This window comes from Copadichromis virginalis, linkage group LG23, assembly GCF_057382275.1.
Source record: "Copadichromis virginalis isolate Kocher_CV1m ecotype Utaka linkage group LG23, C_Virginalis_male_GT1.1, whole genome shotgun sequence".
In the NCBI taxonomy this organism is placed as follows: Eukaryota; Metazoa; Chordata; class Actinopteri; order Cichliformes; family Cichlidae; genus Copadichromis; species Copadichromis virginalis.
In genome coordinates this window covers 52,449,292-52,521,380 of record NC_140639.1, presented here as the reverse complement: position 1 = coordinate 52,521,380, position 72,089 = coordinate 52,449,292, and the positions used below count along the sequence as shown (strand labels likewise).

The window sequence follows — 72,089 nt, the reverse complement described above, 5'->3', positions numbered from 1 at the left end:
CGCCTGTACTGTACCTCCTTCCGTCCAACCGCACACTTTGAGTTCGCTATGAGCCCTTTCTGCCTCAGAGACTCCAGCACCTCAGCCGCCCACTGCACATGCTCCATCCAGGTGTTACTGTAGATGACGTCATCCAAATAGACATCGGCATATACGGTGGGTGGCTGCACCACCTGACCCGTGAGATGCTGAAATGTTTCCAGGCTCCTAACAAGCCAAATAGAAGCTTGACAAATTGGTACAACCTGTATCTAGCGGAGAAGGCAGTGTTTTCCTTAGACTCTGGAAAGAAGGTGGTGTAGCTAGTAGCCCTTGGTCAAATCCAGTACAAGCAATGCCTAGCAACCCAGAGCATGGGGTAGGTATCAAACTGAAACCTCATTCACCTTGCAGCAATCCACACAGAACCGGATAGACTCATCTGAACTATAGAGCTATACGCAGCAACGTGGGGGTTCTATTACCCCAATTTCTAGCATGGCCGCCAATTCCCTCTAAAGTATTTGTTGCACATGTTCAGGCTATCTGTAGGACCAAGAGCACACCATCCCCTGGATACCCAATTCTATAATTATAGAATTATAAATTGATTCAGTATTTAATGAATCAATATCACATTACTCAAACTAAAATCGATTTGAATCGGGGAAATCGATTTTTTATACCTACCACAATCAAGCACCACTCTGTTGCCCTGATTTCTTTCCCAGGTCCCTCACCAGGGGATGTGCTTGTGTAAACTTGCTTATTCCAGGTAAAGCTGGACTGTGCATCACATGCTGCCCATGTTTTGATGCCATATTTGGCAGGTTTGCTCGGCATATATTGACAAAATAGACACCAGCCATGAAACACAAACAAGCATTGGTCAACAGTCACATGGAGGCCTAGATCGTACAGCAGGGGTAAACCCTGTATCCACTTGTCCCACATGACCCTTATTGTCATTCAAAGTACAATATTTTCAATCGATGGTGTCATGAAGAGCTAAAATGATGACTTGATGTCCTAAACATGGCTGACTGCGTATCTGGTGGGGTGTGGAACCATTCTGATCATATTTGCAGCACTCAGTTTTTGGAGTTGGGAAAGGGACCATATTACTGGAGGGGACTGTTTCTGCTGGTGGCTGAGAGACAACAGGAGGGTCAACACTCTCGTTCTCATCAGATGAGAACTGCAAGCCACACCGCAAGAAGCATCAAATTTCTCATGGGTGCAATGTCTTCAACATTTCACATATTACCATGAGAGAAAGGCCTATGCACATAGACTTTGACCTCATCGTGTGTAGATCCCAAAGTAAAACTCGCACAAAGGCAGAAAAATGTATTATTTTGTCAAATTTATGAAGCCGTACATGGTCCTCTTTTGTAAATCTCAATGAATGCACTTTATGGATCATATTGTTGACTTCCAGACCGATCTTAAATGGATGTACACCCTTCCTTTTTCATGACTTATAAAATTGTTGTTTTCATGTCACATAAATAAATATATCTCTGAGAAACAGTGAGAACAAAGCACAATGTCACTGAGTGTGAAGAATAAAACACATGAGACGTAAATATGTACCTGTGCATCATGGGCAGAAGAAACATGACTAAATTTGGCTACCATGCTTTTGTTTTTGACTTTTATTTTATTTTATTGGTGATTATTATTGTTTTTATTTTAAAGAAAACAACAAAACAGTCATCCTGCTGTGCCCTCCGGATTATTTCATCTGAGCAGCTCCTTTGATAGAATTGAGCGCTACAGGTTGGTGGTAAATGGGCAGCAATGTGGTCATGTGGTCATCTGGACAAGGCATCTGGAACTGTGTTGTACTTTTCCCTCCTTTATTCCTTAAAGTGAATCCCTGTAGACATGCACTAGGTGTCTGGACATCAAGGACCCATAATAGTGTTGAATTATCTGTGAACACAGTGAAAAATTCCCATTCCAAGTATGTCCATCATTGCAGGGCCACAGCATAATAGTTACCTTCTCCACTATTCAGGATTCACCAGGACATCCTCCTTGTTCCTCTGTCTTCTTCAGGCCCATGTCACTAACATCAGTGTAAACCACAAAGGGCAGGTCAACGTTTACATGTTCTCGGATGGGTGGGGCGACCAGACAGTGCAGTGCAACACTCCTGTGTCCATTTCCATTTGCTGCTCGGCGTTTTAATGTATTCAGTCATTCAGCCATTTATGAGAAATTGGGGACAAACTGGCGCTACCATCTGGCCACGCATAGGAAAATTTGGAATGTCTTGATGATGCAACTGGGAATTCAGCCACTTTCTTAGTTTTATCCAGATCCACCTGAATACCTGCAGCTGACACAATGCGACCCAGGAATTTGAGGGATGTTAAGAAAAAGTTAGCTACAGTTTTTGAAAAATAAACGGCCTGGATGTCCTCCTTCTGCTCCTATGATAAAGAATTGATGATGTCATAGGTAAGAACCGGGTTGGAAGTGCATTTTTAGACTGTTAGCCATGAGCTTAAATTGGTATAATTTCCAGGCCACAGACCTTGATTTGGCTTTTCTATCATCCTTTTCAGCACAACCTCACGTGTCTGAATTTACAGTCATGTTACACCTTGCATGTTGCACCTTAGAACACACATGCATCAACACTACATATGAGCGGGTCGAGAGAGGTTTGGAGTCTTCACACACCCCCGTTCTCTGCTTGGAGCGGGGGGCTAGGAGGAGGAGTTGGCCGTCCGACTGCGGTCTGGAGTGTGGGGCCTCCCTGCTGCTGCGGAGTCGGGGCGGTCTGCCTCTCCCCACCGCAGGGAAAAGGGTAACACCACCTGTGTCTGGGTGCAGTTCCCCCCTCCAGGGGCAAGGGTACCTAGACCCGGTTCGTAGAGTACGCTTGGGGAGTGTGATCGTGTGTACAACGTCTCTTTATGTCTGTCTCCATGTTGGTTGAGTGTGGAGTGAGTGCATATGAGAGCATGAGGGTGGGAATGGATGTTTGTATCTCTGTGTGCCTGTATGTCTGTGTCTATATGTCAGGTTGGGTATCAGACGCCACCTCTCTGGGGACATCTCAGGCCTAAATTGTTGTTCTTGGCAGCACGGTGGCACGGTGGTTAGCACTGTTGCCGCACAGCAAGAAGGTCCTGAGTTCAATTCCACCATCAGGCCGGGGTCTTTCTGTGTGGAGTTTGCATGTTCTCTCCGTGTTTGCGTGGGTTCCCTCCGGGTACTCCGGCTTCCTCCCACCGTCCAAAGACATGCAGCTTGTGGGGATAGGTTAATTGGATAATCCAAATTGCCACTAGGTGTGAATGTGAGTGCGAATGGTTGTCTGTCCCTGTGTGTTGGCCCTGCGACAGACTGGCGACCTGTCCAGGGTGTACCCCGCCTCTCGCCCTATGACAGCTGGGATTGGCTCCAGTGCCCCCCGCGACCCTGAAAAAGGATAAGCGGAAGCGAATGGATGGATGTTTGAATCTTCTAAACTGACTTTAACTGAGGTAACTGCCGGTCAGTGTCGTGTAGGGGTGTGTGGCAGGCAGAGAGGACCCGAAATCCAGGATTTGGCAGACTGGCTTAACTGAACTCAAACTGCTTTATTGCTGGAGCTCAGGAACAAAATACCAAGCCACAAGACACAAGCCAAAACAAAAACACTAGAACTTACCAATTACATAAGTCAGCAAACTGACATGTGTGTGCGCACATACACACAAGGAGGGAATGACAACAACGTGAGAAAGAACTGAGGGAAACTGAGGACTTAAATAGACATGAGGTTATCAAGGAAATAGACACAGCAGGGGAAAACAAGGCACAAGCAAGAAGGAAGCAAAACTAAACACAACACACATAGGACATAAGACTATCAAAATAAAACAGGAAACAGAACTTGACAGGCCAAAGTAAACAGAAAGACAAAACGGATTAAACATGGGAGATATCACAGAAACACAGAGTAGGCATGGGGAACACAGGGGGGCAGGAACCAGTGAATAACTAACCAGAGCAGAGTGAGAACATAACCTAGGCAAAGATAATAGCCGAACTGAAAACTACAACAATGCCAGACCGAAAAAATCTAACAGACAACTGAGTCCAGAAAATGCTGGCTACAAAACCCAGGATCATGACACAGAGACTCTCAGTGACAGGCCTGCATTCAAATAACTTATTCATTACACTGGTTAAACTCATACTTTTATATTCTGATCAATATTAAATATGATTAACTATCAGCAAAATCACATGTAAATTATCCGTCAGTTTGGCTTCGACGAGGCGCCTCTTTCTCCCTCATCTTATCTTTCCTGTTTGGCTTCTCATGTCCTTGTTCTGAGGCAATGTGTCGTCCAACCTGGAAATATCGAGGTCTCTATTCATGCATGTTCTTCCACTTGTTTAATTGCAAGTAATTTAACACACACACATCCAAGACACTTTGCTTGTGTGCCAGGCAGAGTTAGGCAGTAATAGTAAACAGTAAAAATATCGCGTTACTGTAATTCAATTTCCTTTTTCCAGTAACGAGTAAAGGATTACTATTGGAAAGAAAGTAATTAGATTACTGTTACTTTCAAGTAAGCAGGTTGCGTTGCTAAAAGGTGATTTTGTTTGTGAGAGTGTCTCATCATGATAATATGAGCGTGGCACGTCCGTGGTAGCAACAAACACGTGTGTAGATCAGCAACAGATAACACGGAGCGCAGTGTCCGATTTCCACTGTAGGCTCAGAGTCATTGCGACGCATCGCAGACAAAATACCGACTAAAAGCGGTGCTACGACTGCGGCCGTAATGTTGTGTCATATGCAAATCTCAGTGTGCAGGCGCCTCCCTGACTGGTGGATCCAGAGGATGGACCATACGGACTGGCTAACCAGCTGGAGACAGCTTATATGATGACAGCGCCATGGACGGCCAGCCATTCATCCTCAGGTTATCCCAACCAGCAGACCTTCTGTAACATGCCCAATGCTGTTCACCTGCTACAGGAGTAAGGGTGGACTGCCTTTTTGTTTGATAATAGTTTTCTCCTGTTTTTCATACTTAGGGAGGCAAGTTGCTGTCATTTGGTTTGATTATTTTGATTAGGTAAGTTTGGTAAATCCTCGAGACAGGCTCCTTTTGTTTGTTGCTTTGGCGTTAGGTCCACCCCAAAACTTTAACCAGCTCCTTTTGTGTCAAATAATCTTACGAATCAACCTATTGTAAATAAATCATTATCAAACTTTACCAATTGTGTGATGTGGCTGCTCGGGGTCTGACGAGGATGGATCACCCTTATTTTGTGGTCTGGCCAACCCTAGATGGGCCATAACAAGCTGCCAGAGAAAGTCATTTGCAGGATATCTTGAGAGAGAATACGACATAATGAACTCTAAAAGAGGTGGACTTTGTTTCCACCACTGCTAACATCTGGACGGTGAATAATAAAAGTTTTATGGGTGTAACAGTTCACTGGATTAATTCCAATTTACAGCGCAACAAAGCCGCCCTAGCATGCAAGAGACTTGGAGGCAGCCACACCTGTGACGTAAGTGGAGCAAGGATTGAAGAAATCCATTCATCATATGGGCTGCACAGCAGAGTCGTTGCCACTGTATCGAATAATGCATCCAACTTTGCCAAAGCATTCAGAGTATGTCAGCCCTGTGATTTGGAGTCTGAATGCGGAACTGACTTTTACTGATGTCAAAGAAGCTCTTTCAGCCACATCTGTTGATGGACAGGTTAGCCTCCCTCCACACTACAGATGTGCATCGCACACAATTAACTGATTTCAACAAGCGATGTTGACACCAAGGCTGTATGTAGGAGTAGCATTGCAAAATGCTCTGTTCTTTGGACTAAAGCTAATCGATGGACATTAGCCTCTGAACAGGTGGAGGGAGCTAAGTGTACCCACATCCACAAGGTGGAATTCCCTGTACGAGGCCATTTCCAGAACCAACACATTTACCTTGAATGAACTTAATCCCCTGTGTGTAAAACTGGGAATCAAGTGCCTTAATTGATGGAAGTACCAATTCTTGAAAGAGTACTGCACTGTGACGAAGCCCCTGACAGCAGCTCTCGACATCTTACAAGAGGATAGGTGCACATATGGGGCTTTACCACCAACACTCACAAGCCTGATGTGACCTTGACCAACACTGGTGTCAGGTGACGCTTGGTTCAAATAAAGAGGAAATGTTTACAGATGTTTTTGGAGATGAAAACACTGTGGTCCATAGAGATTTTGTGCATTTTTGTGTGTGTACAGTACTATCGAAATGTAGTTGTGCAGAGTGGAGACATACTTATTTCAGGGATTCAGTTATGACCAGCTCTCCTGATGTGCTCGCCTCAAAGCTTGATGCTCTTTTTATGAGCCAAGAGAAACTTTTACTGCATCATCATTTGCTTCCCCTTAAACTACTCACAGCTGGGTACATGTATATTACATTGTGTTCGATCTCTGTGAGACAGAGGGCTGCTGGGCTCATGGCGCTCTACTGGAATGGAAGAAGTGGAGCATCTTCTTTTGGCTACATTCTACGAGCTTTACAAAAAAACCTTTAATGCATATAATTCACTCCTAAAATGAGGAGAGAGAAACCCAAAAAGAGACCCTGAGGGTCGTTGAAATGAGATGCTGATGTTCTGGGTAGTTTGTTTGTCACTGTTCTCCTTCACAGACACGCCCATGTAAACCATTCATGGCTCTCTCTTCCCTTCATGCATCATTATTGACCCGTGAGCTTCCTACAGGAAATAATCTTAAAAAAACCCAATATTAATACAGCAAAATGTGATTCTGAAGCAGAATCATTTTTCCATGCCACTTTAACAGTAACTGTGCCATACAAGTGGAAACGAGTGGAAGGTGGAATAGGTGCGATTAAAAATGAAGTCAGGAATCAGTCTCTATCATAAATAATGAGCAGAGCAGTGCAGAACCAAATTAAAAGCACACAGTATTATTAATGTATCACAGAGTGTTCTGTCCTCACTAGATGTGGGTGTGATTTAGCTTATCCAGTTTACAGGCCATGTTACTGAGGCTTCTTATACATGGTATCCTTTATCCATTTTCATTACTCTCCTTTCTCTTTTCTTTTTGTAAAACTAAATAAACACAAAACAGATAATTACCTTCTCATTCACTGAACATACATAATGTACTAATTGAAACTTAGTTTTCATGACAACCAGCAAAAAACATAAATCTTAAGGTTGCCTAAATTAAACATAAACATCACCTTCAGTTAACTAGCATTATTGATCATAGCAAGTTAGCAAACACATGCTAATATACAGTCGCTAGCACACAAGTAGCTTTACAAATGAGTAATGACCACACAGCTGAAATAGTAACTCAGTATATGCACATTACACATGCATCACAAATCAGATAGTTAAGGTTATAGTATGTAATGAAAACTTACAGGCATGCGTGGGCAAAAGTTTCACCTCCACTGAGCACTTGTAGCAAACTAGCTGGGCATAACAACTTCCCAAGTACCAACTGTGGCCACAAGAGGGTGCCAAATCATACAAACAAAAGCATATTCCCACATTAAAGTTATACCAACACACTCCCCGCCTGGTATAAAGTATTTTATACCACTCCGTCTTTTACTTTACTTTTTAGTTTCCTGTATACCTCAGTCTTTCTTTATAGTTTCCTTGGGGAACAGAAGGATGAGCTGAGAAACTGGACGTAGGTAAATCCGTGGAGCACCTTGTTTCACAACCCTAACCTCCACCTTTCTGATTTTATTATCTTGACTAGGAATGTTCTTAACAATGAGACCAATAGGCCATTCATTTCGCTTGGTTTGGTCATCCTTCAGTAAGACAACGTCTCCGACTTGCATGTCCCTTTTGTCATTGATCCACTTCTTTCTGGACTGCAGTGTTGTCAAATATTCTTGTCGCCATCGTTTCCAAAAGATGTCGGCTAGACATTGGACATGTCGCCACTGTTTCCTGTATAGGTCTTTCAAGTCAAACACCCCTTCGGGAGCAGACACAACGTTTGCTTTCTGAGTAAGAAGCATTGTTGGTGTCAAGACTGTCGGTGACTCTGGATCTGTACTCACCGGAACCAATGGCCGAGCATTCATAATTGCCATCACTTCTGCCATCAAGGTGACAAGGACTTCATGAGAAAGACGGGTAGGCCCAGACTGCAGCAGCATGGCATCTAAGATCCGACGAGCAACACCAATCATTCTTTCCCATGAGCCTCCCATATGGGATGAGTGTGGTGCATTAAAGGTCCATGAGTAGCCTTCATTACTAAGGTAATTTCGGACCTCTGAGTCATCTGTAAAGATCCTTAACTCTCTACAGGCACCGACGAAGTTGGTTCCACGGTCAGACCTGAGAACCTTGGAAGGTCCTCGTATGGCAAAAAACCTTCTTAAGGCGTTAATAAAGCTTGAGGTGGACATGGATTCAATCACCTCTATATGCACTGCTCGTGTTCCTAGGCACGTAAACAACACTGCCCATCGCTTGTTTTCTGCTGTGCCTCCTCTTGTTCGTCGTGACACTACACTCCATGGTCCAAAGACATCTAGACCAACTCTGGTGAACGGGGGTTCTATGCAAAGCCTATCCTCAGGCAAGTCAGACATCTTTTGCTCTTGAGGCTTTCCTCTGAGTTTGCGGCATATGACACATCCATAGATCAAGCTAGAAACCAGCTTTCTTACGCCAATTATCCACAAACCGGCTGAGCGAAGTGCCCCCTCAGTTAAGTGGCGACCTTGGTGGGCAACTTCCTGGTGATGATGTCTCACTAACAAAGTTGTCACATGGTGTCTCTTTGGGAGTATGACTGGGTGTTTTTCATCATATGGAAGGTCAGCTGAAGAGAGCCGTCCACCTACTCTAAGCACTCCATCCTGATCGATAAAGGGGTTCAACCTCCACAGAGGACTTGCTTCGGAAATTTGTTTCCCTCTCTCCAATTGTCTCACTTCTTCCGTGAATACAAACTGTTGAACACTCCAGATCACTCTAAATTTTGCCTGTGTTTGTGGATTTTGAGGGACTTGTTTTGAAAGCCTGGACCTGCATCTTGCCACGCTGATGAGCTTCGCCATTCCATTTATCAGAGTTTTCCATGAGGAGAACCGTTCAAATCTCTGTGGACTGAGAGGTCTATCAGTAGCCTTAGTTGTCAGGGTGCTGACTTCTGGGCGAATCTCTGCATCGTGCTGTGGTTCAACAAGGTCAAACTTACTTAATGTCACTGATGGGGATACCTGTTGTTGGGCCTGCTTTAGGAACTGAGGACCAATGAACCAGCTTGTTTTGTGCAGGAGACTTGCTGCAATCGGCCTTGTTGCGATGTCAGCTGGGTTGTTTTCTGTTGCAACATAATTCCACTGTGTGCATGTAGTGGACTTCCTAATTCTGGAGACTCTGTTGGACACATAGATGTAAAATCTTCGCGAAGCATTATAGATGTAGCCTAGCACAATCTTGCTGTCTGTGTAATACCTTACGGCATGCAGCTCAAGGTCCATCTCCTGACAAATGAGCTCTGCCACCTCTACAGCAAGAACTGCAGCACACAGCTCCAATCGGGGGATGGTATGTGCAGGCTTGGGTGCTAGCTTGGATTTACCCATGACAAACCCGATGAAGCACTGTCCTTGTTTATCAATAGCTCGTATGTAGGCAACTGCTGCAATAGCCATTGACGAGGCATCTGAGAAGACTCTAGCTCAGTCCAAGGCTACGCTGAACAGGAAGAGGATCTGTCCCTAGGTCTAGGTTTTTCAGGTCCTTGGCCAGATCATCAGCTGGAAATGCATCCATTACCTTGCTACTGTTTGAGGCAATTTTGTGTAGCCGTAAATTGGACTCAGCTAACATCTTCTGTGTTCTTTGAAGAAGACTGATGGCTTCTGTTTCTGTAGGGAGTGAAGTCAGACCATCGTCGACATAAAAGTTTCTGGTAACAAACTCCCTTGCATCTTTGCCGTGCTCTGCCTCGCCTGCTTGAGCTGCTTTTCTCAGCCCATAGATCGCCACAGCTGGTGAGGGGCTATTGCCAAACACATGCACTGTCATGCGGAACTCTGTCACCTCTTTTGTGAGGTCATTTTCTCGGTACCAGAGAAAACGTAGGTAGTTCCGGTGATCTTCCCTTACAGTAAAGCAGTAGAACATCTGTTCCACATCCGCAGTTATTGCTATAAGCTCTTTTCGAAACCGCAGTAGCACTCCAACCAAAGTGTTGTTCAAGTCTGGACCACTTAAAAGGACATCATTCAATGACACCCCCTCGTGTTTGGCGCTCGAGTCAAAAACTACCCGTATTTGTCCAGGCTTTTGTGGATGGTATACTCCAAACAATGGAAGATACCAGCACTCTTCCTCAGGCTTCAAAGCTGGTGCTAACTCTGCTTGCTGACTGTCAAACATCTTCTGCATGAACTTAACAAAGTGATCTCTCATGTCTGCCTTCCTGTCGAGACTCCGCTTGAGAGTATGCAGTCGTTTGAGAGCTTGCTGGCAGTTGTTTGGCAGTCGCTGCCTATGTGTTACAAAGGGCAGAGGCGCGACCCAACTATTAGAGTTGTCTTGGTACATCTCACTTTGCATGATCTTGAGGAAACGTTCATCTTCCAGTGAAGGTCCGGGTCTCTCATCGTCTTCGCTCTTGATGAACACTGTATCACCGAGGTTGTCTGTTTTGACCCCGTGATAAGTATCCATGTGGCTTTGAGTAGTGCATCTCTGCTGGACTGTTAACAGCTTTTCCTTTGCATTCATACTGTTGAAGCACGGGCTGAGATATGATGGTCTCCCATTGAGCAGCACGTTAGTTTTATAGGTTCTCACAGCAGAGCTCGGCTTATGCGTGCGCCCCAAACAGACATCTCCTATGACTACCCAGCCAAGGTCGAGCCGTTGAGCAAATGGAGCATCTGCTGGTCCATTGTGTTGTTCTCTCACTTTATGCAAATTCAACACATCCCTTCCTAGGAGCAGAAGGATTTGTGCGTCTGAATTGATGGGAGGGATTTTGTGTGCAATGTCTTTCAAGTGAGGAAAATGTTGTGCAACTTCAGGAGAGGGTATCTCAGACCGGTCCTCTGGAATCATATCACATTCCAGCAATGGAGGTAGAGGTACCTTGGTGTTGCCATCAATCGACTCTATGATGAAGTGTTTGGCTCGCTTTCCACTCATTTCCATTATGCCTGAGCACGTCTTGAGTGTGTATGTCTCTGTGTTCCCGTCCACCTCGAAGATGTCAAAAAACATGGATCGTGCGAGAGAGCGATTGCTCTGATCATCTAAGACTGCATATAGTTTGATTGCTTTCTCTCTCTTGCCAGAAGGATAAACCAGAGCTAGACAGATTTTGGCACAAGACTTGGGGCTATGCCAATCTCCACAGACTTCAGTGCACATGGCTTTAGCTGAGGTTGACACTGGCATGGCTTGAGGCTCCCCGCCATGCTTTCCTGTCTCTAGTGGCAGTCTGAAGTCGTGAGGGGGTGGGCCTGGATGCAAAGCCGAGATGTGCTTGTCGCTTTCACATTCCTTACAAGTAATTTTGGCTGTGCAGTTCTTTGCTAGATGCTTGGTGGATCCACAACATCTGAAGCATATGTTCTTCTCCTTTAGGTAAGCTTTTCTTTCTTCAAGAGACTTACTGCGAAAACTGCGACATTTCCTAAGAGGGTGTGGTTTCCTATGGAGAGGACACTGCTTGTCTGGGTCATCCCACTTATCCAATTCACTTACCCCCAGTTCACATGACACATCTGTCTTTCTTACTGATATCTGTGTTCTGTTGTACCTTATAGGTCGTTCAGCTTTCCCTACTCCTGTTGAGAGAAAAAAGAAGCTGGGATCATTCCTGATTCTCGCTTGTTCTCGTACAAACTGGGAAAAGACAGAGAAAGGTGGGAAGGCAACGTTGTGGTTTGTTTTGAACTTGGATGCACATGAAATCCACTTCTCTTGCAATGTGTGTGGTAGTTTCTCTACAATAGGATTGACACCACGTGCTGTGTCGAGGAAAGCGAGCCCAGGTGAGTGCCCTTCTGCTTTGGCGAGTTCCAGTTCAAGTAAGAGGTCACCAAGTTCCCTCAGCCTGCTGTTGTCTTTGGCAGATATTTTTGCAAAGTCTTCCATTTTCTTAAAGAGGGCATGTTCAATCACCTCTGGAGCTCCATATGACTCCTCCAAGCGCTGCCAAACCATTTCAAGGCTTGCAGCAACATTATAAATTTGCGCAGCGCTGACTCTCCTTGCTTGCTCAGACGACTGTGGTCCTAACCATTTTATAAGGAGGTCAAGTTCCTCTCTAGGTGACAAAGACAAGTCCTTGATTACATTTAAGAAGGAGGATTTCCATGTCCGGTAGTTTTGGGGTTCGTCGTCAAATTTCTGTATAGTAGTTGACACAAGCTCTCGTCTCATTAAATATTTTGCCACATCTGTTATAGCAGATGAGTTATTGTGGGTAGGTGGTATTGGCGTGAGTGGTTCAAACTGATGTGCTGGACTTGTGTATGTCCCATGATCGTGGTGATCGCTGGGTGGATGTTGCGGTCTAAGCTCCTGATGTGTGAGGTCCTCCTCTTTCCACAAAGGTGCTTTGGGTAGAGCCACAGATGAGCTTGGATATCCTTTTTTAAGGTATGGTGATGACTGTGTGTCATCTTCAGCAGGAGTATTTTCTTGAATATTTTGCACATATGACTGTCTGTCAATGTAATCTTGAACTCTTTGCTTACAGTCTGCAGGGATGATTGGGAGTTGCCCGCTTTTCTGGGAATTTTGTTCCTCCAGCTGAACCGCTGCCTCTAAGACCTGTGCTTCAGCTGATGCAGCAGCAGCCATTTTCTTCACCTGGAGAATATGCAGCTGTGCTTGGATTTGGGCTTGTTGTTTCATAGCTTCCGCTTCTTGTTCCGCATAAGCCAACTGCGCTTGTGCAGCCTCTGCTTTGGCACGTGCCCTGAGCGCTGCAACGCTTGCTGTTGACCTGTTGGAAAGTTTTGAGCTGGAACAGTATGATCTTGTCTCCAGAGATCCAAGTGTCTCTACCTGCTGGGCTTGGTTAGCTGATGGCTCAGACATTGTGAATACAGTAGCCGCCTTGAATGGTGAAATCTGCTGAATTGTATGCCTTTTTACTGTTCTGTCCTCACTAGATGTGGGCGTGATTTAGCTTATCCAGTTTACAGGCCATGTTACTGAGGCTTCTTATACATGGTATCCTTTATCCATTTTCATTACTCTCCTTTCTCTTTTCTTTTTGTAAAACTAAATAAACACAAAACAGATAATTACCTTCTCATTCACTGAACATACATAATGTACTAATTGAAACTTAGTTTTCATGACAACCAGCAAAAAACATAAATCTTAAGGTTGCCTAAATTAAACATAAACATCACCTTCAGTTAACTAGCATTATTGATCATAGCAAGTTAGCAAACACATGCTAATATACAGTCGCTAGCACACAAGTAGCTTTACAAATGAGTAATGACCACACAGCTGAAATAGTAACTCAGTATATGCACATTACACATGCATCACAAATCAGATAGTTAAGGTTATAGTATGTAATGAAAACTTACAGGCATGCGTGGGCAAAAGTTTCACCTCCACTGAGCACTTGTAGCAAACTAGCTGGGCATAACAACTTCCCAAGTACCAACTGTGGCCACAAGAGGGTGCCAAATCATACAAACAAAAGCATATTCCCACATTAAAGTTATACCAACACACAGAGCAAATTTACTCACAGAAACACAATTAGGTTCCTGGACAGTGTGGCAAAAACAAGACTAGAAGACCGTGATCACTCTGACATGCTACAGCGCTACATGCTACTGATGAGATTGCAACTCATCAGTAGCATCAAAAAAGGAAGCTTTGAAGATAACAAAGCCTGGATTTAGTTGGAAGACAAACATTAGCTTATTCTGCCGTTTGACTGAGCTGCATGTATGATAACGTTCCATCACACAGGGCTTGTCTCGTCCTCTTGTCTCGACTGTGAGCATCTTATGTTCTCGTTTTAGTTTTGTTTAGCGTCCTTGTTCTTCCTGTTTAATCCTTTGTATTTCTGGTTGTGAGTTCTTGTTTATTTAGCCTGTTTCCATCTTTCCCTCCCTTAATAGGTCACCGTGTGTGTTTAGTTCTGTCTCCGTGGTCATTCCCCATTCTCCATGGCGCAGTTTGTTACTCTCTGTGCTCCACGTTCCCTCTTTCTCCCCAGTCAGTCATGTCTCAGACATGTGACAGTAACATGTTGCTCCATGTCTCAGCAACAAGTTGAACTCTTCGTGGTTCCCGTTTTACTTTGACAGTCTCCTGTCACGTGCTCAGTGCTTTTGCTTCCTCCCTGTCTCGTTTTGTCCCAGCTGTGTTTCCCTCCTGTTTTCCATCCCCTTATTACTCCCTTGTGTGTTTAAGCCCTGTCTTTTCCTCTGTCCATGGTCGTGTTGTACAGCACATGTCACTGTGTGTCTCCCTGTGCCTTTGAGTTTGTGCCACAGCGTAATAAAATTGCCTTCCTAAGTTCATCCCTCTAAGTCTCATAGTCCTGCATTTGGGTCCTTCATGCGGCCTGCCAAGGCACAAGCCCTGACAGCCACTTCCTCCAGAGTCATTACCACATGTGATTAAGGACATAGGACAGGAGATGACTGTTAATCTGGTGATGTATCACAGACTGATGAAGTAAAATTTTTAATTCCAGTAAATTATTTTATCACTAAAATCTCTGTGTTGCTGCCTGCTTTTTTTTTCTTTTTTCTTTTCCGCCTGTCCCGTTTGGCTCTTTTTCATCAGAATTATTGTCTAAAGGCAAAGAAAGATGCCCAACGGCTTTACTTTACCAAATGGACCATCCCAGCCTCGCCATATTGGTCCATTTGATTCACCTTTGCTTTTATTGTTTATTTTATTTTCATTTGCTGAACACAGGACAGACTTGACTGGGGAAAGAAAAGGGAGAAAGAAAGAGGGGAAAAAACAGCGAGGAAGAGGGACGGGATAAAGGGCAAAAACCAACAAAACAAACAGACAAAAAATACATCGATCGATCACCTGGATCACCTGTTGAGAAAGAACAAAGAGAAAACAAGCAAAAAAAAGAGAGTAATAGAATAAACAACATCACAATGATATATGGGAATATGACAGTAAATACTAAATATTAAACATTATTGTGCAGCACATAAGATCAACAGAACACAGTGTGCTTTGAGGTAGGAGCCAAAAAGGGTGTAGTTTGTGGGTGTGATCACCCATGTGTACACCTGTGAGCATGAATGCGTTTGTTTTTAAAAGGTTCCTTCATGTAATGATCTGCTAGAGGGTGTGGGGGAGCCACAGCCCCGTCCTCCAGGGCATGAAGCAGGTGTGGAGGAGATCAAAACTCCAGACATCCAGAGGCCCCCAGAACACAAGAGACCAAGGAAGACCAACAGAGGGGCAGCCGCGCCACTGTCCCAGAAAGAGCTGAGGAGAGTCCCAGATGAGGGCTCACTCAGCAGCCGCGGAGCAGAAGCCAGGGGGGGTGGAAGTGACGCGCCCGTGAGCTCCGCCGGCAGCCAGCCGTGCCTGAGTGACCGAGCCCCAGGCCGAGAGGCCGGGGGCACCCCACCTCCGAAGTGGCCCGAGCAGCCACCAAGGAGTGAGCCGGTGTGTACCTGGACGCCCATCCACGGACACAAAGAATCACCAACGAGTGGTGGGGGGAGATAAGCCTCCATACCTTGGAGGGCCTGAGATGTCCCCAGAGAGGTGGCGTCTGATACCCAACCTGACATATAGACACAGACATACAGGCACAGATACAAACATCCATTCCCACCCTCATGCCGTCTGCTTTTAAGGTGAGGGCTCCATTATAAACCTCTGAAAGGTTAGGCCGGATCTGTTTAAGCATTAAAGCTAACTGTCCTGTCTAATTGATGGAAATCACTGCAGTTTGTTGCAGATCAAAGTGAAATCAGTTTAAATGAACACGTATTCTTGGTACATTTTCTGCGTACCATGACAATCTCTGTGGAGCAACCAACTGAATGAAGCACAAACTGTGCACTGCATCATCACAAGAACAAAAATGAAGCAATTTGGTGATTTAGAAAATGTTGTTTTTACATGATTCTGATCTGAGTGTCATTTTTACACAGCTGGAAAAACAGGAACATACTAAGACTACCTGCTCAATCAGTCAAACTGATTTCACTTTGATTTGCCACAAACTGCAACAGTTTCTCAGGCTGTGGGACAGGAAGCTTTAACGTTTAAATGGATCCAGTTTAAAGTTTCATAGCTTAAAACAAACAGCAGCACTGAGAGCACTCTCAGTGATAAAATAATCAACTGGATTTAAAATGTTTGTTTTACCGCTTCATGCATTAAACCACCATGTAATGATTTCCTGTAGCATTAATCTCTCGTTTGCCACAATGTTGCATTTTACTGTTACATTTTTTATGGCCTTTAAAAATTTGTAATAAGCATTTTATCATCATGATAAAAATTAAATAAAAAGAACAGAAACCACAATGCATCCAATGAAGACATAAAAATGTGTATACACAATGTACAATACCAAAAACATTTAAAAGATCTTACAATGCCAACAGGTATTTCCATGACGAACTCTTAAAGAGGCGCTTTCATTATTAGCTGTAGTAACGACAACATGACCCTGAACTAAAACACATGAATCCATAAGAAATATAGAGAAAATATCAAAGTTATGTTACACTGTAATACTTGGAATTATAGAAAAAGAAGAATGTCCAGTTATTCGTTAAGACCTGTTGGGGCCAAAATGTCCAGAGTGAAAATCCAAGAAAGTTCAGGCTCTAAAAGTAGAGCATTGATGTCCCCTCGTCTTTTTGGAAGTGTGCATGCTCAGTGCCAATACAACAAAGACAAGACAAACTGGGATTCATATGGTTAAAAAGGTTGGCAGCTAAACCTGACTGATGATTTCTAATATGACACCTATGTTCTGAAATTGTGCTTTTCAGAGACCTGATCTTTTACCAACGAACACCAACCCACAAGGACATTTAATCATATATATCACTGTGCTGGGTTTACATGAAATCATCCCCAGATTCCACAGCATTCAGCCACAGAAGATGGCGGCCATGACTTCAGTCAAAGTGGAACATTGAATGACACAAGTGATCTTAGTACTCGTGTTTGTGTTGTATCGAGTGCTTTTTAAAAATTCTAATTGTCAGTCAAAAGATTGTTTAACACTATTTGTCACGTCTTTTTATAAAGCTTTGTCCTAAATCTGCTGTTTGCTCTTTAAAGCCACTATTAAAACTACATATGTGGTGGAAATGAGACATGGGAAGACTTTTTAAAGATGTAGGACTGCCCTATGCATAGCCAAGAAAACAGTCCTCATGAACTGGAAAAATAAAAATAATCTTAATTCTAACCAATATAGAAATTATCTATTAGATTACATTAGTCTTGATACAGCCTCTGCCACCACATCAGATCAATTGCTCTGGGCTCTTTTGATCAGCTCCATCACCTAGTGGGGGTGGGGGGTCATAGTCTGGTCCCGCCTTCACTGTTGTGATTGGTGTGGGGGTAGGGACAGGCTTAGGGCGTCGGGGGGTTCCCCGGAGGCATCTTCCTTGGGGGGCTCAACCCGGGGTAGCGGTCATGTCCGGTTAGGGGCTCTGTTGGCTCTCCGGTGACTGTTTCCTCGCGGCTGCGTGCAGCGGGGCTAGGGGAGGGTCTGTGCTGACGGACGTGGGTTACTGACCTGGTAGCCTGGCTGGCCCTGGGTGGGTCCGGGATGGGCGTGAGGTTCTGGGGGCGCTCCGTCTCTGGGCTGGGACCCGGACTGGGCCTCGGGGGCTTGGGTCCTGGTTGGTGTGTTGCCGGGGTTGTGGGCGGGTGGGTGCATGGGGGCCCAGCCCTGGAGCAGGGTGCCGCCGGTGCGTCGAGCCACCTGGGGGGCTCTTCAACTGGTGGGGGAGATTGTCACATCTTGCAGGAGCTTTCCTCTCCTCAGGAGCTCCCTCTGCAGGAGGGGGAGATACAGGAGAGGTGGAGGAAGATCTCAGCCTGGGTGTTTATTGTCTTATGTAGTCTGGAAGATGAGTGGATGGTGGGGTGGGTGCAGTTTTCTCTGTGGTGGGGTTGGGTGGACTGTCCCGGGCTCCGTGGGGCCGGGGGGCGCTGCTGCACTGGGCCCCGGTCTGGATGGGCCTGGGCCCCCTTTCCCTGGCGGGTCGCGGAGTACAGGGGTGCCTACTGGGGTCAGCGGGGGAGCTGGCCCCAGGGAGGGGTCACTTGCCCCTCCCTTCCTTCCCTCCCCATCTCCAGCTGCCTCCCTCTTCCCGCTCCACCACAACCACCCACACATGCAGGGCCTTGGAGTAGGGGTATGTCACCAGGGTGCCTCTGCCTCAATTTTATCCCACAACTTAGACATTCACATTACTCACACTCTCATTACACATACATATAGGATCTTGGGGGTGGGCACGATACACGGAGTCCAAAGTACCATCAGGGTGTACACCCCACCCCTGGCATCGTTGCCCACCTCTCAATTTTAAATACACGTAGACATTGAGGGCTAGCAGGAGGGACCATGCGCTTACCTGCTGCTCTCTGGCAGGTAGCTCCATGCCCTCCTGGGTTTTAAATGCACCTTAGAACACACATGCATCAACACTACAATGAGCGGGTGGAGGGAGGTTTGGAGTCTTCTCTCACCCCCGTTCTCTGCGACCTGCTGGAGCGGGGGAGCTAGGAGGAGGAGTTGGCCGTCCGACTGCGGTCTGTGTGGAGCCTTCCTGCTGCTGCGGAGTCGGGGCGGTCTGCCTCCCCCCACCGCAGGGAAAAGGGAAACACCACCTGGGTCTGGGTGCAGTTCCCCCCTCCAGGGGCGAGGGCACCTAGACCCGGTTTGTAGAGTACACTTGGGGAGTGTGATTGTGTGTACAACGTCTCTTTATGTCTGTCTCCACGTTGGTTGAGTGTGGAGTAAGTGCATATGAGAGCATGAGGGTGGGAATGGATGTTTGTATCTGTGTGTGCCTGTATGTCTGTGACTATATGTCAGGTTGGGTGTCAGGCGCCACCTCTCTGGGGACATCTCAGGCCCTCCAAGGTTTGGAGGCCTATCTCCCCCTACCACCACTTCCCCTGCCAGTGGCGGACCCCCTCAGGTATCGGTGCGTTGGTGGTTCTTTGTGTCCGGGGATGGGCGTCCAGGTACACACCGGCTCACTCCTTGGCGGCCGCTTATCGGGGCCTGGAGCCTGGGGCTCGCTCGGGCCACTTCGGAGGTGGGGTGCCCCCGGCCTCTCGGCCTGGGGCTCGGTCACTCAGGCACAGCTGGCTGCCGGCGGAGCTCACGGGCGCGTCACTGCAACTCCCCCTGGCTTCTGCTCCGCGGCTGCTGAGTGAGCCCTCATCTGGGACTCTCCTCAGCTCTTTCCGGGACAGTGGCGCAGCTGCCCCTCTGTTGGTCTTCCTTGGTCTCTTGTGTTCTGGGGGCATCTGGATGTCTGGAGTTTTGATCTTGTGGAGCAGGGAAATTATTTTACTGCTATTGTTAAATAATTGTCATCATTACCATTGCATTAATAATAAAATCTGGAGTTTATATTGCATTCAGGGGTTAAACAGTGTCTCTTTCAGAAAGACTGAGTTGCAGGCTGACAGGAAGTTGTATGCAGAAGTGAAAGCAGATAGTTATTTTGAGCCGCAGGCTAAGACGAGGCTTTAACAATGTAACAGATAGCTTTAAGAAGGCCTTAAGCAGTTATGACTATTTTATACACAATGCATATCTGTGCTTATTAAAGAGTTGGAGCTCGGTCAATTAATTGGGGGTCGGAAGCTTTGTTCGGCGCGATGTTCGGACAATCTATTGTGCAAGTGACTTGGAGCCATAGAAGGAATTGCAATACATGCTTACAAAACACTTATATATCAGATCATTTTATATTAAGGTTTTAGTAGAGGTTCTTGGTTAAAACATTTATTTAGTAGAAGACATACACATAGTCTCAGTGAGCTTCTGGTCTGGTAAAAGGTCAGAAGTGCAACAGGTGAATTGAGAAAGAGCATTTGAGGACGAGACACAGACAGTAGGTGAAGAGGTGACACAAAGAGCATGTGAGGTCGTGACACACACACATAGAGTTAAATTTATTTAGAGGAACCGTCCTTGTTGTCTCGGCAAGAAAGAGGAACAATTCATTTTAAGATAAGAACGGAAAGTACCAGCCATGAAAATAGAAGATGATTTTCTGGGTGAAAAGTCATGATGATGTTGATCTGATCTATGTATAAAATGTACCGGTGACGCATGAAGGGGCGTCAGTAAATAAACCCTGATGCTATAAAATATCTGTTCATGCTTTGATTAAGTCGAAGACTACTTCCTGTCTGCGTACAGAGTTGTCTTCCCACACGTGTGTTCATTAAAATCATTGTTTGACCAAAGACCTACTGGACCATGGGTGGTGTGTACTCTCCTTCCTCAATTTTGAATCTTAACATTTGGGGGCTCGTCCGGTGGTTGAGGAGGGAGGATTGGAGGTGTAGATGGAGAAATTTGGTCTTAGGTGGTCTGACGGGCAGACATGAATTCCAGTGGTCGAAGTGAGTGGGCATAAGCCGGCTTATCCAAAAGGTAAGGCACTACCTGTTGAATTATTTCCAAAGTGTGCCAAATTGGACATGATAAAATTTAAGTCTACTCACTGAAGTTACTGGTGGATGTCTGTTTTGATTTTGATGAAAATTTCATGAGTTGAAGCAGTTAGAGTTCTGCTAAGAAGAAATGAAAGCAGTTAAGAGTCTGATAAGAAAAGTTTAAATACTGGGTTGAAGTCCCAAAGAAATTGAGTTAGAGTCTCAAGTAGTTGGTAGGGAATTGGTTATTGTGTTGGTTAAAGTCCAAATTTGGTCATAAGAGTGGACCTGAGCAGTCATTTTGTGAGTTGGAGTCTCCATTTGACCACTAGGTTGCACCTGCCTCAGTTATACACTTGTTTTGGGTGTTGATTGTTGTTTCAAAGTATTATAAATTATTCTAGAACGGCAGTTCGAGTCTGCTAGGAAGCGCAGAGCCCGGAGGTTACGCTCCCTCCTTGTCGTGGACGCGCGACATTGACCTCTCGGCGAAGAGGGATAGTTCAGTGTGGCTTAACTGTGGGGTACAGGGCATCCTGGAATTAAGCTAGGAGTTAGAGTCTCCTTACCGTTTGGAACGGTACCTGCGCTTTTTTGGGCAGCAAAGGTTGGACCTTGGGTGTTGGACACTTTTAAATTGAGTTAGGGATTTTAGAAATGAGGCCAGAAACAGTTAAAGTCTTGATACTGGTTAATTGGTCGCAAAAAACTCAGGGAGTTTATCGGTTAGACTGTTATGTTAAATTTGTCGAAATTCGATAGGTGTTAAAAGGTTTAAAATCTGTGCAGTTGTAAATATAAGACGTCTCTGTAATAAAAAAAGATCTCTGTGGGTCGAGTCAGCAATGCACTGACTTCCTGCTGCTATTCTTAGATGAAGAGTGTGTGTGCATGCAAATGAGGTAGTTGATGCAGAGCGCATGAGAGGACTATGCTTTCGGTTTTGTGTGATTATTCAGCCCTATAACTATTGTTTGCAAATGTGGATAAATGTCTGCGATTAAAATGCTGGCTTAGTAAATAATAACATTGTAAATATATGAATGGTGACAGCGTTTCAAAATAGAATATAAGAATTGTTTGTGTTTAAAACCAACGTTTAGGTAAGAAGATTTGAGGTGGATTTGAAGGCATAAACAAAAAATAAAAGGGTTACAGTCTGCAAGTGTTGTTAATTCATGAGCTGACTGGATGCAGAGTAAGTGGAGTGGTCATCCTGAGAGGATTGAATGATGCTCTAACTCTGTGGTCAAGTCAGACATAGGTTTTAAGTAACCATGAGCCACTAATAAGCGTGACAGATTAATGAATATGTGTAAATTGAACTTGTTAAATAGCCTTAATAGAAGTAACTCAATGAACACGCAATGAAGTGGACTTTTTAGGGGTAGTTTACCATTGATACCATAAAAAGCAACTTAATTAGTAGTTCAATAACAAATTTTAAAGATAACCTTTGTTATTTGATAAGAGAGAGAAAAATTCAGGTTACATATAGTAAATAAATAAGGGAATGTTAATCTCTGCGTCATTCCACACTGAAATTTCAATTGTAGGGGATCATCTGGAGGTGAATTGTGTAGGACACGGGGAGACAGAAGAATCTCCCCATGAGTTTTCGGTGTGCATAGAAATTGAGGAGGCTGAACTGGAAGCCTGCCTGGGTCGTTGTTTTTGTTTATTTGAGGGTCTGCTGGAAATTTGTGAGAACGACCACCTTGATATGTGGGAGCCTTCTCGGGCAGCGATTTTTTGTTAAACATGTGGCAGGTTGTGCAAAATGGAGAAAGCTTTGACATGATGAATAAAGGTGTGAGAGGTATTTCTTTGGTGATGTAAAGTAGGAGGTTTTAAAGTTTGAAGGTGTTTTTAATTTGAGAGAGGCATGAGTGATGTTATAAGAGTTTGAGTTTCTTTTCCTTTCAGTTTAAAACACATAAGTCCATACACTTGGTACACCTGTTTACTCTTTGACTTTATTAAAACAGACGGTGTATTTGAGTTTGAATTTCAGTAATTGTATGTTGATATGGTAATTTAGTTTTATGTTAGGTGAAGGAGATGTCCATCTCTGCGTCTTGCAGGATTGAAAGTGAAAGTTGAAGGTTGTGATGTGAATGCTGTGAGTACTCGATTTGAATGATTCTGTGTGAGGTGTACAAAATACTAAATAATAATAACACTATGAAAGTTGATAGTAGAGTGAGTGCAAGGTGATGTGTGAACAGAGGAAGTCTGAGAGAGAAGTGTGTGCGTAGGCAAAATGCAGAGTGTGTGCGTGAAATAAGGGAGTATTGTTTTTACATCAAGGTTTAGTAGAACTAAAGTAGAACGTCACAAACAAACAAAAGAAGGTAAAATGAAGAGAGAAAATAACTGACAATTACATTAATGAATAGAAAACACACATACACAAAGTGCCATAGGTGAAATTATTCTAGGAAGGAGTCAGAAGTGAGATAGTTTAATATAAGATGCAATGAAGGAAGCAGCTTACACTCCTTTAATTTCCAGAGCCAGTGTGTTCCCTCCCCTGCCCACTTGGGCCCCGTATCAGGCGAGTATGGAAGGCTGGATAGCCCATGACGGGTAAGATCCCACCTCGAAACCCTGGGACAACCTAAGGCAGGCACAGTCACGATTACTCGGCTTCAGTAAGAAGACGGGACCTGACGGGTAAGGCCGCTGGGCTGAGGCAGAGGGGGTAAGTGGCAAGTGGAGCCCTACCTTCTGGCTGAGGACAAGGAATGCTGCTATTTAAGGTAGGAAATCAGAATTTGGGTTAGTAAATTTGGGGAGGAGAAAATTGACTGTTTAAAGGCAAAATTATGAAGGAGTCTGACACACTGCAAAAGCACCATATGCAAATTCACACACACAAACAGAAAATGCATTAAACTTATAAAGACAAGACAAGCTCATGGAGTTTAATGCATAGACACTGATTAAACCTGGCTAAGAACACAAACATATGCAATGAAGAACAGCTTGCTATTTTGTATGAATGATACAATGGTGTGAATGTTTAATAAAATACATTTGTGTTTGTAATTGAGGAATAGAAGAAGCCATATGACAAAGGGGGTTATGTTTTATGCTGAATTGAAGTATGTTACAGAGCATAAGGGGGTGATTTTTGTGTGCAAATTGTGTGGTTTTAATGAGACTTTTGGTGTATTGAGGAGGTGAAATTATGTGGTGGCAAGACTTGTGTGTTTAAGGTTGTTGAGGTTGTTGTGGTGAGGGGTTGATTCTGTCAGTTAGGTTGTTGTTGTTATTTTTGTTTTTAATAGAGGGAGTTTTAGGAAACATGGACATGTCTGGGAGGGGCCCATTATTTTGTAACAGTGCACTTAAAGAAAACCTGTCAGGTGATTTTGTTTTGTTTTTATGAGCTAACAATCAGCTCTATTTTTTATTTCTGTTTTAAGCAGGCCTGCAACAGTGAATAACGGCGCTGAAAATTCTCGGGAAGAGCAAATATAAGGCGGCTTTCCAGATTACAATTGGCTGAGGAGAGCTACCTGTGGGGACTATTCAGGTCGTAAGTCCCTGTAAAAAGGATTTTATGCGAGTCAATCCAGTCCAAAAGCATAAAGAAATATTTTCCTATGGAAAATAAAAAATGACTGAGCTCATTTTGCTGAGGGTGGAGTATCTGATCGTGCGGGAAGCTCCACTATCAGCAAATATATGGTGTGACTGCATGTGAGTGAATGTGTGACTGCATGGGAGTGAATGTGTGAGTGAATGTGAGGGTGAATAAATGTGGACAAACAATTTGCTTTTACCAGAAAAATTTTTGTTTTGTTGACTGGGGTTAGATTATGGGATTATAGTATATTGTTGGGAGAATGCCAAATGCTAAAGGGGAAATATTTTTTTGATGTAACTCAGTTATCATTAATTGAAGAAACACATGACTGATAACTGTTCTGTTTTAAGTTTATTTTTATGACATAGATTGGATCATGAGTGGGGAAACTGAGCATTTTTAAGTTTTGTATAGTATCTTGACACATGAAATGTATCAAGATAAAGGGGGGTTTAGGGTTTAATAATTTAATTGTTTAATAATTTAGGATCATTTCAGGACCTTTTGGGTTTTTGATCATTTGGATATGGTAAAACTGAAACTGTTATTTTTAAGTTAAGGTTAAAGGATTAAAAGTGAACTTGTCACGGTTTGCGAGGCAAGCCGTGTGGAGTTGTAGAAAAGGACCCAAAAGGCGGCAGCTCTGGTGCAGGTGAATATTTATTTACAACGGTGGGCACAAAACAGCACTGGTGGAAAAACAAGAAACCGGAAACCTAAACTGGGTAAGCTAATAACACAAACCAGAAACGAGGATGCAGGGAGGTCCGGGGAAATACACAAGAGACGCAGGGAGACCGAGGGGAAACAACACAGACAAACCAGCAACTACCATAACAGAAGACACAACTTAAATACACCCAGAGAACACAGGGAGATTACACACAGGTGGGGAACACAGGTGACACTGATAAACATAACGAGACAGGGCAGGAGTGAACACAATATTACGCATACTGACGAGAGACTGTCAAAGTAAAACAGGAAGTACACAGAGGTTCAGACAGGAGGAGAGAGAGCACGGGGAGAACACAGACATAACAGGCTGGGGAAAACATGGAATAAACACAAAGAGAGACGAGAGCTCATAAATACACAGAGGGGCACAAGGGGGTAAAAGTCACAAAGGGAAAAAACACTTAGGGAACACCACAACAGGACACCTCAGAAAACCTGGCCTAAATAAGGAGCGAAAATACAAGGAACCAAGAATACTGGGCCAACATGGCCCAGGACCAAGACAGAACTGAATCCTGTTTAGAAGATACAATGCCGGTTTTTCAAAGCTGTGAATGAGTCTTAGAGGGAAAATTAGTGAGGGTTGAAGGAGTAGAACAGCTTTGATTTCTTTTTGATTTCTAGAAGTAGTGGTTATAATGTAGGCTTATACATACAGATATTACATAGGAGGTATTTTTAGGATAAAGGGGGAGCTTATAAATAGAAATGATTTTTATACATATTGCATTTTTTGATATGAGTTATTGAAGTTATTGAAGGATTGCACGCGTTTACAGACACAGAGTTAAGAAACACACATGACAGTATTGATTCCAGGCAAAAGGCCCTAAATTCATTTAGCTTTTTGACTGAACTTAAAGAAGGACTAAAGAGTAAGGAAAGCATATATTTTGGTTAAGTCTGATAAATTAGAATTAGAAGGTATTGTTACATTAAAGGGAGCAAATGAAATAAAAAAGGCTATACCAAAAACAGGTGATAACATAGGAAATGTGAGGTTTTAAAATGAAGTTAGTGTTAACACATAGGAGTTGTTTCAAGGCAGCATTTAGCTATGATGAAATGTATACAGGAGTAATTGCTTATATGCTTAAACTTAATTGATTAGAATGGGTGTTTTCTTTTGGATCTTTTGGAGTAGAGGAACTTGCAGCAGCGACAATTTGTGCACAGGATGTTGATGATCAGATAAGGGAAAAATAGAGCGAGCAACCGGACGTGAAAGTAGGGCTTAAAGAGTTTTAAAGGGATGAGTAATGTTGAAGAATATACATAAATACAAGTCAATAAGTTAAGAAGATAATTAGGATCAGGCTTTTGATTAAAGAGTCCCAGATAGGATAAGTTAGGGAGGTGCAGGAAAAGGTGTTTTGTTTCCTTTGCAGAAGATCGATTTCGGCGACCACAGGAGGGGCGAGGATCCTGGAGATCTCGAGGCCTGCTGAACCACAATGTATTGCGACCTCTGGTGTTCCAGAGGTCGTGAGAGGGAGTGTGGAGCAGGGAAATTATTTTACTGCTATTGTTAAATAATTGTCATCATTACCATTGCATTAATAATAAAATCTGGAGTTTATATTGCATTCAGGGGTTAAACAGTGTCTCTTTCAGAAAGACTGAGTTGCAGGCTGACAGGAAGTTGTATGCAGAAGTGAAAGCAGATAGTTATTTTGAGCCGCAGGCTAAGACGAGGCTTTAACAATGTAACAGATAGCTTTAAGAAGGCCTTAAGCAGTTATGACTATTTTATACACAATGCATATCTGTGCTTATTAAAGAGTTGGAGCTCGGTCAATTAATTGGGGGTCGGAAGCTTTGTTCGGCGCGATGTTCGGACAATCTATTGTGCAAGTGACTTGGAGCCATAGAAGGAATTGCAATACATGCTTACAAAACACTTATATCAGGTCATTTTATATTAAGGTTTTAGTAGAGGTTCTTGGTTAAAACATTTATTTAGTAGAAGACATACACATAGTCTCAGTGAGCTTCTGGTCTGGTAAAAGGTCAGAAGTGCAACAGGTGAATTGAGAAAGAGCATTTGAGGACGAGACACAGACAGTAGGTGAAGAGGTGACACAAAGAGCATGTGAGGTCGTGACACACACACATAGAGTTAAATTTATTTAGAGGAACCGTCCTTGTTGTCTCGGCAAGAAAGAGGAACAATTCATTTTAAGATAAGAACGGAAAGTACCAAGCCATGAAAATAGAAGATGATTTTCTGGGTGAAAAGTCATGATGATGTTGATCTGATCTATGTATAAAATGTACCGGTGACGCATGAAGGGGCGTCAGTAAATAAACCCTGATGCTATAAAATATCTGTTCATGCTTTGATTAAGTCGAAGACTACTTCCTGTCTGCGTACAGAGTTGTCTTCCCACACGTGTGTTCATTAAAATCATTGTTTGACCAAAGACCTACTGGACCATGGGTGGTGTGTACTCTCCTTCCTCAATTTTGAATCTTAACAATCTCCTCCACACCTGCTTCACGCCCTGGAGGACGGGGCTGTGGCCCCCCCACACCCTCTAGCAGATTATTACATGAAGGAACCTTTTAAAAAAACAAAAAACAAGCGCGTCCATGCTCACAGGTGTACACACGGGTGATCACACCCACAAACTACACCCTTTTTGGCTCCTACCTCAAAGCACACTGTGTTCTGTTGATCTTATGTGCTGCACAATAATGTTTAATATTTAGTATTTACTGTCATATTCCCATATATCATTGTGATGTTGTTTATTCTGTTACTCTTGTTCTCTTCTGCTTGCTTTCTTTTTTCTTTCTCAGCAGGTGATCCAGGTGATTGATATATGCATTTTTTTTTCTCTGCCCGTTCTTTTGGTTTTTGTCTTTTGCCCTTCTCCCCCGTCCCTCTTCTCAGCTGTTTCTCTTTCCCTCTTTCTTTCTCCCCTTCTTTCCCCCAGTCAAGTCTGTCCCGTATTCAGTAAGTGAAAATAAAATAAACAATAAAAGGTGAATCAAATGGACCATTACGGCAAGGCTGGGATGGTCAGTTTGGTAAAGTAAATCCGTTGGGCATCTTTCTTTGCCTTTAGACAACAATTCTGATGGCAAAAGAGCCAAACGGGACAGGCAAAAAAAAAAAAAAAAAAAAAAAAAAAAAAGATGTAGGACGATATGAAAGCCCATGTGAAGGTTTTCTGTACAAGGAAAAGTAGTACCCAAGAAGTCCTTACTACCATAATTGCCTATTATTAATTGTGCATTAAAAACATTTTTGCATTCATAAATCTTCTTCCCAAAATCATCTGCTCCTGTCATCAGTTGCATTGTTTCACGAGTTGAAGCTGAATAAAACATGAGCTATATTTGCATCACTGAGGAAACACTGAGTCCCATCTTATAACCAGGCAGAGTCCCTCTCACGGTCAGAGACCTTCAGTATCTTCATTTCCATAAAATCCCTTTTGGTTTGAGTACGGTTGCACATTTTGACAACAGAATACAAAATGACATCCAGCAGAGCCACTATTACTGGATGTTGGCATTCTTATGTGCGCTAGCCTTCTTGGCAGTTTAGCCACAGCCAGTTTGTTGATGATAGGCAGGCTTGAGAGACGCTTTGGCGTGGGGTGTTGAGGGTTAAAAACTAAAAGTTCTGCTTTCTCGCACAGAGTAGAGCTATTTGTTCTGTTCACATCTTTAAAAGTAGGCTTCCTCGAGGACTGTTAACAAAAGGACTTGGCAATGTACAGAAGTAGTGCAGTGTGCTTGGATGAAACCTTTTGGATTCTGATTACTTCTGGGACAAATGAATTTAAATATTTACACTACTGCTCCTTGAGTTGATGTCCAAGGCTCCCAAAGGTTACAGCCAGCACTTCTTCCACCAAGGTGGCAACTTCTTCTCTCTTCAAATCCCATTACAGAAAGTTCTTTCCAAATCTTCCAGAAAAATGCATCCCTGCTTCTTCAAAGATATGACATTCAGTAACTAAGTCCTAAAATATAGGACGGCTTGCCGGCATAATCTGATGAGCCTGCCTATCCAGTACTTTCCATATTCAGTCACAGAGAGCGTCACTGCGTGGCACACACTAAGAAGAAAAATGTTTAAATGAGGTTATCTGTACAATGTCTCTCTGCTGTCCAGTGATTTGACTTTGCCTGTGGAGAAGCTGCTTGTCTAAGTGCTGATAAAATCCGGATATAAAACCTGACACTGAAGATGAATGTGTCCCACAGCCACGCCAGCCTATCAGTGGTGAGCACAGACGACAACACGGGCCTGGGAAACGTGTCAGTGAGCTATCTCTGCGCTTCTTCCAGGCTCTCTCCTGCTCTTCGCTCACAGGCAGAAATGAAGTCGAAAAGGTTTGTGGCAACGATAAAAGGCGAGGGTGACTGGCAGAGATGGGAAATAGTAGAAACTCACTTTGCTGTTTGCCTGTTTTCGCTTGTTTGTTTGTGCACTGCCTCGAGCGCTCATACAGACTTTATAACAGCACTCTGTAGCCAAAAGACCTAAAGATGGCTGTGTGACAAATGCTGGATCTGAAAAAGTATTAGTCCAGAGCAGAAAACCAGGATCTTCAAACATGTATTAGAATACAAAGGCATGCTCCTCAGAAAGGCGCTGTTGGAGGATTGGTGCCAGTCAGTGCGCACTGGCCATGGCAGGAAAGAACACCACAGCCATTTAATTATACTGTGGTCTGGTGATTCTTACATTCTCATCAATGCACCTGTGAGTAGTTTCGTTAGGATGAATGTGATCAGCTTTTCCATTGATTTGCATTCACCTTTTCTTCTTACGGGATAAAACCACGCAAAACACCCCACAACATCATAGAGCCACCAGATCCCCTCACTGATATCCATAAATCCAACTTCCACGGACTCTTTCTGCAATACCTAAAATCCAGAGTTCTCTAAAGTGGGTTTAAGTGCATCCTCTATGTCAGTCTTTTTGTAGAATGCTCTTCTTTAAAATTAAATGTGATGATTGAGACATTTAAACAAAGGGAGACAAATGCAGTACTAGTGCTACATTATGTAGGTAAGTGTGCGAGAGATGATATGTGGCGTGACGGGTAAACTGAACACTGCTGGACCTACAGACCCACAAACCCCGCTGCCCATTACAGTGGATGAAACACCACGGGCCTTTTTTATTATCACCTCTCAAAGCTGTTTAGCTTTGGCAGGTGGCAGCATCTCTCATCTCTACTTTTATAGAGCACAAATACTCTGTAGTTTCTTTCATCTTGGTCTCTTTGGTAAAATGTGGGTCGTTCATATGAAGCCGTAAACAGTAAGGAGCTTTGTCTTGTACTTAATCTCCTCCCTTAAGCAGCACCGCTCTAAATCCTGCAGTGATTGTGCACACTTGGTCCTCATGATTATCGTCAGCATTTCACACGTTAACTGATGCTATATGAAATGTTTTAAATGCCTAAATAAATTAGCAATGACGCACAGCTGCTATGTGTTCATGAACTCTATGCTCTGAAAAGCTGTGCTGAGAAATGTATGCAAGTCTGAAAATAACCAATTAACTAATTAAATCTGAAATCAAAGTCAAGAAGAAAATTATTAGGGATTAGGAACGAATGCAAACGTATTATCTTCTGGGTTTGTCATAGGATTTATTTATTCATTTAAGGAAGGTGGAGAAAATGAAGTCAGGTATTATTTTTCAGGCATAATTCTTTTGGAAACAAAATGTAAAAAAACACCTTTGCCTTGCTGGAAACAAGAAATGAAGACACACAGAAAATGAAACAATCACATTTCAGGCCCAGAGACAGTGACGACTCTGTAAGCAACAAGCACAGAAGAAAAAAACAGCTGAGACGACCTTGTTGTTGAGGATGTGAGGCTATGAAAGGGGAGTCGATGGGAGTAGACTGAGGAGCTGCGGCACCAGCCTGCTCCAGGGTTCCCCCATTAAAGCCTGCTCTGCAAGCAGATGGAGTCAGTTCAGGAGTGAGGACGACTCACAGCCTCTTCACTGGATCACACTGAGCAGAGGAGGATTGTCTCTGACATTTCAAAAAGGCATCTTAGACGAAGTGTATGACAAGAACAACTTCAACTTCGCGATGTGTCCACATCCAGACGACCACAAAAGGTGATACTGTGTTAGAATGACAGACCTGCATCTGAAGCTTTTCCAGTGACTCCTCCGAGAAGCTACAGTTCATAATATGAGGATATATACTTCGGGATAACAGCACCGACGCTAATATTAACCATTCATTATTAAATTAAATTATCAGATTAAAAAGTCACCTAACGAATGTAAGACAATTACTTGTGCGTGTGTGTTTGTATTGTGCATCATTGAATAAGGGCCAATGTGCCTGCTACTCTGGGTATTTTACAGGTGACAGTGAAGAACCTGAACATGGCTCAACTCAAACTGCTGATGTTTTCTTTATTAGATTTTTGTACGGTTCAAATGAGCCTTTCGATAACAGGAGTACGATAATAAGACGAGTCACATGACGTAGTTTACATCACCACCACCCTAAGCTGAACGGTTCCCTTTGGAACAAAGATTAGAACCATCAGGTTCAACTTTTTAGTAAGTAAGATGTGTAGGTGTAATACAGATTTACATTTGCAGATTTACGGTGCCCATCCATTTACTAATAGTTTACTCATTTATGAAGTTATTGTTTAACAACCAATCAATTAACAATGGTTACTAGCTTCCTGAATTACGTGCTGGGGTATGAGCCATTTCAGTCATATGCTGGCAGGCCAAAGAGCTCCGGCTCAAACTCCTCCATACTCCTTAGTCGCAGCGTAGCCTCCTGGATAAGGCTGCGGTCCAGGTTGTCATCGGGAATCGCGACCACCTGCATTCCTGCTGCCAGTGCTGCCTTTACACCATTGGGAGCATCTTCAAACACCAAGCACTGGGCAAAGACAGGAGAAAAGAAAAACAGTGATATTATCCTATATACTCACCTGGATTTCACCTCCTCAGATGGCACAAACATGAGAGAAAATTATATAATTATATAAAAGTATAATTAATTTTTTCTCTGTAGCTTGACTCTGCTTAATCCTGTCAGGTAGAATATCCATTTATTTTAAGAATAATGACCCTGATGAGCCATAATGCAGGCCAAAACTTCAAACATACTGCAGCTGCCAGTGCTCCCCCTCAACCTCCCCGTAGATTCAGTTTTATTTAGATAGCGCCAAATCACAACAGCCACAAGGTGATTTTAAGTTACAGACTCTACAATAATTTATTGCTTTTATTTCATGTCACTAAGGATTACCCAGAAGTTCTTCATCTTTTCCTATTTTATGAAAATGTGATGGTTATACAACAATATCAGGGTCCATGACAGACTCAATGGTGCTCAAGTGGTTGAGAATCTGCCTGCTGTGCTACTGTCTGTCAGAATGACCACCTTCAAACTGTGAGGAAAACGACACCGTCAGGTGGGAGCCCAGTTTAGAGGTAGTGGTAAACAAAGATCGTGGGTTTTCACTGCACTGTGGGCAGCTGCATGATGACGTGTGATGCTCAGCAGCGGTTCTGCTGAGTTAATGCACTGTGGAATCCACTATGACCAAACTGCTCTGACAGCGTCATCAGTTTCACAGTAAAGCTGATGTTTGTGCATGTCCATGGTGCAACTGCAGAGCATATATGCAAGTGGTCCTGACAGGACTTCTAGGGTGGTATGTGAAAATACCAGCCGCACAGGAGTCAAGACAATCCTGTGTAAGTCAGTATATTTGTTTTAACGAATTGGACGCTATCAACACACAGCCCACAGGAGCAAATGCATCTATGATCACATCTCATAGAGCTAGAGGTTGAAATTTCTACTGTGGACACAATTTATTTTTAAGCAATATAAAAAAGACAAAATACAAACAAATAAATAAACTAGATCTTCTGAATCTACCACAGGAAATATATAAGAAACTTCTTTTTCCAAACAGTGGTAAGAGTGCAGCACTGTCAGGTTTAGGAGGAATATTTAATCCCAACTATTCAAAGAGATTTAGCTGGAAACAGAATGACATCTGTGCAGATGTAGACACAACAAACTACCTACTGCAGGGGTGGGCAACTCCAGGCCTCGGGGGCCGGTGCCCCTGCAGGTTTTAGATGTGTCCTTGAACCAACACAGCTGATTTAAATGGCTAAATTAGCTCCTCAACATGTCCTGAAGTTCTCCAGAGGCCTGGTCGTGTGATTCAGGTGTGTTGACCCAAGGTGAGATCTAAAACCTGCAGGACACCGGCCTTCGAGGCCTGGAGTTGCCCACCCCTGGCCTACTGCCATGCCAAAATATACGGTGATGTTGGAGGTGAACTATTTAAACGCAGCTGAAATTAAGCCCATGACACTTGACCAGTAAAGTGAACAGTAAACACAGACTTGCAGCAGAAAATCAGTACAATCAGCACAGTTAATTGATCTTGTTCAAGATTTATCTAAAACGTTGTCAGAATTAGAAAAAGAAGTGTTTTGTGTGAGGGTGCACTGATCTTCACCTTCAACTGTTAGTCCTTGACTCATCCAAATGAATATTTCTATAATCAAATTCCCTCAAGACTTTCTGTGTAACTCTTCGGAAAAAAGGGAATTCTGATAGCACGCAAACGGATCTGAGAAATTCATCCTTTAGTCAAAATAAATGTCAGCAACAACAGACAAAGTTTTCAGTTTGGCACAGAGATGCACTGTTTGCTCTTCTGCCTCCACACACATATGACATCCCATTCTTAATCCATAGGGTTTATTATGATGCTGGCCCACCCTTTGCAGCTATTACAGCTTAAAGTCTTCAAGTAAGGCTTTTCCACAATATTTAGGATGTATGGGTGTGTTTATGGGAATTGTTGAGTCACTTTGGAACAGGAAGGAGCCTTCCCAAAACTGTTCCCACAAAGTTGGGAACAATAAATAGTTCAAAATGTCTTGGTATGCTGAAGACTTCCAGGGGAATAACATCGCTCTTTTGGACCATCCTGCGTGTTCCCCTGATCTAAATCCAACTGAGAGCCTTTGGGGATGGATGGTGAGGGACGTTTACAAAAATGGACAACAGTTCCAGACAGAAGATGCCCTTCATGTAGCCGTCTTCACCACTTGGAGAAATGTTCCCACTCACCTCATGGAAAGGCTTGCATTGAGCATGCCACAACGGATTTTTGAAGTGATCAACAATAACGGTGGAGCTCCTCATTACTGAGTTCATGTTTGGAACTTTGATTTCTGTTTTGGGGAAAAGTATTGTTGTTTTTGATCAGCTGTAAAACTATAATGCACAAAATGTTTTCAGGAGTGGCCAGACTATAAAAAATCCTCCAAAAGCACACTGACAACTCATCCAGGAGGTCACAAAAGGACTCAGAACTCTAGAAATATCGGGCTGGCTGTAACTCAGGAGGTAGACCAGATTATCTAGTTATGGATCCCTGGCTGGTGCAGTGTGCATGCCAAATATCTTTGGCCAAGATACTAACCCTAAGTTGCTCTCCACTTCTTCTTTCCTGGGTCTTTTCACGTGTGTTATGAACAAATCTTTTTTTCGGTACCGGTACCGGTTTTATTTTGTTGTATTTATCCGCGACACCTTAAAGGCCGGTCCTGGAAAATATTGTCGGGCATAAACTGGTCCGTGGCGCAAAAAAGGTTGGGGACCGCTGCGGTAGAGCTCAAAGTGGAAATACACTATTTTAAAGGGCTGTACACACCCTGTATGCATAAGCAGAGTATATTATCATGCATCAGTGACAGCTAGTCAGTGACAGCTAGATACGATTCCTTTTTTGGTGATTTTCTACAATTAACTGCCTCTCGCCCCGCTGTTTCCTGTTGTTCTCTTTCAGCAGCATAAAAATAGACGATGTCTATTATGCATCAGTATGAATGTGTGTGAATGTTAGATAGAAAGCACTTGTGTAGGAAAAGCATAAAAAAGTGCTCCTGGTTTAAGTGAACAGTAACATTCATTCACTAAAGTCAAACATTTGGTCTCCTCCGTTCCCAGAGAATGGACCACTGTTTAATGAAGAGTGGGTGCCTCACAATGACATCGCGCTGTTGTGTTTTTGTTTTTCATCTCCAAATGCTCTGTTTAAACTGAGTTTTGTTGTTTTATGCGTTTTATCCTGAAATAGGGGTTATGATTTATTCACACAGTGCTTCTACATTTTGGCTTAGTCTTTGATGAATAAACAAATATAGCGAAATGCGACACGAGTTGTTTTTCAGGTTGTATTACCTTCATTCTAACACCTGGTATGGGCTGGACAGTTCTTTATTATATCTTTACAACTGACAGAGGGTGTACTTTCTTTTTTCTCTTTATCACAAATTTCTCTTTCAATTCCATTTTTTCTTTTTTGTGGCTTATGGCTCCAAACAGCACTTGAGTGTGAATAAAGGAAGTTGCAGTTTAATGAATCTTAAGCTCTACAGGAGTCACCAAACGCTAAGCTTTACTGAAGCCTTAAAAACTCTTGTTCATTTCAAGTCTAATGCTCAGGCTGAACAAAGGGGCATCCTCAAGCCTCTTTAAAACATAATTGACTTCTGTGATGTCACTAATCCTGAAACTGAAGGATCTTGAACAATGGTGGTGGAAACACTCAGAGTCCAGAGCACTCTTGCTAATTCCCTTGATTGAGAGCAATTAAAAACGGTAATTATCCAATGAGCTCGTGCAATGACCTTTAAATCTGCTTCCTGATTGTGCTGAACTGGATGAAAACAGACACAGATGCACAGCAGACTAATAGCTTGGGTGGATTACAAAAGTCAAAAGTTAAAGAAATGAACTAAAAATTTCTAGAGCTGCACAAAACAAATCTGTGGATCAACAGAAATAGCAAAAAGAAAAAAGAACCACTGAAAGGATTATATGCATGTTAGATACACTACTGGTCAAAGGTTTTGGACCACCCCAGTGTTTCCAGTTATTTATTGAAGTTCAAGTTGATCAAGTCCAAATGGTACAAAGGTGAGTGGTGAACTCCCAGAGGTTAAAAAAAGGAAAAACAATGTACATTATACATAATTACACACGAAGGCCATCTTCAGGGAATCCAAATTCAAAGCTTCCAACTGACTCCGCCCAGCCTCCTGACTTAAGATCCCCATGAGCAGAGTTATGAGGAGACACAGCGCCCACTGGTCCTGCTCTTCAAAAGGTACTATGTAAGATTTACAACCTGTCCTGGGGCCTGCTCCCAAACACGCAAGAACCAGCAGAACCAACACAATCTGGATTCACTGTGTACTCGAGTACACACTGCTGAACGAGTCAAGACAAAGTACAGTGAGGCAGAGCTGTGTGTTTGCTGTGGGCAGATTCATACACAGACATTTGTTACAGGCTCACACACATTTGGCCCTCTAATGCAAACACATTGCCCCTTTAGAGGAGCATGGTGCAATAATGTGACAGCAGCAAATGCCTGCATGCTGTGATTTGGAGGCAACTTGACTGGCTACAGTCTATGCTGCTGGCTATGGACAACAGTTCAGTAAACAAGGCTCTCATCTACAAGATTAATGCGACTGAGGTGAACAGTGCGTACAACCTGAAATATAATTTCTTTCTACCCAGAGATTAATAATAAATAATAATAATGGATCGCATTTATACAGCGCTTTTCAGGACCCTCAAAGCGCTGTACAATTCCACTATTCATTCACTCTCACATTCACACACTGGTGGAGGCAGCTACAGATTAGCCGTCATTTACCCTCAAGAATGCTGCACAATTACGATCGTGGCTCAAGAGTTGGGAGTTCGCCTTGTAATCGGAAGGTTGCCGGTTCGAGCCCCGGCTTGGACAGTCTCGGTCGTTGTGTCCTTGGGCAAGACACTTCACCCGTTGCCTACTGGTGGTGGTCAGAGGGCCCGGTGGCGCCAGTGTCCGGCAGCCTCGCCTCTGTCAGTGCGCCCCAGGGTGGCTGTGGCTTCAATGTAGCTGCCATCACCAGTGTGTGAATGTGTGTGTGGATGGTTGTGTAAAGCGCTTTACGGACTAGAAAAGCGCTGTACAAATACAGGCCATTTACCATTTTTACTCTGCACAATTATTTCCCCGAAATCAGAGAAAAGTCAAGATTCTAATGCAACAAAAACAATAGCATCTTTGCAGTTTTAATTTAAAAAAAAAAGCAAGCAATTTAAATAACATAGGACTGCACTGCTGCCATTTGGGTGACTCTAACCCTCATCAACACTGCTACTGTGTAATCAGCATCTAGCTAGCACTCCAGAAAAGGAAAGAGGACTAACATTTCTACATGACATAATGTTTCTACAACATGTCCTGTCATGTCAACCTGTCATGTTTCGGTAGGTTTGAGAATTGCTGACAAACTAAAACTGGTAGGAGTTTTGTATTAAAGCTTTATAATAAAGAGGTCAGAGTAGGGAAACACGGCAGACACAAGAACATAATAATATGGTAATTTCTATGTTATTACTATGCAATTAGCAAAGTAAAAACCACTTAATACCCATTAATATCAAGGTAGCAACAGCGGTTACAGCTGAGTAATACTGCCCTGAAATTTATGTAATAGAATAATGAGAACCCACAAACTGGGGGTAATAATATGGAAATACAACTCCATAATAAATTGTTAATAATAGGGTAACAAGGGAGGAACAAGAAGATAATACAGTGTTATTACCACTGAAATACCTGAGCTGCAAAATGCAAAACTGCCTGTTTCTATTTAATAACACATTAATAACCAAATAATAACCTTTTAAAACAAACCTAAAAAATAGTAATGACACCTGTGCATAGTTTCTGTGTAATAAGGAGCAATTTAATACCACGGTCATGATAGCTGATTAAAACAAGCATCAGGAAGTCCTGATGACCTGTGGTTAGTTTTGGGTTAGCAGAGTGTAGCAGAGTTAATTTACATTTATACAGACGACACAGATTAATTCACTGAATTTGTTATACCAACTGTATCTGCTCTAGTATGAAGACAATATACAGTAAACTGGAAATGAAACATCTGCTTTCATCGTGTTGAATTCAATTCAATTCAGAGCCACTACAACTGATCTGAGGATTTTCCCCACTTGCTGAATCTCACTTTCACCCCTGACTGCTCTCATGTCTGTTTAGGTGTAGAGGATAAGTCACCCTCTACCATGTTGGCAACATAACTCTCTTTTACTGCTTGTGTCCTAAATAATATTCAAACTGAATGCATTCATTAGAATTAGAGTACTTTGTATTAGATTATTAGTATTAGAGTACTTTTTCCACTTTTACTAGAGTAAAGAAGTTGAATCAGTACTTCAACTTGTTCTGGAGCATTTCAAACACAAGTATAGAAATATAACATATAAGACGTTCTTCAAGAAAACACGATTAAAGGCCAAAGGTAAAATTATTATATACATTATATAAAATATATTACACTGCAGCAGCAGTTTTAGCCGTTAACACAGAGGTTCATTTTTAACATTATGAGTTTAAGGTGTGTAAGCCTGCCATGGGGTCTCACGAGTGGAATAATGTGCGAACAGCTCTCGCCTGTGATAAAATGGAGATGTAATGATGGAAGAAATATGGAACAATATATTTTGCAATACCTTAAAACAAAAGACCATAATGTGAAATCATAGATATTTTTAGTTTGTCATTTAATACAGATCATCACCTATATTGCACAGCAGGTTACTGAGCTGTGAGGAACATCCTCAATTACCTGCTGTGCAACGGAGCACCCGTCTCATCTTAATGACCTTACAGTACCGCATCACCCCAACAGAGCACTTGAGTGTTTCCTCTTTTATACACCTCTCTGTGTTCAGTTATTACTTATTATTAATCCCTCGCGCTCTTCCACAGCGTGTCGTTGTCCTGTCTTTGTATCCTCATCCCCAACCTGTTGCAGCAGATGGCCCCGCCCCTCCTGAACCTGGCACTGCAGAAGGTTTCTTCCTGTTAAAAGGGAGTTTTTCTTTCCTACTGTCGCCACATGTTTGCTCATAGGGGGTCATATGACTGTTGTGATTTTCTCTGTATTATTGTATTGTTGTTGTATTTCGGTGCTATATAAACACAACTGAATTGAACTGAAATTGCATGTTTAGATTCAAAGCAAAGAGATAGTAGAAATAGTGGGAAGGCGATACACTGTACTGCAAACCTAATACGCTTTATGAATATAGAATCAAGCTTTATATCACTTTCATGTCTTCATGTTTCAAACAATAATGCCAGTATATAATATATTATGTAACTTGTATGTCTGAAATTTAAACATCAACAGGTGCTATGTGCAAAAAATGCCAAAACAATATAGAAACCATGAGCCATAAAGAAGGCTTTCAATAGGTGCTGATCTGTGTGAGAAACCTACTTTTCTCCTGCTTGTCTGGAAAATCTATTTTTGGAAAGTGTTATTTTAAGTTAAATAGGACTAATTAAAAAGTGCCGCCTGTAAACCAGCACATATGATGACGCACACATACACAAACATTTGACAGGATATCAACCAAAACTCCAGATAAAACACATTTATTTCCACGGCATTAGTGAAATAAGTATTCGATCGCTGAGCGAAATATGACAGTACTTGGTAGTAGGGCTGCAGGATTTTGCATAAAATGAGAATCACGATTTTTTTGCTTAGAATTGAGATCACGATTTTCTAACGATTAATCGTGCAGCCCTACTTGGTAGAGAAACGCTTGTTGGCAGTTAGCGAGAAGATGTTTCTTGTAGTTGGTCACCAGGTTTGCACATATCTCAGGAGGGATTTTGGTCGTCTCCTCTTTACAGAAACTCTTAAATCCTTTTGTTTTCTTGGCTGCTGCTTGGCATCTCGAAGCTTCAGCTCCTTCCACAGGTTTCCTATAGGACCGAGGTCTGGACACTGGCGCTCTCCATGACCTTAATGTGCTTCTTAAGTCACTCCTTGGTTGCCATAGCAGTATCTGCTATCTCCAGTGTTCTGGCTGAGGGAAATCGATTGCCATCTTGACTGCCTTTAGATCATTAAACAGCTCCCTCTGTGTAGTTTTGGGCTGATCCCCATCTTCCTCACTCCATGAGGCAAGATCGTGCATGGAGCTCCAGACCAAGGACGACTGATGGTCATTGTATATTTCTTCCATTCCCATTACTAACCGTTCTCACGAAACTTGTGCTGATGATTTTATATCCAATCAACCTTGTGCAGCTTTTGGCACTGAAGTCCTTCCACAGCTCCTGTCTTTGTGATTTATGACTTCCACATAATCACATTATGTGATGTGGCTACTTCTGATGTTTTTTGTTGAAAACAGTTATTTCTATAATCCAACTTATGATGCCAGATATATCCTGGCTGCACTGCAGAGTACCACATCAGTTCGATCTACAGTAAAAGCAGTGTTTTTGTTCCTAAGCAGGGTCCTGACCTCTGGTTGGCATACACCCAGATGTTTTTGTCAGTGTTATGTCTGTGAAGTGCTAGGAAAGTACAGATGTAGCCTACTCCTCCAGCTTTGTAGCTTTGAAGAGAGACCATCAAACCAAATTTACAGCTACACACACCAACACCAAACCCTATTCCAATGAGGGCACATGTGATCTTCCTCTTAGTCAATAGGAATGAACACAAAGCCGATAGCACAAAGCAAAGATGAAAACCAGCACAAAAAGAAAGTGATTGTGATTCTACTGTAGAAACATGAACAGGCTGCAGCCTGACTGCTCATCAGTTTGTTACCTGTTGAAGTTCAGCAGCTTCACTGCAAATCACAGCTCCCTTTATCACAGTGCTGGGGTCAGCATTTACTCAGCTTTAACATCACTCTGGGTTCTTGGCTAGCTTAGTGTTAGCATGCTGTCTGTGCAGGTGCTACTTGTGTCAACAGTGTGATGCAGTTGTTACTGTCCTGGAGCAGTCTCCACTTTACCATCACGCTCTCATCCTTTTGTGCAATAATAATAAAACTAATGTCCACGCTGCAGACTGCGTCACTATTTTCCTCCTCTGATTAACTGAAATCAGCTGATTGTAGCGAGAGTGCAAGAACCGATAAGCGGGATCGATAGGCAGGCAAACTAATGAATCCAAGGAATTGGACTACTGGGAAGCGGTTCTCTACAAGAACCAGTTCTCGATCCTCATCCCTTCCTGTATCCCTATTTGATTTTGGAGTAGACTTTATCCAGTAGGTTTTTCCTGTGTGTAGCACAGTTCATATGCTGGTGGAATTTCAGCAGCACTGCTTTGACTCAACATGATGAAAGTCCAGCGCTATTATGTGTGCTGCCTCTGGATATTTATGAATTTAGTGCTAATGACACTAGAAAGCTAAGGGCTGAGCCAGGTTTAGCATCAAGGGCTATATAGAGAACCAAGCCTATTCATTTATGTCCTCTTTAATGGATATAGGCTTTTATTGTCATTGCACATGTACAACAAAAATGTAGGAGAGCAGGAATAAATGACAAACAGGAGAAATGTATATGAGTTTAGGGCTGCCACGATTTGTCGACTAGTCACGATTACGTCGACTATCAAAATCGTCGACGACTGATTTAATAGTCGACGCGTCGTTTGAAGCTTTGTAAGATCCCAAAAGACGCAGGAATAAGTAGCAGGATTTAAGAGTGTAATAACGGACTGAAACAGAAGATGGCAGCACTGCATGTACAAGGATGCCAGCTGCCGTTAAACCCCGAAGAAGAAGAAGAAGAAGCAGCTGTGTCCCAGAATTCATAGCGCGGCCCAGCTCAGTTTCCAACAATGGCAGCAGCTAGTTAGTTTTAATATTACTCTTATTATTCTTTCTGGGTCACAAAATAAACGTTTAACATATTTTCAGCCGAGAATGTAGCTGTGTAAACCTCAAATATCTGCTCAGTTTATCAGGACACCGCATATTTTCAAAAGCGCTCCGACGTTTTCGGAGACGTCTGTTACCCACTAGCTCGTTAGCGAGCCGGGGGCTAGGCTAACTAGAGCCGTGAGAACACCGGACTCCTGGCAAATTGTTTTCAAACCCACCGCCGTCTTTCGCTACTCAGGTTAAACATGATATATGAGTCACTTAGATAACTTAAAATGTTATTGTTTGGCTTTTTTTTTTTTTGTATTTTATTTGTTCCTGAGTAAATCAGTTTGTCTGAGATTAAAGTTATAGTTTTTACACAGCTGAATAAACGTCAAGCAGACAGCTGATTATCAGAAGTGTGAGATGCTGGAGAATTTACTCCGGTGTCCTGTTATATTTTAGATAGCAAGGAGTTTATTAAACTTCACCGAAACAATCTGCAAATTTCATTAAAATTGAATAAACTATCATCTTGTCTTTATTTTTAGTTAGCACCTTAAAAGCTTAAAGCTGTAAGCTAATGATAGTTATATAAGAGCAGATGCTGCTGGTGCAATAAGCTGTACGTTTTACGTCCAGTGGATGATGATCTGATTAGTCGACTAATCGCATAAATAATCGGTGACTAGTCGACTATCAAAATAATCGTTTGTGGCAGCCCTAATATGAGTCCATGTGTGAGTGGCCTGAATGATGAGGGTCAGATTGGTGAGTGGCTGGGCAGGGGTGGGATGTGGGGGGATAGGGTTTGTTAACCCTTTAAGACCTACCATAGAACCAAGTCCGCCAGAGCTTATTTTATATTTTTACATGCTGTGGAGCCATTTTTTGGGAGCATTTCAAGTTGTTATACATCAATATACCCATTATAGTCCAAATTTTAATAATATGTTTGCATTAAGTGCATAGTAATTACATAAATTGCAAAAAAGTGCAATAAACTACATATAAAATTGAAAATCGTTTTTGTTTTTTTAACATATATTTCTAGTTAGAGAAATTTAAGAGGTTTATCCCTCAAAACTGCAAATACAAAAAAGTTGCACAAAATAGTTTCCCACCACAGGAAATTTATTTTGAGTGTCTTCATAGTTTTATTTTTGAAATACACTAATTTTTATATACTGCAGGAAAAACGAAAATAAATATTATACTGCAAATTTGCAAAAAAACAGCATATGCATCAAAATAAACTATTTCCAGCAGTGCAATATGAGTCCTCAGCATCCCAGAAACGACACAGAAAGTCATAAAGTCAAACATAACTTTTAAAAACACCAGTATAGGCTCATAAGGCCCTGAAGATAAAAAAAAAAAAAAAACTACATTTCCTCAAAATGACATCACTTCTGGTTTCAGGCCAACCCGTTCTCACTCCCAAAGCGTAACATTTTACGCTAGGTGACAAATCGTCACCATATTACGTTTTCGGCTACCCACCACGTTCCTAAATGACGACCTCGGAAAAAGAGGAAATATGAGAACCGACTGGACTGAACCTACACATGTTCGCTCTTTTTCTTCAAATCGCTTAGAAACGCGCTATTTAACATCATTAAAGTCCTGGTTAAGGTCAGGAATAAGGTTATGGTCAGGGCTAGGGATAAGGTTAGGTTTAGGGCTGGAATACAGGGCTGGAACGTCTACTACCGCGGGAGCGTCATTGCACTGGATTCCAGCCATAACCCGCCGCGTACCATAAGAACGCCGAAGGTCTCCTTTCGCGTTCCTCAGGAACGCCGCGGGACGTGACAAAACGTCGACATGTTACGCCTCGGGAGTGAGAACGCTCTGTTCAGGCAGGTCATGGCGGACATGCGATAGTTCGCGCTGATGGACGTAGGAAGTGTTACGAACAGCTGATCAGATCGGCAAAGCGTGTTTCTGGAATATTATGTTTTTGTTGCTGCAAGTGCTTTTTATGCAGTTTTTGCAAAGCTTTATGTGGAAGGAAACTGTGACCGAGGACAAGCTGATGGCATAAGATGTAAGTACAACTCCTCCGGTTTCATATGCAAAAAAATTATTGCGCTACCTTAAGTAGTTGCAGAGCTACCGGGATTTAAAAATAGTTACGCAAAACTGAGTGTTAAAGGGTTAACAGTCCAAATGGCCGAGGGGAGGAAAATGTTTTTGTCTGGACGTGTGAGACACAACTGGTCTGAGGCACCTCCGGAGGGCAGGTGATGGGCAGAATGCAAGGGGTCAATCAATCAATCAATCAATCAATCAATCAATCAATCAAGGCTTTATTCGCCACGTGCAGGTTGCCCTGCAGTGAAATAGGACCCCCTCCCCCCGCGCGACCTTACACCCACGACACAGACACCACATGGGGATACAGGTCGGAGATCGGTAGCGTTACAGAAAAACACTGAAATATACACTACAATGGGAAAGTACAAGAGGAAAAAAAGAGACCTCTACTCATGCTGGGCTCCTGGGAGGACAGCATTAGAACAGGAAACAAAAAAACTCCTCTGCACAAAAAAGCAGATAAATGTCCACAGCACAACATTATAGAGCACGTGACCAGCCACAGGGTCGGGTGGGGGGTGAGGAGTAATCCGAAGCAAACACAGCAGCCATCCTGCCCTGCGCTATTATTCCAGCGCAGGCTCTGACCCGCCGTGTTCCCAGGAGGGAACAAGCATCGAAGGCGTTTTGAAAGGGAGGGGGATGAGTGTGTGCATATCAGTATATGTATGTGTGTGTGCGTGTCCAGAGTTCAGCTGAGACAGTGTCCTTCGCCCTGCCAGGCTCAGTAAACAGTCTGCCAGCCAACCCAGGTGGCCTTGCATGGAACGGGAAGGAACAGACTCAACACAGTCGTTATCAGGCCACCTGTGATGGTCCTGGTTTTCCTGAGACAGAAGTTCTGGCTAACTCTCGAGCTAACAGGCAAACGGGCATCGCTGGGTGAAGACACGAGTCTGACACGACCAGAGACGGTCAGCAGTCCCCAATGAGTCGCCTGTCTTCCAGCTGTAGCTTGCAGCCAACCAGCTGGAAATCAATCTATTATGTTTATTATAGTTATTATATTAAGCATATGTGATGTATCTCCATGATAACATGCTACGTTAGTATTTTCAGGTAATTCACTTTTAAACAACATACTGTAAAGATAAAATGTTAGGATTACCTTCTAGTTTTCAAAGCTTCTGGCATCTAGACACTCAGTATTACCAGTGTAATGACGTATGTGCTATCCTTTTCATGTTACTGTTATACATTTTCAGAAACATAATGAGGAATACAACAGGCCTCATGGAAAGACTTTTTTAACCCTAATCTAATTCTGTTGTAATTGTCCCTGTTTATAAGGATGATGAGAGGTGTTGTGTTTTTCTCAAGAGGCGTGTGATAGTAAGACATATACAACATGACAGTGGTGTTAAAAACACGTGAAACAAGGTGACACACTTACATATAGATTACAAATAGATATATGAACGCGTTCCAGCAACATACAGGACCTATACGAGTGTGTGTGTTTGTATGCTGCCTGCAGTGGCGAGTGAATAAGTGACAGTGATAGATTGCCCATTGAATCTTTCAAATGATGATGAAGCCTAGAGCAATATGAGCCAAGGATGTTTACCATTTCATCATTTCTGTTAAGGAGAGCAGAAATAAAGCCAGTGCTGATGATGGACAGATACGCACAATGGCACACAAGACCAAGTGCAAATGCATGTTTTAGCATTGTGTCTCAAATGTCACACTGATTGGTCCAAAGGTCGATCCGAGGATCCTGCCTCCCTGAGGCCAAGTTTGAATGATTGTTTGGGTAAAAAACAACGTCGATGGCAGAAACAGCCTCCAAGGAAAATAACCATAATGTACATTTATGCAGTCTGACCACATTATTAAAATACAGGAAGCTGCTTGATAATCCTAATACAGTGCAGTGGGTATGGACATAACCCAAAAGACACACAGCAAGAGATCACAAGTAAACAAAGCGGCTTGAGGCGACTGTTGTTGATGCTGTACAAATAAATTAAACAACTTGAAATAGCAGAATGTTTTCCCCTCACAAACAAAACCTAAGGGTTCATTCATAGATCACTTCCAAACAACAGGAATATCCATACCTCATGATGGAAAAACTCCTCTTAACCTGACATGTATAACATGAGGTTATACACACACAATACGGTAACATTATGTTGAAGCACAGTACGTATCACTCCGAGAGGCTCCGCCTACGACAGCCGTAATGCTCCGACAATCCATCAAGCGGTGCGGCTTCGTAGTTTAGCAAAGTCGTACTGAAACATCTGACACAACCAGAGTTCATACATAAGGCACACGGGATTATAAGGGGCTCTGTCGACTTTCAGAAAAATCAAAGGATGATTTTAAGTGCGCCGTATTTTCCAAACAACACGGTAATAACGACGGCCCGCTAGCATGCGCTGCCAAAAATAGTGCTTTGTTGTGTATCTGACGGACGAAAGCTAAACCAGTTCCACACCACTGAGGTTGCAGCATTTTTACGAACCAGTTCAGGTTCATCGTTTCATTCAACGATCCGCTTTCATCCTTCTCATTCTGCGTCGCCGCCATGCTTTTTCTGCCATGTGCGTATGAAAACAAAGGCACTGCGCACGCGCGTTTTACCCATATTCTATTTTACCCATAACGTTGCCCAACATTATACCGGCATTACTGTATTGATATGGCCCAGCCCTAATGTTCATACTTCATACTTCATTTACATTTTGCATTTTTCAACTAAGGTAATGCATGCAGCGACGTAAACCAGCTACCTAAACTGTTGAGCCATGTGTTCTATTAACTTTAACTAGTAATTACTTTATGAATTTCTTCACAAATAAAATGTTACCAATTTGAAAAAACATATTGACAGCTTTCCAATTGGAATATGATTAAGAACAGCAGTTTTAATTGCTCTCCTCTCTTTATAGCCCAGAAACAGCATTAGTGAAGGTCACCCATGACGTTCTCATGGCCTTTAACAGTGAAGTCATCCCTATGCTTGCCCTCAGTGCAACAGCAGTCAATACTGTTGGCCACAATATTTTACTACAGAGATTCAAACATGCCATGGGAATAACAGGAATCGTGCTGCAGTGCTTTGAAGTGTATATGTTTAATAGACTCCAGTTTGTATATCTAAATGGGAATGCCTCTCACGCAAAAGTTAGTTATGGAGTTGCACTGGGTTCTGTGTTACGAGCAGTACTCGTGCTTGCTTTAGGCAATATGATTAGAAAACAAATTTCATTGCTATGTAGCTTCATTTATCCACGAGGCCAGATGTTACAAATCAATTTAAACTGTAAATTAAGAAGATAAAGCATCAGAGAAAAAATCCACTTGACCCATGGCAACAAGGGGAGAACAAAAACTAGGAAGAATTTCTATTAAAATGCAGATCGTTACGATCATGGATTTGCATTCCTGTGTGAAGAGATCATGGCTGACAAGGTAAAATACAACTTAAAAACAAGGTCAGACAATATTTCAAATAAAAATATGAAATTATTATTTCACTGTTTTTCTGTTTGCCATTCAAAACTATTTCTTTTGATGTTTCACGCAGTAGTCATCATATATTTGTGCTGTAACAGTTTGCAGCTGTGTGTCTGAATGCTCTTCACTAACAAGTGGTATGAAAACCTTTGAATCCAAGTGTGCGTTCCTGCACGTGTCAGCGGTTAATGCCTTTCCCTGACCACTGTAACTGCAGGGAGCTCAGTGACTACAGACGCTGGCTTCATAAGCTAAGGATGTCTCAGCTGTCAAACTTTCATAGGTTGAGTTTTATATTCAAAATCAATGTTTTAGAGAAACCATTTCGTTAAACTCGTTAAATGAACTGCTGATGTTTTCTGAACAGATGCCTGTTTTAAAGCATTTGAACCTTTTTTGTTTTTGTAGGCTGCTAGTTTATACTTTATTGTAGAGAGAGAAGATGTCATGGCCTTTTTGACTTAACAGAAAAGTATGGATGTGTAGAAGCAGTACTACAGTTTTATTGCAATCCTTCTGAAAGAGTAGGATTATGGGCATGACTGGGCATTAAAGTACCAGTTTAACAGGTTCTCTGTGAAACTGGTGTGCAAAAAAAGACACATTAATTAAGACAATTTTGAAAGCAGAGGACTTACTACTGTGCTGAATTTAAAGAGATTGCAAATGGGAAAGAAACGTCTTTGGACAGTCCACAGATTAAATCAAGAAACCATCACTAAGCAAACATGGGTGCCTGAAAATGTCAAAGCCACCCTTCCAGGGCAGCCTGGTGTATCCAGGTGTAGTTCAGCAAATCATGTATTATAATAGATAAGAGAAATGCAAAGGGCTGCGGCGTGGGCTCGGCCGTCACAGCACTTTACGCCATGAACTGACATAATATTTGTATTTTATTCCAAAAACTTACAATTTGATTATAGCAAGTAGAAAAAAACCATCTAAGCATGAGCACTGAAGTTTACTATGGACAGTGAAGGCATCACTATAACATCACACCTTCTCTATCAAAACACACTCATCTGTTTTATAAGTGAACCTGATCATGGGGCCAAGTCAAATTCAAACAAGAGACAAATAAATTACGTGATGAATGAACAGCTGGAAATCCACATCTTTCGCTCCTCACTGTGGATCACAGCGCTGATCCTTTATGTGAATCCCTGCAAAGCCCTGATGGTTTCTGAGGAGTGAAAGCCAATAAAAGTATGGAGGTGAGACTCCAATCATAGTTGCTGTGTTGTTGCAGCATCATTATCTACACATCCAAAGCTCCTCTGGCCAAAAGGGAATTCACCAAAGAACCGTACCTGACTCTCTTTTCTCAGACCAAGCCTTCCTAAAATCACACTGCACTGTTTGGTATCACAGTGGTATCACAATAGCCAGGAAAATGTATGTTGTTTGGAAATTATTACAATGTACTTTAATGCAGTTGTACTTGTTATGTTTTATTACTTTTTATTTTCAGTTTGGGATTTATAAAGGGATTCGAACACAACACACGACGTTGATGAAAAGGAAAAGCCTCTATTCAATGGCCCGTCCAGATCAGCGTTGGTTAGAAGTAACAATTCACCCCAGTTCCAAACAATCTGGTCTCCAATGGGAAATGTAAATGAAACCATAATGCAATGATTTACAAATCTCATAGTCCCATATTTCTTTTGCAATAGAAAAAAAACGAGTATTTAATATTTAGACATTTTAATGTTTTATGATAAATATTAGCTCATTTTGAATTTGATGGCAACAATATGTCTCAAAAACTTTGAGGGGGGAAGGAAATGTTGTAAAAGGGAGTGGTAAAAGAAAGAAACAGCTGGGTTATAATATCACAAATGTCAACTAACATAATCATCCTGCTGCAACCAGGTTTCTGTAAGGCAGAGTAAATCAATTTGTTGATCAATTATTAAGTCATGTACTAACAGAGACTTGGAGGAGAGAGACCTAATATTTAATAATCCACATTTCACTGTTTTACTCTTTGGTTCAGATGTGGATACTGTATTGTTCTTTCTTTGTAATTGTTTATGTTTAAGTCGTTTGTTGCTGGTTTTTAGTTTGTTTTTGTCTGTTTGGGAGCTGACACAGTCTCTATGGAGATGGGTTTTTGGGGGGGTAGCAGGAGGAGAGAAGCTGCAGAGAGGCGTGTAAGACTGCAGCTCTGCTTCCTGGTCCCAACTCTGGATAGTCATATTTTGGGGGGTTTAATAAATTTGTCCATATTTCTAGAAATGAGAGCTGCTCCATCCAAAGTGGGATGGATGCCGTCTCTCCTAACAAGACCAGGTTTCCTCCAGAAGGTTTGCCAATTATCTATGAAGCCCACATCGTTTCTGGGACACCACTCAGACAGCCAGCAGTTTAAGGAGAACATGCAGCTAAACATGTCACTCCTGGTCTGATTGGGGAGGGGACCAGGGAAAACTACAGAGTCCCACATTGTTTTAGCAAAGTTGCACACCGATTCAATATTGATTTTAGTGACCTCCGATTGGCGTAACCGGGTGTCATTACTGCCGACGTGAATTATGATCTTACTGAATTTACGTTTACCCTTAGCCAGCAGTTTTAAATTTCCTTCAATGTCGCCTGCTCTGGCCCCTGGAAGACAACTGACTATGGTTGCCGGTGTCTCTAGCTTCACATGTCTGAGAACAGAATCACCAATTACCAGAGTTTGACCCCCGGCGGGTGTGTCGCCGAGTGTAGTCTTCATTTAGCCCAGAATGGCTAAATGAAGCAATCCCATCCAACTAGCAGCCAATAGCCTGTCTCAGCACAACACGAAAGCTCGCGTCAGCCTGACTTCAAGAACCTCAAGGGCGAACCCATCCAAGCTTTTTAGTAGATACACCCAGGGTATCAATTTGAGCTTCCTATGTCACCTCGTTCTTCAGTTACCACATTCACAAACTTAGGTGTCCACGCCACCCGCCCATTAGCCCAACGTTGTCACCACAGTACTCCATCAGCTTGACCAACCAGGGAAAAACCGTGCTGGGAAAAAGCATCTGACTGATTTTGTTTTTGCTTTCAGCACATTTTCCAAGCGTATCAATCAAAATTGTAATATTCTGTTTTGTTTTGAATTTTAAAGACAATCTGAGTAAATACAAAATGCTGTTTAATTGATCAAGAGGAAAATCTAACCTGCGTAGTGCAATGTGGAAAAGCATTCTCCCTGTTTATTTTATTTATTTATTTTTAACGTTCTGTGATGTTTACCTGTTGCTAAACAGACAGGAACTCATATAAGCAGCATTCTACTCAATCTAAGAACTCTACCCACGTTCATTCACCCAATCACACATTCATACAGTGCTTTTATCTAACATTCTTACATATACTCACACTCTGTTGATCATATCATGAATAAATAAATCAGAATATTGTTTTTACATGTCATATTTCACACTGGGAGATGAATTAAAGTAAAGGATGAAAGACGGCTGCAGTGAGAAACACACAGACTGAATTACAAGTGAGTTCTCGGAGCATCAGTTGTGTTACCTGTCACCCACTGACAGGTAACACAACTGTGGAACACATGGGATGTCGTACTGAGCAAGAATGTGCCATTTGGCTAATATAGTATGTGCTGCCTTCATTCCTCTGCAATCACACTTCATCCTGTCTGCCTAGTATTTTAAATCAGGGGTGTGCAGCTCCAGTCCTGCAGCTTTTAGACGCATCCCTACTCCAACACAGCTGAATCCGATGGTTGGATTCCCTCCTCAGCAGCCATCACGTTTGGCCTGATAACAAACCATTCATTAGATTCAGGTGTGTCGGAACAAGGATGCATCTACACTGTACACGGTTTTTGCTTTTCTATGTTTTCAGAAATAATCTTTGTAGTAAAAATGAAAAGTGAACACAAAAGCTGATAAAGTGGCCTCAGAATGTCAGAAAGTCAGTAGTTTATTTAGTCGCTTATTCGTCACTGATTGTTCTTTTAAAGATTTTTACACCAGGGATGAGACAATACTGCTAAGGACTGACACTAAAAGACAAAACATGCATGTATGATGTACAGATGGCTGACAAAGGAACGACCAACATGTTGGAGCCCTACAGTGATGGCTCTGTTACGCTGCGTGGTTCTTTTCGCTGGTGTAGTTTGCAGCAACCTGTCTCCTTAAAGAAAGGATATCGTCAAATCAACAGAAGTTTTATTTCTGAGCGATAACCTGTAAATAAACATTTCTACCTGGGAACCTGAACACTGATCCAAAGATCTAATGTTACCTCAGGGAAATCTGTCCATCTTCAGTTTAACTGAAGGGTGAAGAAAAGCATCATAATCAAGCTTGGATAAGTAGTGGGTCCAAGTCCATGACACTTCAGTTCAATGTAATTACATTTTTTTATAGACCACCAAATCTTTCGCTTCAAGGCATGTGCAGAGAAGACAGCCCTTATTTATTCTTTTAACAGGTTTTCTTGGAGCTGTGTTCAGGCTTCACTATTGCTCTACAGCAGGATGAAAACACGATCGGAGCATTTCTCCAGGAAAAGTGTTCAACTACAGGGTAACAAAGACCTTCTTTATCCTTGTGAGACGGTGCAGATCAGTTGTTGTTCTCTTCACCCTGATGGCGTTTCGCTTCAATCTCACCGATACAAAAATCCACCTGACCGGCGCAACCAGAATCTACAACCCCAAAAACAGGAGGCTGGATGACACGCACACTGTTGAATCAACAGTAAAATCTACAATGCTTTGGGACTGCACGCTCTGACTGCAGAAACAATGAGCACTTAGCAATTTAAAAATGACCTTGCTACTGAAGCACATTTTCATGCCACCCTTCTACAGAGAACGATGTGCTGGTATAACGGGTGAACGCTAAGCTTTGCCAAAGTAGTAATGAACCAACTGTCCAGATAAAAAAGTTGATGTCTTAACTGAACCCGGTCTGATTATCTGGATGACAAAACCTCCCCTGAACGATTAATAATTTTCTATCTGTGTGAGCTAAACTAGCTCACGTTCACGTTTCATCAGCTTGCGGCTGCCGAGCACACCTTTGGTAACATCTCCTGTTTCATCAGCCGTGTTACTTCACAGCTGTGAAAAATGTTTCTGTTTCCATCGAAAACAGAGCGCAGCTTTTTCTTTTACTTTGGTGACCTCAGACACGACACCACATTACTCAGCTGTGAGCTACAGTGTTCACCGTTTCTCTGCCTCCGGTGTTGGGAATATCCCATTAAACTCCACTGTAGGACATGTTTTAAAAATCATTCTGAACAGGACTACAGCTTTTTTACTCCCATATTGAAACAGTGAGAACAGTTACCCACCACGTTACTGACTAAACATTATATGCCTATAACTCTATATGAGGAACTAGACCGTTGTCCTTTATCTAGCATGTGTCTCAGAGGATTGGAAACACATACAACAGCTGATAAACCAAATGTCTATATTACCAAGTCCGTATCTGTCCACGTGTTTGATAGAGATCTTGCTTTTTGTCCGATTTTCCCATTTTACAGCGCCCTAAAAGGAACGTGCTTTTTCCATCAGAGCTGAGAGGAGGGCAGAAAGAGCTGATAATTGGATGTGTGCTATTACCATACCGCTGCTTCTTGTGTTTACCTCCTACTCTCTCCCTCTGTCTCATGTCTCTGCCGCTAACCCCTCCTCCTCTCCTCTGTCACGGAGTGGGAGCCAGGGAGTGACGCATCATCATTCGTTATTCCACTGAACACTCTGTCGATTCCCCTCTGAGCCGCAGTTTCATATCTCATCAAGAAAAATGCCAGCTCTAACAGTGGCTGGCTCCAGATTAAAAAAATCAGGTGCACCATGCCACAGGCAGGCCTATTTGCAGCAAAATGCTTTAAAGGGAGAAGAGTTAGCGATGCATCTATTGGAAGCCACAAATTTCCCTTTAAAATTAGACCGTAAATCCCATTATTGCTACCTTTCTGAAAGGTTTCTGTTTTGTCTACACTGTAGTTTTCATATTATCCACAACCTAATTATAAATGTAGGGTGTGTTGTTAAAATGGCTGCGACGTTTTATTAAAGCTAAGAGTTATACCTTCATGGATGATGCACCTGCAGAACGTGAACATCTGATGTGTGACGTGGAAAACTAGTTTACAACCTCCGTTTACACACAAGTGCTAATAAATAAGTGTCTTACTTCAGCACGTGAATAGCCAATTAGACTGGCAAACTACACATTTCCTAAATAAATATTGTATAATTTATGGAATAAGCACATTTCATTAATTTACTGCATCATTTCTTCTTCTGCAGCAACTTCTGGAAACTGTTTACTCCTTGCAGTGGGAATGTGTGAGGCTCCTATTGGAATAAAGCAAAGACAAAAGCAATGCAACTAGATATCACTGTTCAGTGAAAACTGGGTCATGAGGAGAAATGCTGATTAAATAAAAGCAGGAAACGATATGATTTGCAGAGTGAAACAACACAAACACTGTTAACACTTATGCCGGGCACAGCTGCGGGTTTGAAATTCTGTCTGACAACATAAGATAAAAACTTTTGATGAAGGCAATAAAGCTGCCACATTAATCCAAAGTAATTCTGTTTTATTTTTAATATAAATCATGTCAGAAACGGTGACGTCAAGTAATAAACTGTAACACAAAAGTGATTGCATCAAAATACATTTCAAAACCAAATCAGGCAACAGCAGCCAATGTGCAGCCACGTCTGGATCGCACATGTAATCGGCTACATGTGTCCGAATGAGAGTCGTGTGCCTTTGAGATGATTCGGAGCTTTAATGCCCTCCCTCCTGGAGGCGTCTACACGGTGACCATAGTGCTCTGGTACAATCACTCAAAGGAGCGTGGCACGCTCATTTTACATGTTGCCTATTCCATCCCCATCAGCTATTTTTAGAACTGGTTGAATAACAATGTCACTGACTCACTGCTAGAAGTTTGTTATTTACTCTCCACTTTCCTCCTACCTGCTGCCAACGTTGCTGCAAACGTAACACAAACTAAATGCTCACAGCAAAGCTCTTGTTGACGTTCATTATCAATACACTATTCATCTCTTCTACACAAATCAACAACGCGAACATGATAAAAACACTGCATGTAATTTTGACCCCATTTACTCTCAAACTGACACAGACTGACACTCATTGCTGGCTTATTGCAACTGACTGCAAACAGTTGCAGACCTGGTTCATTCTTCAAAGCAGGGAGCAACAACATCACAAGCTGATTGCACACCACAGTTGTAAAATCTTCATATATATAAACTACAGGACATGTATGCACACAGTTCAGGTTTTCATAGTAGAATATGTAGCTGAAGTGAGTGGTTACAAGTGGCTACAGGTTACAGTAGCCAACCAACAAATGCATAAAGTGCACCCACATTTCACTTCATAGAATGAAAATGTTTGTTTTGTTGTTGCTTTCGTTTCATTTGCACTTTTCATGTTTCCAAGCCAACGGTGTCATTTATTGGTCATTTCTATAAAGCCAGGAAAATCATTCAAATGGAGAATTATTTGCATTAGTGTTGAATGTGATGAGTAATGCGTGTGGGCATCTGTTAATAAGAAATATTTCACATAAAAGATTCTTTCCACATTAAAATGCAGTAACCTCTTCAGGCTTTATGTTCCAAGGATATGTTGCCAGTTCAACGTTTGTTCCTGGCTGTCCTGACCAAAAGTGAAGACAGTAAATGTGCTAGTTGAAGGCAGGGCTTAGAAAAGGGCAACATCCTTGGTCTGATTCACGACAGTCAAAGCAAAAATCTGAATAAAATCCATTCACAAGCAAAGGACAACTCCGTTTAGACTCAGCTTTAAAGTGTAGCAGCAGAATTACCACTGAGTATCCTCGCGTACAGCATGGGAGCGATTTTAGAAGAAACAAGTGAAGAACAGCATCGTGCAGATGCTGACAAAGGGTAGTAATTTCAACATGATAAATGAAAACTTGTGACAGAAATCTAGATGCTATTACACAGCCTCCCCAACCAGGAAATTCAACCCAGCAAAAAAGACAAGACTCCTGTTTCCACAGGGAAAAACTGAAGTAAACTAAAAGTTGGAAGAGCATTTCCTCAGTGCTGAAAGCTCCAGGGTTCAAAGGTGACATTCAGCTCGCATTACTTCCACCAGTGTTCCCTCCAGTCAGCAGTTACAGAGTCCAGTATTCTGGGTAAGTCTTTGTAATAGGGTTTTTGTTCCATATGGACTCCGTGTGTAAAGGCCTGGCATGTTCCTGCATCTCTGAAAGTGTTGGAGTGATTGTTTTGGCTGTGGTCACCTCTCTGATCAAGGTTCCACCTCTGGTGGCTCCTGGTACTCCAACACCTCTTCTATTTTACAGAGGTGACTGTGTCTCTGGGACCAGTCAAAGCAGTAGGAACAGTCTCTGTCTATTTGTCCAAAACCAGTGCTAATCAGAGAGGAGACACAGAACCATCTGATTGGTCGAGTTAGCTAATACAAACAGCAAAAGCCTTCATGTAACCTCGAGGTTATCTGCTACTCCAGCAGTGTCTGTAAGTCAATGCACGCTTCAGCTGAGCACATATTCTGTGATCATTATCATGCGCCTTTCTGAGAAGGATTAAAAATGCTGCTTAGGTTTACTCTCCAAGATAAATTTTTATGAATATGTACGTAATATTGTACCTACATGAAATGAAGGGTTCATGGCTACAATGAACATCCCTGAACACATATTGAATCGGTGTAATAATCAGCAGCAGATTTAACGTGTGGTCTAGAGTGAGAGTGTTATCATAAAGTAGGTCAGCTCTCACTGTTATTTGGTTCTTTTAGGGAGATATTTGGCAGCTATTTTTGACTGACTCAACGCTGCAAATGGCTTCCAGAGTGGCTGAAAATATATCTTAAACAGCCCATGAACCCTGAAAGCTTCCCACTTTTGATCAAAGTGCTGCAGAAGATGTGTGTGCCTGTCAGTGCAGAGAGCGGCTGACATTAGGTCCTGTCTGCATTACTGCAAATGGAACACATTAGCTGCAAATAAAAAGGCTGACACACTGGCAGTTAAATACAACTAGATAAAAGACTCACATTGTGTGACTTACTGTTGACTGCAGTTCTACTGCAGTACTGAAGATGCATCTTTCATCTCTGGGATCATATTTTCTACATATGACTTTCATCCAGTGTGTGGAATCAGCTCAGCGTTAGTGGACTGTGCTGAGCACACACGTCCTGTGCCAACGTCTCCTCAGTAGCACCATTCATTTTTAGCATTTTTCAACTCAATTGAATTTAACTGTATTTACACGGCACCGAATCACAACAGCAGTGTCCTCACACAAAGGTGTTGCAGGAAGGAGGCTTGAAAATATCAGTTCTCCCTGTTTCAGCATTTGATGTGATCCTTTGTAAATTCTTTTTGCAAAGCAGCCCAACAGTGCTTTCTGTTGATAACCACTGTTTATTCATTTATTTATTTAGTTTGTCTCTCAGTTTGAATTTGAGAACTTGCAGTACAGGAAATCCTCTGATGTGACGGCGTTTCAGTGGATTGTTCTCGCTCGTTACCGTGTTCTACATCCTGAAATAACTCTTTATGAGACACAAAGATATTTGTGCCAGAAACATCTTTAAAGATCATTAAAGAGAAGAATAGCGAGTTAGTGAGTATCAGTGCCTGTCTGTGTGTTTTGAGTGTATTAGCAGCACTGCGGACACACACACACACACACACACACACACACACACACACACACACACACACACACTATATAAACGCACTGGATCAAACATTTCGAGGCAAAGCAGACAAGAATGTTTTTCTAACTGTAAAGATTTTGTTCCACCTGCTGATAATAAATATCGTTCACCTGCACACAAAAATCATCTCATTAATAGAAAATCATGTTGCTATTATCTATTACATGAAAATCTAAGACAACTAAAAATTATAATAAGAGGACAAAAAAAACTATTTTTTGAAACATTGTTTTAATATTAATTATTTTAAATAATATTTCACTATCTAATTATAAATGTAAAGAACTTTTGGTTCCTATTTTTGAAGAGTTTTGTGAAAAAACAAAAACAAATGTTACAAAATAGATTTTTGTTACTTTGATCTCGAATGCTGCGAATGACGAACAGACGGTGCACTCCTCACCTTCTCCGGAGGAGCTGGGGGATTGAACCGGCCGGCACACACCAGGAAGGAGTCCGGCTGAGGTTTGCCATTCTTCACATCTGGATCGTCACCCAGGACAATGTGATCAAAGACAGCGAAGAACTCTTTGTGTTGACTCGTCTTCAATTTGAACGTCACGCCGGCTGAGCTGGTTGCCACTGCAGTGGGGATTTTGTGCTTCTGCAGATGACGCACAAGTTTCTCCACACCTGGTGGTACATGCGTTGCAGAATTAGTCTTAATGTAGGAATAATATACTGGTTCACCAATTTACAGGATAACATTAAAACATTAATTAACAAAGTGTTTTGTTAATTAAGAAATATTCCCAACATGTATTCCCCTGCAGAGCATAACAGTCATTTTTTCTTTTTAAGTTTGAAATTTGGACTTCAGGTTGTGCAGGGGAAGAAATGTGTCTGTTTGATGGTTACTGAGTGGTGATTTAATGCGTTTCACATGGATAATTTTTACCTGTGACCTATAAAAAGTGCTGCCTTCAAGAGCACATGAATTTATTTATACTGTTTTCCAGTTACTGAGAGATGTTTCCTGCCCCCTGATGTCATATACAGGGATGCAACAGGGACAGACGCTGATGTGGAAATATTCAGAGACCTTGTTGGACGAAGCAGTGTGGTGCTGACTGTCACAGTGAGCTTCAAAGGCAGGTGTAACCAGGCCCTCTGCATCCCAACATTAACAGTTATTCTGATTGTTTTTCTATTCCTTCAGAATTTTCCGATTGCTCCTCGTCTCCTGCTCTGGGATGTCGCACTCGAGCTTCAGCTCAAGTGCATCAACTATAATCATAGACGAGGTTCCTAACAAGACACAACGAACTGAGGGTGCACGTGACGCAACATCAGCTAAACAGCTTGTAAGAAAGATGGTTTTTCATGAAGTTCCCAACATTTCACTCAGAAAAGCTTTTAACACCATGTTTTTGTTGCTAGTTGAATCTGTGCTAGGAGGTGGCGGTGAAGGAGTACTACAGGAGTACAACTGGAGTACTACAGGAGTACTACAGGAGTACTACAGGAGTACAACTGGAGTACTACAGGAGTACTACAGGAGTACAACTGGAGTACTACAGGAGTACCAAACAACACATGGCACAAGAAGACAAATAGTTACCATCCTGGTGGCTCACCTGGTTGATAATCGTGTGTGTATGTTTCAGGGTTTTGTTTTCATATTTGTGCCGCTGCACAGCCTTTGCCTACATTTGCCTACATCTCAGACCCAGCTGAAACAACACTGGGAGTGAGAATGACAACAGGTGAAAGCAGAAATCCAGTACTTATGATCAAGTACCTGTAAGGGATACTTTTATACAGACTTTTATATATGTATTTTATATAAAATACATATATATGTATATATGTATTTCAGAAAGACTGAGGTTCATGTGCAGAAATCCAGACATCTGTGTGCTCTTAAAGGCGTGTAGATCAGAGCCTGACTTTTCTGATGCACGTTATTTTAAAACTCCGCTTTAGTTTTCAGTCAAAACACACACATTACAAATTCAGCTACACTATGATGACTGAGAAACAATCCCCTTGGCTCCAGACGTCTTTATTTTATTGTACGAAACTTGCCCCAAAATTTCATTTGGTTTTGAATAACATTCATCTGGTATCACTTTTCCACACGCGAGATCTGCACAGAGCCGAGGGCTAAGGTATATGGCACACTCTCACAGCTCACTGGAGATCATCTAGGAATGGACCTAATTCCTGGTTTTAATGAGTCGTGCAGTAAACATCATTTCTGTCGTTTGACTGAGAGCAGTGATTCTCAAACAGTAGGATGAGCCTAAGAGGATCATGCATTTCTCCAAGAAACAATTCAAGTCTTTATATTGTTTAAAAAGAAATATTAAAAGTATGTCCGTGTTTGTAATAACGACTGATCTGATATAATGCATGATCAAACTGCTTTTTGAATATCTCACACAACACAGAACAGGACTTAGTTTGGAGAGAGCTGGTAATGGTTTGTGTCATGTGGGGAACATCCCACTGTGTCTGGTGACATTATTCCTGCAGCAGACGAAAACTGGAATTTGTTGGTGTTGTTACTTCAAATAATGAACGTCGTTTTCTCCCCGTCTCCGACTGCAGGTATGTCAGTAGATTTATAGCATTTGATTGCTGAGCACCAAAACTATTGAAACACTTGTAACCACATAGAAACTTGATACCTAAGCATCCTTGAATGATCCATTACCCGTGTGCTGTTGGCCCTGATTCCACATTAGTCCTTATTTTCAAGAGAGACCTGGCACATGTGGACTGTGTGAGGTTTGAAGTCTTTTAAAAACAGAAACAGATCACGTGCTGAAAAGCATCAGACGGCCAAAGCTTATCACTGGGAAACCTTCACCATCAAACGAAATGAATGCCAGATCAAACGAGCTGTTCTCAGCTAGTCGAGTTAAAGTTGATAGTTTTGATTATAACGCTGCCTCGCTGCAGTCTTGACTCTTTTCTGCCAAATACTTTTGGGAAAAAATCTTTTTTCTTGTGACAAACTGCTCAGAGAAAAGGTTGATGACCATGGTCATGCACTCAGTACAAAGTGAGGAAGGTCGTATGATTCAAAATATTTGAGTTTAAATTTCACAAACCATTTGATATTCAAACAGTGTTCAGGTGAAACTTTGTATTTTATACCTTCGTTTACGGTGTTTTCATTCAGCTGTATTAATGACTGCAGGCAAAAATACACTTTTATTTGGAAATTTATTTGTTTATTGGAATTCTTATTCATTTTAACAGTTTTCAGTGTTGACACTTGGGGGAGTGAAACTAGCAAGAAAGTAGCTGTGAGCGCAGTTATTTGTCTTCTTTTAGTGTTATTTTAACACATTTTTGTGAGTTAAATAACAAACTGGCATTGTGTTAAATATTTAACTATTCTGAACATGTCCGTTTACATCTGGCTCTATAAACCCTGAAAAAGTGTTGAAACCAACTCTGTGAGAGTTAATTCAACACTGAAACAAAAATGCATTAAAGCTCTTGTGTAACATGGGCAGTGTGATAGGCTCCGGTCTAAGAACACACGGGAGAAGTCATCCACTGGTCAGAGTCTGTTTGGCTGTGATTCAAGCCTCTCGTGCCCAGTAATGGATATCATGTTTAATCCACACAAAGCAGAAAACATGTGATCAAAGTTCTTCTTGTGTCACTGTGGGGTCACATATACAGTTGGCAGAAGATCAAACCTCTAGACCTAAACTGGAGTCCACTCAAACTAAACTACTTACTGACATGTATAAAAAGCTCCAAGATTAGCAGAGTCCCTGCTGTTCATCCACTCATGAACATCTGTCATGTGTTGACCTGCAGCTGGACTAAGCTCTGCCCACTAAAGCGATGTTTCCCTGTTTAACAATGACCGTCAGCAGCACCAGCCTGTAAGAGCAGACAAGGAGCGTCTGTGAAAGGTTTCACTAAGCCTGTGTTTAGTAGCATTAGCAGCACAAATGAAATCCTGTCTGCAATAATGTAATTATGACACGGCTTTCTGGATGAAATCCAGGGAGTTGTTGGTGTATGTGATTATGAACTGCCAGTGTAATGTAACACAAATGGACACGTGATGGATGCGCGTCTGTGTCTGACTTCTAATGTTCATGCAGGTGTTTACAGGTGTCCAGCAGCTATCACACTGGATGAGAGGAGCCTTCGGTCACAACACTTCCACACACTGGTATGATTCACACACAGAACGAGCAGCACTCCTACGTGAAGATCCACAGCCTACACAATACCCAATGAAAGGCAGTTTAAATTACGTGTGTTTTTACTGTTTGCTATTGTCCCGTTTGGACGCTCAGTTTCCTCCTACAGGAGACAATAAAGTAGCCTTAGCTTAGCACAAACAGCTGCATCTTACTGCTGTTTGTCTGCTCAGAGAAAGCTGGAAAACACAGTAACTGATGTCAAATGTCAGGGTAAGTCAGATTTACCTGGCATGAGTTGAGCAGAGGGAAAGATCTTTTCTTGTATTTGTCTGCTTTCAGCAAGCAGTTCCTCAGCTGTCATGGGGAGCTGCAGCCTATCACGGATCATCTGGGCAGCATCCAGAGCCTTCTTCCCCATCACTGACGTCTTCACGTCCCATGTGTACTGCTTTCCAAACCGGTCACATATTTCCTGGAAGGACACGGTGTAAAGTCGCTCGGTGTCTACAATGAGGAAATAAACAGCTTTTACTTAAATGTCACTGAACATTGTGTTCACCACAAACCTACAGGTACACAAACAAACGAGCACATCTGACCTGATGACATTATCAGTGTTTAACATTCATTAAAACCCATTTAAAACAGGCCAAACGCCGGTATCATCTTAGGCAGAATCATTTGCCAGGTATAAGTAACTTAGTTACAGAGTCTGCGTTTAGTGGTAACACAAGTTTACTTACACTCGTGTAAAGACTGGTTTGTTTTATGGTAAACAAGTTGATAGCACAGACTGGTGGTTTAGATTTGTGCCGAATTCAACATCACATATATAAAAACTTTACACGACACATCAGTAATGTTTTTCCACGGGCTGCGGTGGACCGGGTCTTCACCAGACTCGAACACGACTCGAGTGAATGAATGGATTTCAGCACTTAAAACACAACATCACCAGAAGAAGATAAAAATGCGTTTCAGGACCTAATAACAATCCATCCATGTCAAAAATGACACGGTCCACAGGTTTGTAGCTGCCGTGGGACATGTTTCACTTGTGACTGTAGTTCCGCGTGGCCGGAGCAGGACAACCAAAACTCAGCCAGATGTTCGCGTCACGAAACAAATAGCGGCCAAACGCGCGTTTCCACCAACGTCCCCTCACAGACAGCTGCCACACGGTTCCTTATTGTAAACATCTGGTTATAAATAACAAGCCTTTCTGCATTGCTCTCTAAATAAAATATTCGGTCTTCTCATGAATACTTTTTCGATGACCCAGAGCAATGGATTGTGGGAAATGAAGTCCACACGAACCTTTTACAGCAGGGATGTAAAATTGATGCCAAAATTGGGACACTATGTTAAAAGTGAGGGACTTTTAACTAATATTGACTATATATGAGATTTACAGCTTTTCCCACTGATATAAACCTGCCACGACTCATTCAAAAGTAATAGATAACAGACAGAAATCTTTCTGTTTTTCACTTTTCATCAGTTTGTTATTTTCAGTTTGAGCTCAAACAGCATGGTAACAGACTCCTGTTGGGATTGCACTTCCTTTTATTCTTCTCCCAGACTGAAAGGCGAGTTTCACTCATCCAGCCCGCTTAGAGTGAATGAAAGTACGTGCTCAACCCGATATCCTGACACAGTGTGTAATAGACACGCTGGTCCACAGTGTCCGTTCACGCTTTGCCTCTTGAAAACATGAAATGTAGAAGTTGCAGTTTGTTGCAGTAATCTGACCCTGGAGTGTACTAATATGTTTTTGCTCAATACCGACTTCGTGGCTTTAAATATATTATTTCCTCCTGCTGGTAGCGCAACTTCTGCACGCCTGTCCATTTCACACTTCACGGTGGACCGGTGTCACATTTTGCTGTGATACTGGGTTGATGTGGTCCAGTGGCGGAGCGTGGGGGTGGCTTACTGGGCTTAAGCCCGGGTTGTTTTGTCAGAAGCCCGGGGTCTTTTGGAGTGTAATTTTTTCATAGTTAGATGCCTGGCTGACAACTGTATAAAACAAAAAGTACACACAATAGTCGAAGCACATAGTGCACACTGTGGGAATTTACGACTGTGCGTGAATCCCCCCTGATATTGGTATGATCCGAGCTCAGGCACTAAGCGACTGAGCGAGGGGGCGGGGCAGCTGCTGCCTGTGAGTGCGCTGTTGGAGGTTGGAGAGACGGAGCTAGCCATACTAAGGAGAGCTTAAGTTTGACCAGGTACCAAAGAAAATCATTCGCACCGTACAAATAATGTAAATATGACGGTGCATCACGAAAGATATCAAACTGATCACTTGACCAATATTACGTTATTGCTCTTCAAGTGAATCAACAAATGGCGAAATGAAAAGCCGAACAACAACAATGCTGTTTCTTTGGAGAGTCTCAGCTTACATGTGTGTATTCACAGCTGAAACCAGATATTTACACTTTATGGAAAACACAAGAACATTTTTTTACTGTACAACGTCATTTAGAGTAAACTTGTTTTGTTTTGGATAAATATTGAAATATCTTTTGAATTAGTTAAATGTCAGAATAAAGAGAGACAGAGCTTCTATTTATCATCACTTTCATCAAATGTAGGAGTACATATACACTAAGTTTATTGTTAAATAATAAGAAACTCCAGACGATTCCATTCTGAGCTGAAGAAGCTTCTGATTGGTTCGTAGAGTCCATGTGAGTAAACTGGTGGCACAGCTGTGGATGCATATAAGGCAAAACACAGAGGCTGTTTCTGTGACATGGGAACATCAAGAGATGTCAACAAAACACCTGGAACAGAACTGTGGAGCTCCATAAGTGTGGCTCAAGTTTGAATACAATTTGGTGCCATTTGCAATTAAGAAATACAGACAGTTTCTCTCTTTACTCTTAAAGTTAACAAATATGTTTTTTTATATTTATCAATCTAAAAAAAATAAACTTTTAGTCTGATTTGATGTTACAATTAAAAAAGTGTTTTTATCTGAAGAGTAAATATGTGGTTTCAACTGTATATTTGATGATTGTCAGCACAAAGAGAGAGAGAGAGGAGCAGAGAGGGAGATGGAGAATGAGGACAGAACAGATGAACAAGAGCAGGTGAGACACACATGTTAGTCAAATGGTTGTTTACCAAAAGTATCACCGTATCACAGGTCCTCATGTATCTCGTGTTTCTTTTTAGGTTTGTTACTTTTCAAATTCTATATTTATTAAGTTCTGCAGCTTGTTTGCACAACAAGGCTAAATAATTATATAAACTTTTCTCAATCTAAATATTGTACTTTGGTAGAATTAAAAAATAAGTGTAGTGCAGGTCTATGATGATTTTTAGTGCTGCTATCATCTAGTTCTGATTCTGGTTCTGTCTTGGTTAAGTCCTCAGTAGTCCTGATTTTGAACTGTTGTAGTCCTGTTTTAATTCTGGATCAGTTCTGGGTCTGGTTGAATTGGGGTTTAGTCCTCGTGTCTTGATACAGCCCTGACCTTGTTCTGCCTCGCTGCTTAATTAAAAAACTAGTTTAAGGTGTCCTGCATATGTGATATTTATTTTTCCCTAACTCAAAACAGAGCCAATTAATTTTTCAGTCATTTCTAAACACCCCCCCCCCCCCCAAAAAAAAAAATAAAATAAAATAAAAAATCCCACATGCATACTACCCTTTAGGGCTAAGCCCCGGGTGTTTCAAATGTCTGGCTCCGCCTCTGATGTGGTCCACCAGGTAAAAAGAGTTTGACTTCACTGTGTTCCTGTTCCCTCAGAAGTCACGTGTCTGAACTCAGAACTGACATCACTTCTGAGTGAAGCGTGCTCCAATCATAAGGACTGAAAGGAAAACGGGATTTATTTTGCTTCCTTGCGAGGTAGAGTCATTCATGCATCACTAGCAATACCGAGCAATTCAGCACAGTACTTGTTTTTTGTGCTTAAAACCTCGGCTGCAGACCAATCATAGAAAGAGCCTGATCCATGCAGTTTATTTAGTGTGTCAGGAAGACACCACAGAGGCACAACAGATTAAACGTTGTACAGTTACTGTTTACTTCCTGCCTTCTTGGATTGCTAACTTGGAGTTTTTGAGGCTGCCCCAATTTTCCGAGTTGGAAATCAGACAATCCCGTTTAAAATGCCGACTTTCAGCTTAATCTGGAACGCTTTCCTCACTGATCTGACTGAATGCAACAGATTTCCCCACTGATTGTGAGGCTCATGCTCAGTTTTTTTTGTGTAATGTATAAAAAATAACAACTATGACTAAGAAAACAACAGAAATAATAAGATTTTATTACTGCCTGTGTTGGAGGCTCCTTCTGGATCAGAGGTTTGACATTGGCTGTATCCCATTTCAATTCAATTCAATTTTATTTATATAGCGCCAAATCACAACATAAGTCGCCTCAAGGCGCTTCATAGATACAGAGAAAAACCCAACAATCATATGACCCCCTATGAGCAGCACTTTGGCGACAGTGGGAAGGAAAAACTCCCTTTTAACAGGAAGAAACCTCCGGCAGAACCAGGCTCAGGGAGGGGCGGGGCCATCTGCTGTGATTGGTTGGGGTGAGAGAAGGAAGACAGGATAAAGACATGCTGTGGAAGAGAGACAGAGGTTAATAACAGATATGATTCAATGCAGAGAGGTCTGTTAACACATAGTGAGTGAGAAAGGTGACTGGAAAGGAAAAACTCAATGCATCATGGGAATCCCCCGGCAGCCTACGTCTATTGCAGCATAACTAAGGGAGGATTCAGGGTCACCTGGTCCAGCCCTAACTATATGCTTTAGCAAAAAGGAAAGTTTGAAGCCTAATCTTGAAAGTAGAGATAGTGTCTGTCTCCTGAATCCAAACTGGAAGCTGGTTCCACAGAAGAGGGGCCTGAAAACTGAAGGCTCTGCCTCCCATTCTACTTTTAAATACTCTAGGAACAACAAGTAGGCCTGCAGAGCGAGAGCGAAGTGCTCTAATAGGGTGATATGGTACTACAAGGTCATTAAGATAAGATGGGGCCTGATTATTTAAGACCTTGTATGTGAGGAGCAGGATTTTGAATTCTGGATTTAACAGGAAGCCAAAACAGGAGAAATCTGCTCTCTCTTTCTAGTCCCTGTCAGGGTGTCTCACCTGCTCTTGTTCAGGCTCTGCAGCCTTAAAGGCCGCATTTTAAGGCCGATTACATCACAGCGAAGCGACGAAGGCTGTCCCAATTCGAAGGCTGCTCGAAATGCGGCCCTCAAATGCGTCCTTCATTTCCCTGAATTTTAAGGCTGTGGCGGTGTAGACTTCGTGGCCCAACATATCCCAGAATGCATAGCCTGGCGGTGGGTGTGGATAAATTTGCCGGAAAAAAAAACGGCGGATGAGGGGCCCCCGAAGAGTAAACTTTAAGTAAGTACTGAATATTATGTCACTTATTTATGTGCAAATGTTTAATAACAAAGAACATTAAACATGACTGTTGGCCACATGTCGGCAAAGTTATGTGACATTAGTGACGTTTGTACTAACTTGGTTTTAAAGCCTTTACTTTCAAATATACGCCGTTCAATAGCTGAGCTTAATCTTACAGAGAATGATCAAAGCTCATGTAGAAACAAACAAATGAACAAAAGATTTTCTCCTTCATTTCTGTCACACAAAGCTGTATGACACGTTTCCAGCTGTTAGTATCATGGTTGCTAGGCAACCTGGGCAGCGCAACGGAGGCTAGACCGTCCCATTTCACAAGCCTCGCACTTCCGGCCTTAGCGGTCTTTGAGTACGCGGCCCTTGTGGGCCATTAAGGCTGCAGACCCTGAATTGGGATACAGCCAGACTCTCCTACCTGAGTTACCTCACTGAGCCACCTCGTCCCCAGACTCAGCTACATCTACAAAGGGCGTGTCAGTGGGACTCAGGAAATGCTCAGTACTGCTCAGTATTCCTTCCAGCCTCCACCTACATCCCCAGTCGAGATCATATGGAGTCATATGCACAATGTAAGTACAAGCTGTCATTGTCCATATCAGTATGTAAACAATGTGGGAAGAAAACTGCTTCCCCTTTCCAAGTTCCTTGCCTGGTTTTCCAGAACCTTTAAGGTCCTTGCTTTATGGTAACAAAGAACTCCTCTTAAGCTCCAGGTTTCTGCTTCAGCTCCTGTCACATCTGCGCTCCGCTTTACGCGACAGTACATCTCGGCTAGTTCTTCAATCATTCACCTGTGGCCCAAAGTTGCCATTGGGCCAAGTGTGCTTTGGAGCCCCTGATGCTCAAGCACAGTGTTTGTTATGAACTCTGTCTAGTACAGAAATCCAGCTGAACAGCACTCAGGTGCAGACTGAGAAGGCCATTACCTGTTTCCCCAGGTTTCACTGTCACTGCTAGCATAACTGTTTAAGTTCCCCCACATGGAGTGGGACCTCCCACCAAGTCCTTAAGCCACTGTAGGCAGCAAGGCTTCTTTAGACATGACACCTCAGAAGATATTCAATTCAATTCAACGTTAGAGGTTCACAACAGTAGTTGAACATCAATAGCTGAAAATACTCGCCCAATGGTCACGTGACCAACAGCTTCTTTCACAGAGTCGTGCTCTCTGTCATAGGTAAAGGTGTAAAAGTCACTAAAGGTCCATTGCAGGGATTAACTTAAATACCCTGACTTACACCTGATATGATGCTCTTTAACATGATGAATAACAACTGTTTCTATTAAGTAAGAATTCAGCCTTACATGTCAGCGTTTCACAAAGAAGGACTGCTGCAAATTACTGACAAAAGGCTGTTCGCTGCAGTGTTACCAGCACTGCCACATCGTTCGCAATAATTGGAAGCTCTGCATTAACAGAGTTTGTCTTGTTAGTGTGAAAGAGACGGCAGGGAAATGAGATAACTCTGTAACCTGGGTGATCTAATGAGCCTTTGGATTTCCGGTCTAATTGGGGGATGGTGAGAGTGAAATGAGAATCGGGGTCTTGTTGCGTGTGCTTTGTGCCAAACTGCACAGTTAGGGGAATCGGTCAAAACGACCCAGAGCTAGGAATGTCGTGTAGGAGCGCGACCCGTGTGTTCATCTGGAGGAGCGCTAAAGAAAAGTACAATTTCATGATAAAACTTTTTTTTTTTAAATGTAAATATAACGACACCAGCAAAACAAAGAAGTTGAGTATTTTTATTTTCTTGCAGCGAGAGCGTGAGCAGAGGAAACAGCACAGAAAAACAGGATAAGCCTGATGATGCTTCCAATCCCACAAATCAATCCAACAACACGAAGATGACAGTCTGAGAGAAGTAGCGGAAGATTGCTATGAAGCTAGCCTGGAGCGACACTTTGCTGTCTGACTGAAACACCGTGTCTGTAGATATAAATAGTGGAGTGGTAAAATCACAGCCAGAAACACAGTTACTTAGTTTTCTCATCTCTCTCTGGAGTGAGACTGCTGCAGAGACTCTGCTACAATTAGACTGAGAGATGCTTGTATCCACTGTTTTATGATTAAAGAGAAAACCGTCGTTCTGGCTTTAATTATAACTTCCACATAAACACTCAGGACTGCCCAGCTGTTATATGATGGGTGATACACTGTTTACTTAATTCAATTAAAATGGGTCGCGATTGACCTCTACGACCATAAAGCATCATTTCTGTTGTTCTCACACTAAATATCCTGTGCATGTGCATGATGCAATAACAGGGCAGCCCCGTCCTCTAAAAACTGTTTCATATTCAACTACATATACAAATACAAGTACATTATCATGCTGTAATTCTCTCATTATAGTTTGGAAGTATCTTCCATCCAAGGAAATACCTCTTAGATTTTTTTTAACAGAATTCCACATTTGAAGAGACATAAAGTGATTCAATACTCTACTTTAAACTTTTGTGTTTTTCTCTCTTTATGTTGTTTTTTTTTTTAAATTTGAGTTTAAATTTCAAAGGTTGTACCTTTTGAGACGTGTTGGTTGCACTTCCACTTGGTGGTTAGTTAGTGTTTCCATGCAAACTATGGGTGACAGCAGCAATCACAAGGAGGTTCTCTTTTCATCCAGTGGCAGCCAACAACTGCCCAGAGATGCCAAACCAGTCTTTTGTTTTGTGTGTGTCACGGTTCTGGGTCAGTTTCGACCCAGTATTTTGAGTTTTGATTGATTACTTTATTTTTGAATGTTTGTTGTGGTTTTGGGCGCTATGAGTATTATTATTAGAATTCTATGTTTCTGTTTATTCATGTTTAAGGATTTGTTCTCGGTTGTATCTCACGTTTAGTTTAGTTCAGGTTCCATGTGTCATTCTGTCTGTCTCAGTGTCAGGTCTGCGTCTTGGTGTAGTGTTCTCGTTTCCTGTTTTATTGTGAAGGTCTGCGTCTCATGTGAGTGTGTTCAGTTTTGCTTCTGTCTCGTCTTGTTGATTAATCCCAGCTGTGTGTAATTCCCCTGTGTTTCTCTGTGTGTATTTAAGTCGTGTCCTCTGTCATTGTAGTTGCTGGTCCGTCTGTGTTTCCACCATGTTTCATCTGTGTGTTTCCCTGCAGTCAACCATCATCTGTTTCCGCCCGCTCTCATTCATGTCCAGGTTCGTGTTCTGTAGTTAGTTTGTTCCCAGTTTAGTTTAGTCTTTGCTCCGTTCGCCGTTTGGCCATTTCCTTTTTGTGTTTAATAAACCACCCTCACACCTGTACAAGTGCCTGCGTTTGGATCCTCCTTTATTTTCCACACGGCTCATCTCACTCGCCGTGACAGTGTGACTGAGGCCTAAGAGCATTTAGGTTCTGTGACAAAAGAAACTGTAATCAGTTCCAGTTACTGAGGAAAGATACTTACTGTCATAAAATTACAAAGTCCAGAAAGGAACAAAAACAAATCTAACGTACAGTAAAGCCATTCCACAGTTCAAATAGTTCCCACCGTCTTTTCTAGATGCCCCAAAACACCACAGTGGACCCCAGCACTGGCAGTGTGACCCTGGATTCACTGTGTGCGACCATGTAGAAATGGGACATTTAACCAGTGATGGGAATAACGGCGTTTCAAGTAACGGGGTAATAGGCGTTACTTTTTTCAGTAACGAGTAATCTAACTAATTACTATTCCTATCGTTACAACGCCGTTACAGTTACTAACAAGGAAATGGTCCGCAACTATTTTTCAACAAACAGACGGTTGAAGCTGTGTTCAGTTTACCGAATCTTATATCAGCTGCAGGAAGTAGCTGTAAGTAATCTGGACGCTGCAGCTTTAAGCAGCTGTGCTCCCGTGGACGGTGATCACGATCACTGTCTAGCACAACAGCTGGAGCTCAGGGGCAAAACAATCGCACGAGTGCTGCTGTTTGACTGAGGAAGAATAAAGTAGTCGTGGTAAGACAATCACATGACCACTTAAAGACAAAGCAACAAGGTGACATATACCAGTTTATAAACTGTGTTGATGGGCCAGTAAAACCAGAGTCATGATAAACAAGATATACGGCTGTTTTTCCTCAATAGCTTCGTCACGTTTACTGTCTAAGGACAGCAGCGAGACCTCTCTGCTTATGACCAAACAACAAACAAAAACCAGCCCTTTAATGTTGGCAGCCATTCCCCAACTCACTGTGAATGGGACTCATGGACGTTCATCAGCGGCTGTTGATCAATGGTCATGACAGTTTGCATAATTATGATGAAGGTGACCTCCCAGCCCATTGTTGCTTCAGTGGGCTGGTTTCAGTCATTATACAAATGTCCTGTTTATAAGATTGAAACCTGCAGACGGCTGAGACTGAAGACGTCACCTGATGATGACGAAACGTTGAACAGAATCTACTTTTGGAGATTTACTTACCTGGATGATTGAGAATGGATCAAGACGTTTGGAGTGTGTAGTTAATGTGCTGTCTTGTGTAGTTAGTGTGTAGTGTTGTGGATAGTGTTGTGTTGTGTGTCAGAACAATGAGGCGACTGCTGTCTCCAGGTAGAAACAGGAGCGACACACCTGCTGCTGTCAGACCTGCAGGTATCAGGCTGTGATGTTTCCTTTATATTGGACAGAAATATTTGCAGTGGCACAAATAATTTGTAGCATCTTATTGAAGAACAGCTGATGGTTCTGTAAACAGTTTGAAGTGGTTATTAAAAAAGGGTAAAAGGTAAATGGCTGCAAATAACTTTGTTGTTTATAAAACTTGTGCATAAGATTTTAAAAGTGACAATTTATATTTTCATTTAAAGTTATGAAATATGATTCATTAAACATGTTTGTGGTTGTTACAGTAAAAAATACCACTTTTTCTACTCTGATTTTATGTTTTTTGTCTGATTTTAGATCAGTTGTGTTAGTACAGTTTGTCAAAATGAAAACACGACTGTAAATTCAGACATGTGAGGCTGTGCTGAAAAGAATGAGACCAAACAAGACAAAGGAAATCGCGTTTAGAGGTGAAATGTGGAGGAAACATCAGAAGTAGTCAAAAATGGACAATTATAACCTGGACCCCAGAGGGTTCAACGTTTTTTTAAAGTAACATAATAGTTACTTTTCAAGTAATTAATTACTTTTAGAATCTTGTAACTCAGTTACTAACTCAGTTACTTTTTTGAGGAAGTAACTAGTAATTATAATTAATTACTTTTTCAAAGTAACTTGCCCAACACTACATTTAAATGAAGCGATTATACTTGTATCTCCCAGGTTTGGTGCCTGTACACTGGGCTTTCCCCAGTGGATGAAAGGGTCGCATCCTGGTCATTTGTGGATATATAAGCAGAATCACAGTTTCCTGTTTCCAGCCTTCTTGGAGTCCCTGATGGACGTCTTTGAATGTGCTGCTGTGGTCCCCGTTGTTCTCAGCAGGACAATCGAGGCTTCATGTTGCGGCGAGTGTTAAGGACTTTAATGGGACACAGACCAGGTAAGGTGC

General features: G+C 42.2%; 1 protein-coding gene and 1 long non-coding RNA gene across 2 annotated transcripts; one reads left to right on the top strand and one right to left on the bottom strand.

Annotated features, from left to right (window-relative positions):
- The first annotated feature begins 23,106 nt into the window (after positions 1–23,106).
- On the top strand, positions 23,107–27,421 carry LOC146682251 (uncharacterized). Its single transcript, XR_014918150.1, has 2 exons — positions 23,107–25,026; positions 25,058–27,421. It is a non-coding gene; the product is annotated as an uncharacterized LOC146682251 (long non-coding RNA).
- Positions 27,422–31,397: 3,976 nt separating this feature from the next.
- On the bottom strand, positions 31,398–62,455 carry pudp (pseudouridine 5'-phosphatase). The gene is made up of 4 exons (XM_085449421.1): positions 62,188–62,455; positions 61,489–61,707; positions 57,486–57,715; positions 31,398–31,901 (listed from the first exon to the last, which is right to left on the bottom strand). The coding sequence occupies exons 1-4, from the start codon at positions 62,249–62,251 to the stop codon at positions 31,725–31,727; spliced, it is 690 nt and encodes a 229-aa protein (XP_085305547.1). The 5' UTR covers positions 62,252–62,455; the 3' UTR covers positions 31,398–31,724.
- Positions 62,456–72,089: the final 9,634 nt, after the last annotated feature.

Bases quoted from the DNA above. Each gene is read 5' to 3' on its own strand.
- pudp (XM_085449421.1), bottom strand. From the start codon at position 62,251: ATGTCCCACGGCAGCTACAAACCTGTGGACCGTGTCATTTTTGACATG. The intron at 57,716-61,488 runs GTAAATCTGACT...ATGTACCACCAG, and splicing joins CTCTGCTCAACTCATGCCAG to GTGTGGAGAAACTTGTGCGT. The intron at 31,902-57,485 runs GTGAGGAGTGCA...GTCTTTGCCCAG, and splicing joins CCCCAGCTCCTCCGGAGAAG to TGCTTGGTGTTTGAAGATGC.